The 69,930-nt window shown below is 33.5% G+C and overlaps 1 protein-coding gene across 1 annotated transcript; it reads right to left on the bottom strand.

Moving 5' to 3' along the window:
• Positions 1 to 10,402: 10,402 nt before the first annotated feature.
• TAB2 (TGF-beta activated kinase 1 (MAP3K7) binding protein 2) lies at positions 10,403 to 36,958 on the bottom strand. The gene is made up of 6 exons (XM_051997920.1): positions 36,769 to 36,958; positions 29,077 to 30,580; positions 19,035 to 19,195; positions 18,727 to 18,820; positions 17,732 to 17,812; positions 10,403 to 12,501 (listed from the first exon to the last, which is right to left on the bottom strand). The coding sequence occupies exons 1-6, from the start codon at positions 36,868 to 36,870 to the stop codon at positions 12,359 to 12,361; spliced, it is 2,085 nt and encodes a 694-aa protein (XP_051853880.1). The 5' UTR covers positions 36,871 to 36,958; the 3' UTR covers positions 10,403 to 12,358.
• Positions 36,959 to 69,930: the final 32,972 nt, after the last annotated feature.

Genomic DNA, 69,930 nt, shown 5'->3' with positions numbered 1-69,930 from the left:
TGGTATTATATATGAGTATTATATAATAACATTATATATGATATTAATATGTTATATGTAATATAACATACATATAAATCATATGATATATGATAACATATATATTATATAATAAGAGTATTATAATAAAGACTAACTATTCAACTTGGTGATGCAGTGGTTTTGGCATCTTAAAGTACCTACTTTGAAGCTTAATTCTTGAGAATAGACAAATCTACTAGTTAATTTGGGAAGAGGATCCTTATGAACTTAATAGAATATAAATTCCTTAAGAATATGAACTGTAATCTTGTCTTTGTATTCCCAGCATCCAGAATGAGGCTTTGAATGTAGAAAGTATTTAAATGTTTGACAAAGTGAGTTTGCCTTAAGTAGATGACATATAGAATTACATTAATTTAATGATTACATTCATTAGTGTGGAAATTCTCTTCACCTCTATAGATGCAAATTTTTTTTAATATCTTAGTAGACAGATTGTGTTGGTGTGGCTGAAAAATTCATCACACTTAATTGTCCCCATATTTAGTTGGACTGGCCTTCAGAAAATACGTGGTTTATCTCCAAGTCCATACCTGACATATTTTTAAATTGACAAAATTTAAACTTGCACCTTGTTGGCACAGCCTTCAAGAACCTAAGATTAATTTATATTGATGTGACGAATCACAATAGGTCTTTGGAGAATTTTTCTTTCATACTTTAATTACCCTCTGATCTCACTTCTTTCTCTATCAGTGTATATAACACATTCTATCCAAGCCACACAATGACTCTCTTCATCACAAGAACATTGGAACTGATCTAAATAAGATCTTATTTTCAAAAGGTCAGACCACTTTTATTTACTACCTTCTCTCAGAATTGAGTAGAGACAGCCCAGAATCTAGAAATAGTGTTGGCCATAATAACTCTTTTGAGTTATGGCCACACCACAGCCATCATCAAATATATGTTCTGACACAAAGCAAATATTAAGTTTGTATAGTGACTGAGTCATAGTACCAATAGTAGTATTATTTCTTTTGTACTTCTTTTCCATACAATCTCAAAGGAAATTTGGATGACATTTCTTTTATATTTTGCAATTTGATTTATGTAACATGTGCACACTAAAAAAGTAGTGACTAGAATGTAGGAATAAGTGACAATGCCATCTTAAGGCTCTTGATAAAGAGAAGATTAAAGCCTGACACATACACATTTGAGCTTTTGGAAGAGAGAATGATTTTCAAGGAATTCAGAGAAAGAATAGACAGGGTTCCCTCGCCAAAGATTCTATAAAGAGAATTGGCTCAAGAGGAATAGGAGTCTATAAGAATATTCTGTAGACATATCCAAATTATTTGGATGAGGAAAAGAAGGGAAAGGGGAGCTGCCTAGGAAGAATAGAAAATTCTGCTGACCAACTGGAATGTTTAAAAAAAAAAGCATGGAATTGAGGATGAATTTAAGAGTGGAATAGTGGCATATAAAAATAGCAGAATGCTAAAACCCAGGTAAGCTAAGGCCTGTGATAAAAGTTCAAAATAAGAAAAGCCTTCCTGCTTTCCTTTCTCTCTCTCTCTGTCTCTGTTTCTGTCTCTCTCGCTCTCTGTTTCTCTGTCTCTTTTATTTTCTTTTTTTATTCTCTTTACTCTTTCTTTCTTTTACTCTTTCACTTTCATTCTCTTTTCCCCTCTCTCACTCTCTTTTATTCCCTTTAACATTCTCTCTTTCACTCTCTCTTTTACTCTTTTTTTTTTTTTTTTTTTTTGCTATCTCTTTCACTGAGAAAAAGATCTGAAATGATATTGGATCATTGCTCTAGTGAATGAAAGGAAGATAATAAATGAAGGAGAAAGGACAGACTTCTTAATTTCTATTTTGCTGTTACTTTTCTATCAAGTAAAATAATTATTAGACTGTGAAGGATGGAACAAAAATATTTAAAATGGCCTCATCTATATATAAGAGGTTACTGAAAAAGAGCTAGCTACCATGTCTGGACCAGTATGATCCATAGTATTGCAAGAACTTGCAAATATGGTTGCTGAGCTGTTCACTATGATCTTTAGAAACACATCAGCACAGGAAAAGTATTGCATGACCAATGTCCCAGTTTTCAAAAAATAGAAAACTGATTTTTTGAATGAGGTCAAAAACTTATCCAAGTATGAAGAACTCAGGGAACTAAGATTGGTGAACTTATCCCTGAAACTTGTGAAGACACTTTATTTGTTTTACAGAATGAAATATACAACATGGGACTTAACATAGCTTTTATTCACTGAAGAAGTAAACTATATCAGATCAATATAATCCTCTGCAAAAATATAGATCATGTGTTCATGTGTGCATGTATATTACGCTGCACATTGTAACTGGTGGATACAACAGGAAACAAGTGACATTGAAGAAATAATGTTTTAACAGGAAAGGTAATAAAGGGAAGCCAGAAAGAAGAGGGCCACTCCTATGGCATTTAGATATTGCCAAATGATTTGGAAATGGTGAGAAAATAAAATTGAGGTCTATTTCAAAGCAAGATAAAGCAAAAGAGGAGCAGCTAGATAATGCAATGGATAGAGAACCAGCCCTGAAGTCAGGAGGAACTGAGTTCAAATGTAGCCTCAGACACTTAATATTTACAAACTGTATGACTCTGAGCAAGTCATTTAATTCCAATTGCCTCACCCCCCAATTAAATAATTAAGGCAAAAGCTCACTAACAAAGCCCCTTTTACCTTGTGATGATATTGAGGATCGAATAAGTTAAATGCTTGTCCATGGATACACAGCTTAGTAAGAGTTTGAGACAGGATTTGAAACCATATTTTCTCTCCTGCCCCCATTTTGATATTTAAAATTTTTTTAATACACATGACTTTATGGATATGTTGGGAGAGAAAAATCAGAACAAAAGAGAAAAACCATGGGAGAGAAAAAAAAAAACCTAATAGAAAAAAGAAGTGAGCAAAGCTAAGTTCAATCTCCATAATTCTTTTTTTTTTTTTTTTTTGGATGCAGATGGCATTTTCTATCCAAAGTCTATTGGGATTGCCTTGGAGAAACCATGTTTTCTTAACTGATAAGTTCAGCACCTCATTTTTTTATTGGTCATCCGATAGAAATGCTTTGTGCCCTAATGTTGCTGTTGTCATTATTTCAGTCATGTCTGACTCTTTGTGATCCCATTTGTGGTTTTCTTGGCAAAGATACTGGCATAGTTTGCCATTTCCTCCTCTAGCTCATTTTATAGATGAGGCAATTGTGGTGAATAGGGTCACACACCTGGTAAATGTCTGAGTCTGGATTTGAACTTTTATCTTTCTAATTCCAGGTCTGGCATTCTAATCATTGCACCAGCTATCTGTCCTTATACAGATACTCATTATTACTTGTTTGCTTAGTTTCTTCTCCCAATTAATTCTTAAACTGTTGCTGGATTAACCATTCTTATGAAAAAAAAAACTTGATCATAGGCTTCTGTGCAGAGCCCTTTGATAATTCCCTATTGCCTACAAAATAAAGTACAAAATCATCACCTTGGCCACCATAATCTTCCAGGCTTATCTCACACTCCTATAAGATACAGCTACAATGTGCAACAAGAGAACTGTTCGGTTCTGCATACATATATTGTATCTAGGATATACCGCAACATATCTAACATATATAGGACTGCTTGCCATCTAGGGGAGGGAGGGGAAAAATTGGAACAGAAGCGAGTGCAAGGGATAATGTTATAAAAAAAAATTATCCTGGCATGGATTCCGTCAATATAAAGTTATTATTAAATAAAATAAAACAAATAAAAAAAAAACAACCCCAAAAAAAACATTTATTGTATCTAGGATATACGGCAACATATCTAACATATATAAGACTGCTTGCCATCTAGGGGAGGGGGTGGAAGGAGGGAAGGGAAAAATCGGAACAGAAGCTAGTGCAAGGGATAATGTTGTAAAAAAAATTACCCTGGCATGGATTCTGTCAATATAAAGTTATTATTAAATAAAATAAAATATTTTAAAAAATAAAAAAAGAATTGGGAGGAACTGAGGATAGAATTTAATAAAAAGAATGAAGAATCAAGACAATGTAATGTCAAAATAAGGGAGGAAAAAGGGGACAAATGTAAATGCAGTTAGATGGGCAAGCAGACAAGAATTCTGGGTTTGAGGTCAGGAAAATATGAGTTCAAAATCTATATCAGATACCAATTAGTTCTGTGCCTCTAGAAAATCACATTATCTCTTTGACTTTTAAGATTCCTTCTATCTCTAAACATAATTCTATGAAGTTTAAAAAAATTAGTCAAGGAATATGAAGGTAGGTCAGATCACTGAATAATCTGGGAGATCTTTCAGAAGAGATTTCCAAAGTGGATGATGGTATCTAATAGAATTTAGATTCTAGATGATGGCTTAAAAGAATGACACTCTCAGCTATAAGGCAGTGTGCAAAGACTGGCAGCATTTATTGTGGTAAAAATCTAATAAAAAGGCTTTTAAAATAAAAAAAAGTAGTAAAGGATATAATTGCCTATTTAGGTTCATAGTGAATAGCTACAATAAAAATAAATAGCAATAGATAAAATGAATTCATAAGATAAAGAAAAAAGTCCAAGAAAGGAACCAATGGTAAAACCTATTACCTCAAATGCCTATAACAAAACCAAATTTTAGACCACAAACAAGAATCTAACACAGGGAGGCACATTTGATCACATGTAAAACTGCTGAATTGAAACCCTTATTTGGAATAAGACCCATTTTAGAAAAAAACTAGGAAAGGTAAAAGTGAAAACAGATTTGGAAAATAAAAGTGAAAAGGCACACTCTTGGGAGTAAAGCCAGGAACCATACTAGGGAGAGGGGTGGAGGGGTGTGTGTGTGTGTGTGTGTGTGTGTTTGTGTGTGTGCACCCGTGCATGAATAAAACTGGTGAGTAGAAATAAAAAGAAATGGAATTAACTTCCCTCATTTTGATCACTTGATTTAGAGTTCAAGAAATAGGTCATTTTTATGGATAGCATTGTTGGGTCCTGCTTTCTAGAGCCCCCAAGTTGGAGTGACAAAACATAGCTTTCTAGATCTCCCATGCGGGGGTGATTAAAATATACCATCTTAGTGATGAGGTGGGACTCCTGAGGATGGTGAAAATATGGAGTCCATTTATTCCCAATTCTTTCACCCTTGTATACCCTAATATCAAATAATACTGGGCACAGTATGTACTGCCCATGTGGGACCACATAAACAACTTGCTGTTCTACGTACATGATTCTTTGCCACCTGGTCTCACTCTGCTTTAATTACAACACAAGTTGTCACCACCCCCTGACTTCTCAGGAAGGCCGAGAGCCCTTAGGGGAGATGGGGAGCTGAACCAGGCATTGTTAGCAGGTTCCCTCTGAGCTGAAGGGTCTTATATCTCAGTTTCTCCACTGTGGCACTCTACATGGTCACATAATACAGTACTAAGGTTAAATGGTACCAGACCTGAGAAATTAATATAGGGAATTTCCAATTGAGAAACTACCTCTTCTTCAATTTAAAGAATTGCCTAGAGAACTGAGATTATCTGACTTAGTTGGTGTAAAACAACTATTACGTGAAAAGACCCACTTCTTGACTTTAAGGCCATCTAGTTCTCCTTCATACCATGCTAACTTTTAGATTATAGTAGTAACGAGAGACTTAAGTTCTCCAGACTTAAAGCTTTCTGCTAGAAGTACAGCCAATGATTTCTCTATTTGTCCTAATGTTAATTTTATCCATCAAAAAGTAAAGGAACTACTGAAAGTCAAATCTAATCTGGACCTTCCCTCTATGAACTCAAATGACATTGATGAACTTTATCTTCAAGTACTGAGAAAATTGAGAATCATAGTGATATTTAAAAAGATCACTGAAAATGAAAACTGTTACTAGGCTGAAAAAGAGCAAATGTTTAGGTTTTTTAAAGGGGGGAAGAGAACAGAGTCTGAGCTTCATGGGCCAATAAGCTTATTCCAACTTGGATAAATTTTAGAATGAATAAAGACGACTAGAAAATAACTAGAAAAGGACACTGCTGAACAAACAGCTAGTGAACCTTTATTAAGAAGAGGTCATGCTTGAGTAACTTTTTTTTTTTTGCCATTATTATTAAGCAGAACATTGTACATATATTTTAGCAAAGCAGTTCATACTACCGTTGTCTAAAAGGTAAAAAAGATATAGCATTGGTGATAATTGAACTGAAAAGTTAGATTTAAAGAAGTCATCAATGGTTCAAAGACAACTTGGTTCCTTGATAGAGTTTAAACTCCTTAAAAGCAGCAATTTTCACTTTTTTTTTCCCCTTGGGAGAGTTCTCAGTGCCTAGACATATTTCATGTTTAACAAATTATTGAATTCTTTCAAGGATTTGCACTTAATTCTATGTGACTTATTTTCATTTAATGACTTGGATAAAGTTTGGATGAACTGTTGAACAAATTTGCAGATAATAGAAAACAGAGAATAAAAAAATGCCATTGGTGAGTTAGAAGAGCCAAAGATCTCATGAGGCCATATATATATGCATTGTATTGACACTTAAGACAAAGTGGCTGCTAAACTATAAGGATTCCGGTGGGTTGCATATTGATATATTATTTTGTTTTTTATGCTTTATTTTTATTTTATTAAAGTAAAACAATTAGATTTTAATCTGGTTCACCACTAGAGTGTTGCAGGACTCATGAAATGCTGGACACCTCTAATTGAAGAGGGTGAAAATTAAATCATCATATGTTGGATTTTAAAAATTACAAGTACATGAAGGGGAGGTATACTTAGACATTTTTCTCTGAATAAAACTCAGGCACTGTAGTGTTTTGCCAGGTATATATGAATTAGGGATGTAACATGGCAGTGGGGAAAGAAACCCCCAACACACTAATGTGATTTGGACTTCATAATCTGTGCCATGTCTTAAATCAGACCACCTCTAGATTATGATATTTAGTTTTGGGTGCCAGTTAAGGAAAGATAATAATAATATGATAGAAGATATACATAAGATTGGCAACTAGAATGGTGAAAGATTTTGGATCCATGCAGTTAAAATTGGTTGAAGCAAATAAGGATGTCTGGCCTACTCAGAGAAAAATGAGCTATATTTAAGTATCTGAAAGGCTAAAGCACAGTTTTGATTAGTTCCAGAGGGCTGAAATTAGGAGTAAAAGGAGAGTTACAAAAAAAGTAAATTTAGGTTTAAAGCCAGGAAAGACATCCTGAGATATCCAAGAGAATGAGTTGCCTTAAAATGCAGTCAGTCCTCCCTCATAAGAAATCTTTAAGCAGAAGCCAGACCATTTACCGTTTACTATATCATGGTGGAAATCCTTTTTTTGAGACAGGCAGGATTAGACAGTCATCAAATTCCTTTCTAACGCATTAGTTTGTATCATCTAATTTTGTTGGAGAAATCAAGGAATTTAAATTTCTAATGCTTAAATGAACCTCTGTGTGTGGACTAGATTTTCTCTAAGAGTTATATAGTTTTGTAGTTCAGAATATTGCAAAGTAATTAAACAGTGGGCTCAAAGGAAGGATTAGGTAGTTTGTGTATCTACAAATTTTTTGGGTGATGTATGTTTGCTGACTGTACCATGGACTGCATGTTATAACAGTTTTGTTGCATAGACGATGTGGGAAAGCAATACTCTCTCGGGAGGAAAATGAGAATGTAGAAAAAGGTGTGAATTTCTGAAGGCCAACAGACTAAAGTTTATCTGCTGGGTCAGTTTTAAGTATGAGACAAATATGCAGAGCTGACAAACACTGAAGCAATTCCTTTGAAGAAAGTATTTATTTTCCTGGAGAAGGTAATTTGCCTGTTATGCTTCACCATAAAAGTACATTTTTTTTCCCTTAAGATAGCTGGACATTTAACAAAAACATAAAAACACTTTCATCCTTTGTTAACCTTCAATAGCTTTATAATCTTTTCGATTAGCAATTAACCTTGGAATTAAATGGAGGAAAAGGACTCAATTACAGAAACTGCAAACCAGATCCTACTAAAGAGATGCCCCATAGATTAACTCCAGAGATAAATGGCATAAAACTTACCTTTGTAATTAGTACTGTTGATTAAGAATTTTAAGTTTTTTTTAAGTTCACAAAATGGCAAAAACTCACACAAAATTCATGAATTCACTGTTTGAAAATAATACTTTTCTTTTTCTTCTGAGAACTTTAGAAATCCCATTCATCTCTACATCTCTGTGAGGTGGGTAGCACACTAGGATATTTATTTCTACTTTAAAAGACAAGAACTTGAAGTCTACAAAAAAAGACAAAGTAACTTTTCTATGGCTACACAGTATAAATAAAGTTACAATTTTTCTGGCTCCCAGAGTCCAGTAGTATGTAGACTAAGCTGCCTTTAATGTTTATTTATGTACATTTATATCTATAAAAAATAGCAATTTTAAGGGAATTGTTACTAGTCTTGTGATTTTTCTAAATAGTTACATTCCTTCTATGTAATAGCAATTCATTCCTTCTATGTAACTATTACTTTGATTACAAGCCAGAAATGTAGGTTAATCACTTAATATAATAAAATGAAATATTATTTGACATTTAATACAAATTGTAACCATTAAAAATTGTCCTTTAATGTCAGATTCCTAAAGATATTACACAGATGAAAAAAAAACACAATTTAACAAATACAAAGCTGTTAAATTGTACTCCCTCAGAAGAGGTATTTCATTTTCTCCAGGTAGCCCAATTACATTTACCCATGTATAAGTAATTTGACTTAATAGGTAGTCTTGAGCCATTTAATCTTCAAGTAAAATGGATATTAATAATGTAATTTTAATTTTTAAATTAAAATTTTTCTGATTCCATTTGATATATAAAGAGATGACTTAGAAATAGAATTGTTATTCTAGAGTAGTAGAAATATGAGATCATGAAAAATGAATTAACATATCAATCAATTGTTTAACTGCTGCCTCTTAAATTACTGGTTTAATACAATTGAGACATATAGCAAAATCCAATTTAATTGAAGTATGAACAGATTCTCTAGTTTACTTTTAGATGTTAATACTTCTGCTGCTAAAAGGGATGGGAAAAATGGATGAGCTCACTGTCAATTTTCCCACTTTTTAGTGCAGCATTGTTTTTTAAAAAAATAAAGCAGGTTAAAACAAGTTCCTTTTTGGTCGATGTGTTTTGTGAAACTGCTCAATTCCTACTTTCCAATATTAAAATAACCAAGAGTAGGATATAGCTCAGATTGGTCATTCATGTAACAAAAGCAGTTGGAATTTCCAAGGAAATGTATAATCAATTCTCTCAAAACCGAAAAAAAAAAAAAAAAAAAAAAAAACAACCCACCATAGATATTGACACAGAAACATGAAATATGAAATGCAACTTAGTAATATGTGCTAGCTGTCGGTAGTTAAGAGCAAAACTGACAAATCTCACAGACATATTTCCCTGAGAAGTTTAAACAGTTTACACCAACTGCCTAGAAATACATTTTTAAATGCAAAGAACACCAAAACCAAGGAATAATTACAATGATCAGAAACAAAAAGGCTCCAATCTTTCCATCCCAGGTTTACACTATTACATTCCACTTCAATAATTTGCAAGTACTCTAAAGACTAAAACATGTGCTGGCATCACCTTCTCTTAGGGTAGGACGTATTTCTTTCCTTTGTATTGCATTTCAAGACAGATTTACCCAGTGTTTTTTCTAGTCTCTTTTAATATCATGCCTTACTTTTATCACCATCTTAGAGAAATGCTTATTTTGTTTCTGTTCTCAAGGTCAAAGTGTAAATTTGAAAGTTACCTGAAATTTGAAAGTGGATTTTAAGATTTTATTAGTGGCTCATCCTAATCCCTCCTTTCTAAGAAAACAAAGACCCAGAGGGGCAAAGTCATTTTCCTAAAGTCACAAAAAGGCAGGAACAATAACTGTCCAAGTCAGGCTGTGAGTCTAAAACTCCTTCAGCTGCCACACCTACTTGCTCCTTCTACTATACTACACTATTTTTTCACTTACTTTCATCACAGGGGTGAGTTTCTAAAATGGGGGAGAAATAAAAGGAAAAGTTGTATAAATTAAGATTCCCACCATAAACCATGAAAAAGGGACTTGCTGTTTATTGTCCTTGCTCATTTGAAAGATAAACAACAGATAATTTTACAGCCTTTTTTTTTTTTTTTTTAAACCTGTTGTGGAGAAAACTGGGCAATGGTCTTATGAGAAACAATCTAAGAGAACCAGCCTAAACCATAATATGGAATTGGTGCATTTTAACTTCTTTTCCTGGTTCAAATGGTTATTTAATGTTCCATTGGAATACACTTACCCACTGTTCTACAAGGTTAAAAACAAGTCACAAAATTCAACATTAGAATATAACTTTTTTTAATTTTTATAAATAACTTATCTGTTACAAAGACAGTTTGCCCATCTAAATCACAAAACCATCAACTCAAGATATCCAAATTAGGTTTTATTAATAAAACAAGTAAAAACTGATTTATCAATCTTCACATAGAACTGCAGATGAAGCTGAAAAAACAAGGCCCCATTTTAGAAACAAAATGCATCAAATGCAAGTGCTTTGGTTCTTCTGCCTAATTACTTGGGATTGTCATATTTCTTCCCATTTACAAAATGCAAAACCCTCAAAGCCAAGGCTTTTGCATTCACTTAGACTGCTTGTAATTATCCTGTTCCATTTTAAAATGTCCACTTGCAAATGTTTACTGTGGATGACAGTCTACTTTGTCTCTTGCCTTTTGCTACATTTTTGTACTTCCTTTAGCCTCATCCTAAGTGCTGCTACAGAAATCCTTTCATGTTGTCCTTTATAAATGCATACTGTCATTCCTTTTGCTTGATTTCATTCAATTACATACATTCCTGATCATCTGAGTAGTTTTCCTTATTAAAAAAGTAATCAAAATAAAGAGATGCTTGAGGTTTGCTTCAGTGTTCAAGTCTGCTTGTTGGCTTTTCCTTTTCCAGCTTTTCTTCTGTTTTCCTAAATATGGCTAGCCTCATTTTATAAAGATGTGACACTGCCATCAAGTCAGGTTTAGAAACTAATTGCCCAAACAATAAAGTATTTAAAGTTCTCTCAAAAAAGGAGGTGGGGAGGGGAAGAGGGGAGTTTATGTGTTCAGTTGCTGGTTTTGACATTGTGTGTACTTCACTTCCTCAATAAATATCTCTTGAAAGTTCTGCAACACCCCAGGCGGATGAAGCAAGCTTATTCTCGTTGTTCTCTTGGTAGGTTGAAGATAATCTGCTGTTTTAAGTTGCCTTGTGAAGGACAAAACACTGTTGAGTCACCCACCATAAAATTCATTGTACAGAGTGAACTAAATGCATAAATCTTCCCATATTTCCTGCATTTTTAACCATGCTGAATCTGCAGGTCTTCACAGTACAGCATTTGCAAGGGCAAGGCACAGAATGAGTAAAGTTATTTTGTGCATAGTTTCATTTCATTAATGCTCTTTTTTATTTTAAGGCATTGCTTCTCTCAGATAAAAGCTTTAAAAAAAGGACATGATCGTGCTTAATCACTAAAGGGGAAAAAAAAAGAAAGTTAACAAAAGACTATTACACTATACATAGAGAAATACGAGAAAATAATAAAGAAAAGAAGTCACTTAGAGCAGGCTCTAGAGCTATGTACAGTAAGAAAAGCAAGGGTATTTCACCATTTGTCCTCTACAGACAATGCACACTGTTTCCCTTCTCATCTTTAGACATGACTGGACTGATGCTAACTTCACAGAGTAGAGATGTTTTCAGGGAAGACAAAGACAAGGCCAAAAGTACCACAGAATCGTCAAGTTCTTCCCCTATCCATTGGCACTAAGTGGCAGCGAACAGTTTAAATAGTTAAATCTTGTTCCTTTTAAATTTTTACCACCTATGTAGTGTTTCACTGAAAGCTTTAAAAAACAACAAAAAAGCTATCATTCTATTCCTTTCCCCTGTCAAAATTCAGTAGTGACAAAGGGAGAAACGTTGTTTTGGGAACACCCAAGTATTGAACACCAAGAATTATCCTTAATGGGATATCGGTAATACTGTCCATGGTTTAGGCAGCCGGCTACCAAGTCTTTCAGTAGATTACCTTTCATGTGATGAATTTCAACTGCCTGCAACACAACACTGAGGTATTATTATCTCTGTGGGCTGCCATTTAACATAAGCAAAACGCCATCTTGTCACACCTTCAATTTTGCAAAATCCTATGTAATAATGAAACATTTATTCCCCAATGACAAAATAGTTCCTTGAAAATCTGTTATGGTTTTCTAGAGAAGATTTTGGGCCTTGTGGCTCAGAAATGCCTTGGCATCTCACACTGTTCACAACGGATTAAGGCTGGATGATTCAAAAAGGTACAGGCAGTACAATTCCACTGAGCTCCCTCATCTTCTTCTGTGTCTTGAGATTTTGGTGTTTTGGCAGTGGGTCTTTGATCTGCAAACAACCAAAACATTTTAAATTAGAAATCAAAGCTCGGGGGGAAAAAATCAAAAGGTCTGTTAAAATATCAGATAATTTGAGTATAATGTTGCTATTGTTATATAACATCAAGTAATAGCTTAATCATCATATCACATTATGACATCTCCCCTCCCTTTTTCTTCCCCTTGCTTTTTTTCCTGGAGAACATTATCACTTATATATATTATTTAAAGGTCACAATATTCCCATGTGTGTATGGGGGTAGAGCACCATCTTTCCTTCCCCCCCTCCAATTTATAATAGGAGAAAAGAGATATAGATAAAGAGAAGCTAATTTGATCTGAAGCAAGTTTCAATAGAAAAATTATATACCCTGTGCCTTAAGCTTTAGTTCTATTTTGCTTATATTAAGTGGTAGTGAAAAAAATTCTTAAATGTGCCACAATAGCTTCTGAAGTGGTATTCTGTTACAAAGTAAAAATACCAAGTATGAATGTCACTGAAGTCCAGTTTTATTTCCTACTAGAGTAGCATAAAAGCTTTTCCTTCTTATATCATCTGTTTCTTTATTGTGAACATTTGTTTCCTCTCTATATTATCTTAAAAACGTGACTCAATCCACTGCCTCTAAGAGAAGTGGGAAACTCAAGGGGAAGACTGAGGCACACACAGTCCAACATGGTCAATGAATTGATTTATTTTGCTTGGTTATACTTATTTGTTACAAAATATGCATTTTTTAAATTAGAGAAAAAAGACTAAAAATAATTATATCAAAAGAAAGAAAAGATCATTGAAACTTTTTTTTAAAGCAGAATAATAAAATTCAAAAAAAGAAAACCAAGGAAACTGGTATATTGGATTTGTTATCTTCTTTTAAAAATATAAGCTATACATAATAGAGATATGTAATTTCACAGATGAGCCTCTTCAGTCATCTTTTGCTCAAGTTTGTTGTTGATTGTCAGGTTCAAAATAAAAAATAAAATGTAAACTTTAAGTAATACATTTTCTACCAGTTTTCTTTGAAAACAAATGAGTCAATTTTGAAATGATTTTAAACTGAATGAAATGTAAAGATTATGCCTGGAGCAAATTAAACTGTACAAAAATTCTTTTGATTATTTTGTTTAGTTCCATTCAAAGATCCATTTGGGACTGCTGTGCATTGGGAAGAGCCAATATCACAAGAGGTGACGCATAGAAATCAACAACTCTATTCCATCTATTGAGATGGAAAACTACCAGTCATTACCACCTTCTTACAGCTGAATAATCCTTTATAGGTTGTCTCTTTCAATTAGAATGAGCTTCCTGAAAGCTAGACAGTCTTTTGTGTCATTGCCCTCTCCCACCCTCCCCGGCCAAAATTCAGTGAGAGGTTAGTGAAAATAAAGGTGTAATTTTTTTCCCCCTGTGTAGGTTCATAGAGTCTTGAAATTTATATACTAATTTCTTGGGGGTTGAAAGGACTTCTTATGACCCCTAAGTTATGAGCCCCTGACATCAAGAGTTGGTAATCTGTCTTGGTAGATTACATTAAAATGCAAATAAAAGGACAATTGTAGAATGATGCTTTCAAGTATCATATATAGAAAATAAAGAATTCTCTTCTTCTATCAGGTGAATATAGATTTTTTTCAGCACATTGGAAGATGATAGGACAATGAGAAATACATTGGTTCCTGGAATAACTCTGAGGTCGGTAAAGGAAAAAGGTAACCTACTTTTAAAAATCCTCCAATGGTAATTCTATCTTGCATTATTATCAACATATGTAATAGATTGATTTAGCTGATATTTCATTTTAGAATAAAAGGGAAAATGCAAGGTAGATTTCAAAACTGGATGATTAGGTTGCTCTATAAAATCTAAGCTGATAACCAATTTTAATAAACAGATTTAAGAAGCAAAACCAATTTCATGAGTTAAAAGAAAACTAACTTTTTACAAAAACAAACAAAAACCCCAACTAATTTTGCCTTCTGAGAGCAATGATACTTATAAATGTATCTGAGGGCAAAGGCTTCATTTTTCTTTTTAATTTTTATTCAAGAAAAAAAATCAATTTCTAATGAAAATATATGACAATGTTTGTTTTTGTAATAGAGTTTTATATAGTAAAGATCTTTCTACAGTGAAGAATTATGTCATATTCAAGAATAGAAAATACTTATTAGGATAAGCACGATTACTTAAAAAAAATTCTAACAAAAGGGGCAGCTAGATGGCAAAGTGGATAGAGAATTGGCTCTAGCATCAGGAAAGCTAGAGTTCAAATCCAGCCTCAGACACTAGGTGTGCTGATTCTGGGCAACCTCGACTGTCTCACTAAAAAAAATTAACAAAGGAATTTAAATTTTATTCATAAATAATATTTTGTTCATAAACAACAAATACTTTAATCATATTAATAATCAATACCCATAGTAAGTCTTGTACTGCCAACATAATAGGATTTTGATGATACCCAAGCATTATAATTTCCTAAAGTTGCTTCTCTTCATATTTCTGGTCTATTGAACAATGAAAAAGACTAAGTGTGTTTGCATTCCTGGTTATTCACCAATGTACATTTGAACCAAACATCTCCTCTATGGTTCTAAGGTGGTCATGTGTATGAAAATTTACAAATTCTCAAAGTCCTTAGTCTCAACTACACTGGACTATTGGGGGTTATATTGAAGCATTCTATAAAGCATTCAAATACTATTAAAATTGGCCTAGGGATATAGCATAGCAACAAAATTTATAGTTTTTAAGCTAAGTAGATAATGAACAATGAAAAGTTGACTAAAGTTTGTATAGATGATCATGTGCTGCAATAAGAAATTTGTTAAATGAGATATGATTTTCTCTTATCAAGTAGGCTATTCTATCAATGAAGATGTTCTAATTCTTAAGGTTTAAATTTAAGTAATAAAAGAAAAGATATGAAAATAAAATAGAGTATTTAGGGTAAAGCTCTCTGGGACAAAAAAAATATTTATCTTATTTTATTAAATGCCCACAAGGCTCAGTTTAATAATCAGGAAGCTCTCATAGATGGTTTATCTGTGCATAGGACAATTAAGAATTTTTTTCATTAAGAGGAAACTGTCAATACTTTGCTCAAATACAAACATCAATTTTCAATATGGTAACAATCAAAAGCTATATTTGTGTTGCATTACTCTGAAAACAAAAAATATATTTTTCTAGAATATGAACCTTAATGACATATTCTAGGCAGTCTAAGGTATCTTGACAAAGAAATAATGTTATTGTTTATAGACTGTAACAGAAAACATGTGTAAAGAAAAATTAATTTTAGAAGTGTACTAGACAAAAGGAGTATATATTAAGAAAAAATTACAATGTAATTCAAAATGTAGTAAAATGCAAACTTCTGAATTCTCATTAACATAATACAAAAAATTAAAATTTCAGAAAATGAACTGTTTCTCTCCCTGCTCTCCTCTTCCCCCCAACTCCTCAGCACCTGTAAAAAGCACTTTGTGATTGTATTCTCTTTCACAATATATAATCCTCCACTTAAGGCAAAACAGAAGATGCTATGCTAATTCATAGATGAACCAATATAGGCAGAAATAATTTAGCGTATTTCAGTACTTCTGATTCACTATTAGAAACTCACAAGGATTTTAGTTTCTGCGCATGACATTTAATAGGTTTTAGCTTCGGTGGAATAAAATACTTAAAGATGATTCTAAAACCATTAGAAGACAGCCTCCTTCCCTCAAGGATAAGTTTTGAAGTCAGTTTTGTTGCCTCAATTTCACTGCATATAAAAGCAAGGACATTGTTTTTTAATGGATGAGTTCAAGTAAAGAAGTTTACTGTCCCAACTAGTCATATTTTCAGACTGAATTTGGAAAATGGCAATCTACTTCTAACTGCTACTGAATTTGTTTCTATTATTTCCATTCTTTATTACTTTTATTCTCCCTGATGGGAAAATAAAATTTATTTTGGCCACTCTCATACTTGTTTCTTTTCCTTTGTTCTCCTTTTCCTTTCATTTTATTATTATTGGAATTACTATCATGTCATTATCACCTAAACTACATGAATTCTTTCAGGATACATATATAATTGAGCTTTAAAAAAAATACCTTTTCTGGCTTAAACTATTTATTGTTTTTTTTTTTTTCTGTAATTCAAACTAAAATTTTTCACTCATTTACCTCTATAATCCTTGCTATGTAAAAAAGCCACAGATTCTTAACATTCCTATTGTTTTTAGAGAAAAATTTCACTGCAGATTATTACTTTTTGTGTGCATGCATATGCCCTGAATTTTCAGAACCGACTATTAATTGTGGTAACCAGTATTTATAAAGCATTAATATGGCATCACAGGATTTATAGCTGTAAGATCATTAAGAAATCAACCAACTTCCTCATTTTATGGCTAAGAAATATTGAAGATGATTGGACAAAAGGAAGTTTCTTGACCATCATCATATAAGTAGCAAGAAGCTGAGCCAGAATTTAAACTTTGGGGCCCCTGATTCTAGATTTAGGACTCCTGCTGCTAAATCACAGATTAACTAAAAATTTTTTTTTTTTCATTTGAAATTTTCCTAAAAAGGCTGATCTATTTTTCATGTCAATAAAATCACAATATTACAACTTTTTGATACTAATGAATAAGCCAGTAGACTGCTTCACCTTATTCAATATTTATATTCCTTGAAAAAGTGTGTATAAGGCAAGTCACACTGTAAATATATTTTAGGTGCTCAATTAATCCTTTAAAACACAAATAAGGCATCCCTGGTTTAATTTAAAATAATCTCATTTTCATATATGAAGTTTTCTAAATGCAAAAAATACCTGTATCTTCCCTCTTGAAAAAGAATTTCTTTAGGGTGTAGTCTCCCTTATCAAGAATCTAAAAACTCATCCAAATTTGGTAGATAAGGGCAGTCATAATAAGGCATTTCAGAACCCAAAATTTTGCATTTGGTGAATATCTGGTAAGACTCAATATTTGGGTAATAGATAATTAAAAACGAATGCATGCAAAAAAAAAAAAAAAGGATAATTGTATTAACACAACTATGAAAACTTTTCCCTCAAATCCAAAGCAGGAAAAAAATATTTTTATGAATTCACTAGTAATGGAAATAGATTAAATTATATGGTGCTCAAATAATGTGATCCTAAAGTATAAGTTGTTAAAAATAACATGGGATTTAAAAATTGTTGTTTTTCAAGATGACATTTTTTCACATACCTTTGGGCTTTGGTGGCATGGGACCTACAAATCCAATATTGTCATAAAAGTTATGAATTGCGCTGGGGTTAAAATGTGGTCCTAAAACAAAAGATAGTTTTTTTTAAATCTCAAAAATATTCTTTTTGTAATAATCATCAAACAACATATGAATATCAGAAATTTTTTTCACTGATTTCAAATTATAATTAACTCTCAGGGAAGTGTGAGTTTACTCTTAATTTTGAATCAAGGGTATATTAGGAAAGACATTCTAAGAAATGAGGTAAGAGTAGCACAATTGAAAGTAATTCGGAGCTCAATCTCTAGAATTCTCTTCAAAGAATACATTTTAACCTACAATTGTGTTAACTTCCCTCATCTCTCTGAGCTTTTTCTACTTCTCTAACTCTTAAGTTTAAATTTACACATGGCTAAAAGAAATTATAAACAAAGTTATTATACATAATATCTGTTGTTTATTACTGAGAACATGTAGAAAACACAAAGTAAATAGAGGGAAAAGTATGCACCATAGAAACTTATAAATTTATAAGTTACTTTATCTTTCCCCTTATAATGTCAAAGAAAATTTTGATTACTTTTTTACTGAAATAGAGACCTTTTTCTTTGTGTTCAATAGCAAGGGCTTTGAATGGTAAATGAAAAAAGAGAGGAGAGGCAAAAAATAAATCAATGATTCACTATTTAGTAAAAAATCTACTTGAAAATAAATTTCTTTTTACTAATTCTTCAAATACTAAAAAATGATGTATCAGAATAATCCTTCCTCTTTATATCAGAAAAATGAAAAGTTAGGTTAGACTAACCATACAGAGATATTTTCTAGCAAATTGAGAATACAGAGGAAATCTTAATTTTCTTAATGAAATACACTAGTAGATAATTAAATATTCAAATAGGATTATTAATTGTAAATGATTATTTTTAAGTAACAGAAAAAGTAAATTATTGAGAAATATTTCAGATGATTATACACTGAGTCAATACTTTACCTCTGGCTTGAAAAAGATCAATTTCTTTGGTTAGACAGTCAATGTCAATCTGCAGCTGTCTATTACAACTTCTTAATTGCTGCATTTCTTCAAGCTGAAAAATAATTCCAATTAAGATAGATCTCTGTTTAACCCTCAAATATTATTTAAGTTAAGTTAGTCTGGGGAAAGGAAGTCTAATACAGGGAAAGAAACAGGAAAAAGTTTTTTTGTTTGTTTTTTTGTAGAAATAAGTCATATTTTTAATGAAAGGGCACCCTGGTTTTATGATAAAATATATAGTAACAATAGCTTTTATTTAAACTTACTGAAGGAATTTGGGATATAGAATTCGATCTTTTTAGACGCCTCCGAGTTAAATTATTCTCCATTTCATTGACCTCAGATTTTAGTTTATCCAGCTTTTTCTTTTGAATCTCAAGTTCTCGTTGAAGCCGTTCCATTCTGGCCTTCTGGTGTACCAGTAAAGCTGCAATACATTATTAGTAAACATAAGATCCTATCTAGATCATTTAAGTACTCATTAAAGCAATACTTGAAAAACCTTGGAAAATCTTGGAAATAAAAATAGAACTCAGTATTTCTGAAAAATAACAAAATTTCCTTAATGATTCCAAATCTTTTTTTTTTTTTTAAATTCCAACAGGGACATTTTAAATGCTAACAATATTTTAGTAATCTAAAGTAAAAAGCATTTCAATTTATTAAAATAAAACAAATATTGATCACTTTTACCAACAGTTTTATACCTGCATATTACAATACCGATTCCTGTTCTACAAATCTAAGGATGAATATGATCATTTAGATAAGTCAAGTATTCCCAATGGACTTCTAAAAGACAGACTGATGTAAAATTTTCACGTTCAAATCAATTTAATTGGCATTTAAATAAGCACCTATACTATGTGTCAAGTGCTAAAGACAAATAATTTGCCTTCAACACTTGATTACTTCAACAAATTATTAGGTCAGGTCTGTTTTTTACAGGTTCTGAGACACTAACACTATCCTGACTAAGTCACTTAACTATGTACTTCAATTTTTTCTTTTTTAAAAAGGGATGAGTCCAGGAGGAAGATTTTGATTAAGTGTTACAGCTCTCTTTTGCTCTAAAATTTAGTGATTCAATGAATAATGGAATAATTATTATTCAATAATGAATAATTGAATAATAAATGAATAATTTCTTTTTTGGGAATATTTTTCCAATTACATGTATAAACAATTTTTAAAATGTATTTTTAAAAAAATTTGAATTTCAGATTCTCTCATTCCTTCCTTTCAGTTTCATGTGTAGTCATGCAAAACATTTTTCCATAAAATTAATAATGTCTTAAGGGAATGACCAACTATGATGCTGGTCACACCAAAAATTACCATAGTGTAGATTATTAACTGGGATTTGACTTAGAATGCTACAAAAGCAACTAAAAAAAATGTTCAATAGACTCCAAAACTCAGCTAGGTGAATTTAGACAGAGAAGTAGTCCAGGGACTAGAGTGATGGGTTTGGAATCACTAAGACTTAAGTTCAAATCCAGCCTTAGATACTTATTATTTGGGTGACTCAGGATAAGTTATTTAATGTTTATTTGCCCCAGTTTTCTCAATTATAAATGGGGACAATAACAGTACTTATGCTGCACGATTGTTATGGGGATCAAATAAGATGATATTTGCACAGGCCCTGGCATATAGTAGAAACATACATACCCTTCCTTTTCCCCCTTATTGACCAAAAGACCAGACACTTGACTATAAAATTTACAGGTTTATATTCCCTTTGGCTTTTTCTTATTCCAAGGAAGAATTGACCACATTAAGAATATTTGTTTATTACCTTAAAACAAAAGTGTGGATTCTATTAGCTATTAGATTATGAATGAAGGAAAAAGACAGGAAATAGAGCAAAGAAAGAATATATAGAAGAAACACTCACCTTTCATTCTCACCTCCAAATCCTTCATCCTCAAAATACAAACTTAGTTACGTATGCCACCCTTTTTTAAGTTATAAAGACTATTTAAATCAAATTATGTCTATTAAATATCATGCACAGAACAAGTGAATAAGGGTATTTTCTTTGATTATGGTGGGACTGATCTTCCAAACAGACTTTTAAACTTTCCACCTCCCATATCCTTGATGGAGAGGGAATGTGGTAAAAGGGCATTAAAAATTAATGTTTAGGCATTATCCTAGTTAAAAGGCAGTGGTTCTTGAGTCTCCTAGTCAAATACTTTTAAAGTGTCTATTGTAGTATGGTAGCTGGGAGATACACAAACTGCTTACACGTAGGAGGGAGAGTAATATTCCAGATGGGCATGTTTGATTCTGAGAATCTCGGAAAAGCTGTGGAACCAGTTGCAAAAGTAACATTTTTTGGTTGGTATAAAGATATACTTCAAAACATCTTTAAAGTTAAAACTTTAGAATAAGCACTTATACAGAAGCATTTCCCAAAATGGGTTTTACAAAGTTTAGCTATATAAACCTTCTAAGAGTTATTTGAAGGTGAAGAACGCTCAGAGGACTCTTATGCTATTATCATTCCTTCATCACCATTTTTTCTTCTTCACTTTGGAACAAAAATGTTAACCTTTCATTATTAGTCAGTGAATTAGCAAATAAAAAAGTGGGGGAAAATTCTCTGAACATTGGTAGAAACATATTTAATGAGGTGGAAATGTGAAGGCTAATAAAAGTGAGTAAAAAAGATAGGGAGAAGGGGAAGATGAAGTAGGGAAAAAAAAAAAGTAAATTGTAAGGATACAGACTCTTAACTTCTCTCTATTCCACTACTTCCAAAGTAGAGTAGTATGTATTTGGTTAAGTATAGGCATTTTTGGGACACTGCACTTTTTAAGGACTGATGTAAGAAGAGGAAGAACAAACACAGGCTAGTCTATAGAGTGATAATAAATTACTTTCATTTTTTTGCTTGAGAAAGGATATATAATTTGAAAGTAAGTAACAAACAGTGCTATTTTTTCTAGAAATAATATTAATATACTATATAGAACAAAATTCTTACTATAGGCACTGTTTAGACACAGCAATACAGTACAACCTTACTAAAAAAAGCAAAATATTGATACTCTTTTCCATGGAGAAAGTTGAGGAGAGTAGAAGGGTAAATGATAAAGATAATTATGAAAAGTTTGCTACAGCATAACATCCTCATCATCTAACAAACAGATGCAGTGGTTTAAGAACAATATAGTAGTTAGGAGGTGGATAAATAAGATGATTGGGCTGGTATAAATACAACTTTGTTAGAATAGTATTTTGTCCACATGATAAAATCTCATAAATCTGGCATCAATTAATCTAGACTTCATGATGGTCAGCAGATAATATATTTTCTATAAAAAAAGTGCACACTATGCAAATTAACAGTTTAAAGAGGGATCTTCTGGGGCCTATCAAACCAGAGGAATCGTTATAATGAAAATTAAGGACTTAAAAGTCTTGGCATTGAATAATGGTATGGAGGAAACAGTGCTGGATCTGGAGTAAGAAGATCTAGATTCCAAAAGGCTTTGATACTACCTTGTAACTCTGAGGTAATCAATAAAGCATTTAAATATCTTTTATTTCCTGAACAATAACACAAAATATATATAGGGAAAGAGAAAATAATTTGGCAATTGATTGGATGTGGAAATGGGTAAAACTGAAGAGTTAAGGCTCTAAGGTAGTGCTCCTGAGTGACTAAAGGGATGGTATATCCTTGACTGAAATGAGGAAGTTGGGAAAAGGGTGCGGGTTATTTTATGGGGGGAAATTTTGTAATCTGTAATACCATTTTGTAATGCATACAGGACCATCCAATGGATGGTTGTAATATGGAGTTTGGAGGGCAGAAAGAAACACTAGGGCTCAATATATAAATCCCAAAATCATCTGCACAAAGATGATAACTTGGAATTGATGAGATGAGTAGTCAGGGAAGTTGAAAGAAATAAAAGTAATGTCACTAAAACTCAGAGAGGGTGGCCACTGGATTTGGTGTGATCAGAATTGACAAGTGAGAGAGAGTTAAGTAGAGTCAAAAAATAGGCAGTTTTAGGAGTAGCTAAATGGTGCAGTGGACAGAGCACTTATCCTGGAATCAGGAGTTGTTGAGTTCAAATCAGGCCTCAGACACTTAACACTTCCTTTAGGCAAGTCACTTAATCCCAATTGCTTTACAACAAATAAATAATTAATAGGCAGTTCCCTTCTCTCCTTCAACCCCTCATCCCACAGGATTATAGGTGTAAAAGGAAGAAAAGTTAGGGAATGATAGCTTACAGGCTCTTTTGTAGGGTCATATGAAAGGGTTAGTAGAGATGTTGGAGAATGAGAGAAAAAAGATTTAAGAAAGAGGGGAGAAGTCAATCTAGGTCTTAGATGCACCTGTAAACCAGAGGGTTAGTCCAGATGAGAGATATCAAATAAAAGAACTTTACCAAACAAAAGAATGCCTATAGGATATATATTGACTTAGAAAACTTCATTTAGTCAAATATTCCCCAATTACATTTGGGAGTGAGCCTACAATTTTCACTGGCAGCATACTCAGCCTGTGTATGACACCTCTGATCCAAATGCTCTCAAGTCACTTCCAATGCTAAATCCATGTTCTTAAGTTTTCACTCAATAAGAATTAAGATCTTACTAAGCTTTCATTTCTCTCAAAAGCATTGGAACTCTGTATCATTTTTTGGCTGTTTCTGGGGAAAGAAAGTTGTTATAAAAAAATTCATGGACTATAAGCTACTTTTTAAGAGGCATTGAGACTGTCATTAAATTTCATACAGTACCTACGTTGCTCAAGGTACTTGGTCAAAACTTAATGAATAAAGATGAATAAAAATAAGAATTTTTAATCCCCTTTGTGTTATAAAAATGCTGATTTAAAAAGCACCTAAGCATTGGTCATTTGTTGAACATTAATATATTTTATAACATAATTTATGGGGGTATTTACATGTATTTTAAAATGTGATAGTAAGGTCAAAATGGGTCATCTGATAAGATTTTTAAGTCATTTGTACCACAAAAATAACCCAAGATGTATATTAACATTCATATAACATAATAAAATCTTTTAGCCAGGAAAGCTTGGATTACACTATTTTGCTTTTAGTGGGATAACAAAAAGAAAAAAAAAATTCAATTATGATATTTATAATATGTATCCCAAATTGAGTTTTAGTATGATTTATTGATAAATCCATTTTCTGGTTATTAAAGTTACCCACCTTTTGATCAATTTAAACAGTTTTAAAAGGCATTAGTAGAAACAATTATAAATGTTTCCTAAAGAGAACACTTTTCTGAGCAATTTAGAAAACCTTTTAGTCATCTAAGATCATGGATCTAAGGATATAAGAGAATACAGGATTCATCAGGATTCATCAAATCCAATCTCCTCATTTTACAATTGAGGAAACATAAAGATGTTACATGATGCATCTAATATTGACCCATTTCCTTCCTCTGTTTCCCTCCTACTCCCTTAATCATCAGAGGTGAGATCTGTAGTTACAGCCTCTGATTCCAAAGCCAATGTCGTTCATTCTACTCTATTCAGGTAGGTTTTCTAATTTACCTTTATTTAGACATGGAGCAGCTTAATTAAAATGTCAATAATACAAGAGAAATACTAGAGAGATATAGTATAAAAACATCCTAGAAATATTTTCTATTTTCCCCTTGAACATTATGAAGTACATTGCAAGGAAGAAGAGAATGTTGTGTTCAACAGAGGTGAATTTTCCATTACAACTGCTTGAGAGGGATATGAAGCTTAGAAGTCAACAATGACTTTTTTTTTCTAAAGGAAATCAGTAAATTCTTCTTTCCTATCTAAAACTGGTAATCAGTTTCAAACAACAACAAAAAAATAACCCCAAACAGAAAAAAAAAAAAAAAAAGAACAAAATGAAAAAATCTTGTCATAATTTCCTGCATTTTCTTATAAAGTGACAACTTTAGGCACTGGTGATACCGATGAACACAGTTTATGATTTGGATAGTAGAGTGCTTATTTTATGAGTTAAGTATATAATAAGCACTTAAAACATTTGTTGATCTTAATGGAATTGTTTAAATATATATAATGTTACTAATGGATGTCTATTTTTACTGAATAGTCCAAACAAAATCTCAGGTCAGAATTTATAATGTATAATGTACTACAAAATATTTATAACATACTGCATATATATATTATATATGTCTATTATAATATACAACATGTATTTAAAGAGTTAAAAACTGAATTTCTTTAAAACAAATGAACACTATCTGGGTCAGCTAGATGGCACAATGGATAGCGCTGAGTCAAGAGGACCGGAGTTCAAATTTGGTCTCAGACACTTAACACTTAGTAGCTGTGAGACCCTGGGCAAGTCATTTAACCCCAATTGACTTTTTTTTTGGGGGGGGGGGAGAGGTAGAAATGAACACTATCACTCACAATAGTGACCTGCAATTATACTTTACTATATGGATATAATTCTTCAAAAATATGATTTCAACTGTATTTTAATGGCAACATACCATGGTAACAATCTATAAAAGATACTTTTAATAAGTTAATGCATAAAATAATATGGTACTGAGGACATGTTTCAAAGAACAGATAGAAAATGTAATTTGGGGATTTCATTGTATTTTTTTTTGGAAAACATATATAATTTTTTGTATTTTGTTATTGTTCATACTTTCAGCCAAGTTAAGTAGAAAATAAGAATTGGGATTTTTCAGTAGATAAGTTAATGAAAACAAAGGATCAAAGCCAAAAAAAAAAATCCCCACTAGTCCTCATTCTTTCTCCATTTTTAAAAAATAAGATATATAGGTAGTTTATCATGTTCTTCTCAAAGTAACTCATATATTCAACATTCCAAGAATATTTTTCAATAGCAGAACAATTATTCTGAACAGATCTAAATAGTAAAATGTACAAATATATCCAAATAGTCTTAAAACATTTTGCAATTTTGAGAATTGACACATATATAACATGTTTTTTACTCTGCAAAATGTTTATCTGCATTGGAAAGATTCTCTGTTAAGTAATGTGTGTAATGGAGAATTCCTTTTGATAGTGGATTTGATTTAGTTTTTTAATTTCCTTCTTGGTGATGGAATAAGAATGAGTTTATTCTTCCATTTCCCACAATATAAAATGAATTCCACTGAGGGGACTTCTGGTTTTCCAATATCCAATAGGAGGCCAATGATTCAAGGGAAAGATTTCTGAAGAGAACCTATACATAAAAAATATCCTTTGGCAGGTAGAACCAGGAAAGCCAATTATGGGTGTCTTGTCTTAATGAAAAAAATTGCAAATCCCTTGCCAATAATCTGACTCACAATTGATGAATTATTTTCTACTTTTGATTTGTTTTTCTTAAAGAGTCAACATCATACAGATCTTATTACTGTTAAATTGAAATTATTAGCTAGTCCTTATGTTGCTTCTTCTAGTTGGGAATCTTATCTTGCAGAAGATCTTATTTCCCAATTGAATACATATATAGAATCTTTATATATATATGAATATATATATACATACATATATATGTGTGTATATATATATATATATTTTTTTTTTCATTTCTTTCCTGGTACACAGCTGATAAGAGAAAAGCCCTAAAGCTTGTACTTAATTAACTTATAGTACTTTCCCTATCTACTTTAATTCTATTGCAATAAAGTATCAAATAACCTATCTTAAAACAAACTTAATATTTTATTTTGAACTGCCTCTGTCATAGCAATTCAGGTTGCAATTATTATAAGAAAATGAAGGCAAATTTTTATGTGTCATCTTCCATCTCTCAAAGAAGAAAACCAAAAATATATTTCCTCTGATTTTCCTTCAAGTTCCACTGAAACAGCAAGTTTTCACAATTTCAGAAGTATCATTTTCACAAATTGAATTAGGCTGCCCTACAATCTAATAATTCGAAATCAATGCATTCCTATGGGTTACATATTGTCTTAAAAAATAACAATTTAAAATTATGCTCATTGTATTTTAATTTGCATGTTGAATAATTCCCAACTATATTTTATGGGATACTTATTACCATAGTTTGTGGGTCACTTCTTGCATAAGACATAAACATTAAACTATGGTAGTTCAAAGATATAGCAATTATCTGCTAAACTATCAATTTTTACTTGAATTCCACGAGGAAAGTTTTTTTGCACCAAAAAGGTCAAAGGTTTACAGGCCCTGTGATGCTCCAAATCTAGTTGTCTCTTAAAAGTGATTTTTTTTCCTCTAATTCCCACAGAAAAGAATTGCATTGATACCGAAATTTGGTCAGCAGTGACAAAACAGCAAAGTCAGGAGATAAGATGTGTATATATCTGAAATACTAATACACCTCTAGAACCACAGTAGGAACAGCTGGCTAGGATTTTTTTTTTTTTTTGGGCTGGCTAGGATTATATCACCTGCCAGCTCTCTGCTCTTTTTCCCATTAGAGATGGACAAATAAACACACTCCTTCTCTTGTAAGAAGTTAAAAAGTTAGCAAGGAAAAGTAGAAATAGCTCCAGAAATTTGGTTTTTGTACTAATAATAACTAAACAGTTAAGTGACTTTAAGTAACTCAATCTGGGGATCAGTTTCCATGTCTATAGATGGGGGTTGGCTTGAGTGATTTAATAGCTTTCCCCCATTCTAAAATTCTATTTCTATGACAACAAAAGTGTTAAAAGAACAACAAAGGTTGAAAATAATAGTCAAATAGGACCAAGATGATCATGTTGTTATTGTCCAGATGTTTTCAGTCATGTGCAACTCTTCATAATCCCATTTGGAGTTTTCTTGGAACAGATACTGGAAGTGGTTTGCTATTTCCTTTTCCACTTTATTTTACAGATGAAGAAACTGAGGCAAACAGAGTTTAAGTGACTTGTCCAAGGTCACAAAAATAAGTGTCTGAGGACAGATTTGAACTCCGGAAGACTCTATGCCCAGCACTCCATCCACTGTACCATCTAGCTGTCCCAACATAATCATATAGTTAACCATACTCATCTATTTTGGAGTTTATTAAAAAACAAACACATACACACACACACACACACACACACACACACACACGTAATAGCTAGCATTTATAGCACTTCAAGGTTTGCAAAGTGTATTACAAATCTCTTATTTGAATCCTCTTAACAACCTTGGGAGGTAGGTGCTATTATCACCCCCACTGAACAAATGAGGAAACCGAGGCAGGGAAGGTTAAATGACTTGCCTAGGGGCTCCTAGCCAGTAAAAATGTGAGAACAGACTTGAGCTCAAAATCTCTGATACTAGATCCGGCACTCTGTCCATTACTACCTCTTGCCTCTAAATAATATGGCACCTAACAACAATGTAATTTCATATTTTTGTTTATAATTTAACTATGTACACACATGTACACAGACACACACAGACACAGACACACACCACACACATATCAGTGTCTATTTAGGAATCTTTTGCCAAAACAAACAAACAAAAAATCTGACACACATACGGGGTAAAGTAGAGATAGAGTATTTCTGATGTGACTATCAGTTATAAAGTACATGGGGAATGAGTAAGTAGTTCTCACTCAGCACAATATCTACTATAAAATTCACAAAATGTAACCATAATCAGACTTTCCAGCAAATTTACCAGAGAATCACAACTTACAAAGCAAGCCAAGTTATGAATCAAGATAATCAGGTAATTCTCCAACTACAATTTACCTTTATGGAAATGAAAATTTTTATTGTATTGTGCTGCCAAATTGATACCTTTCATTAAAATGAAAGCAAACATACTTTTCTTCTTTCTTCATCTATTAAAGTGATAAAGTTTCTAATTCCTAGAGCTTTAACTTCTTAAACATCCTAGTTGAGGAAAAAACCTATGATAAAATATAAATACACCCATTCCTTGGTAACTTCTCTAAACATACTGGTAATAGAAATTAGATAAAACTAGTTTCCTTCCATTTCTGAGTTTTAGTCACAAATAAAGGATTTTGAATTTCACAACAATTTACACAAAAGGTTGAAACTAGAGGTAATCAAGAAACAGTAAAACTTCTCTTGGAAAAAGTTTAACTGAACATATGGCAAGTTATGAATAGAATTTTAAAAAACACATTTTTTTTCTCATCATGCTGTTGTAATATCTGAACTTCATGATAGAGCTTGTTATATAAAAATGCAAATGACTGGTCTCATAGGTCCGGGGTAGGACATGTTGCTTTACCATCACTATAGAAAACAACATCATTGACAAGTTTTTAAAAGAAAATTCAGGTCCATTGGAAAATAATTTGCTTTCAGTATTACCTTGTGTGTAGGCAGCATCATCAGATCCCATACTCAGTTTCCGGGCCTCACTGATCCTATCCACATGTGCTAAAACAGGGTCAGTGAGGTGCTGAATACCCTCTGTTTCTACATAATGATCAGGGTGGTTTAGAAGATTTGTAAGTTCAAAGGTTGGGGACACCACCCCTGGTGAAACGGCAGGGGGCTTATTTGGAGAAACTGTTATTTTAAAAGTATATTTTGTATTAGGTTGAGTGACTACCACTCGAGGAGAAGTTGCAGTGGTGTTGTTGCCTACTGCCCGACTCTTGGGTGGGTGATGATGAATAAAGGTAGGGCCCATGCTTACTTGCCCAGACATATTCCTGGAAGCAGCAGATGCTCCAGAATTCGTTGATATGAAGAGTGTGGGCTGATTCCGTATAACCTGTTCATCTCCTGTGGTGGCATTAGCAGAAATATAGACCTTGGGCTGACTGCGAGATATCACCTCATCTGTACTTGGGGGACTGGCAGCTATGTAAACAGTGGGCTGACTTCGAGTTAATGTATGGCTATTGACAGAGGAGGGATTATTAGAGTTTCGAGGTCCAGAGGAACGCAGTTTTGAAGAATTGTTTCTTTGTGGGGGTTCAAGTTTGATTTCGATTTGGTTTTTGCGAGGTCCTGTTGAAATATTCTGAATGTTAAATTGGCTATGGGCAGAAGACTGTGAGCTACCAGATGAATGAATTGTTGGTGGTTGAGGCGTAGTAGGTGAACTGATTGGCATATAGACATGAGAGGTCTGATGGCCTTGCTGGTTTGTCTGTTGGGTTGAGGTATGTGACACTGGATTAGATGCAGGATAAGTAGTCCAGGGACTAGGTTGTGAAGGCTGATAGACTTGTTGAGGGTGCATAGGATTAAACTGAGACACCCATCCAGGATGCTGAGGTGTCTGCCGAGTTGTACCACTAGGAGTTGTGATGTAAGGCCTAATATAGATAGAATTTCCCTGTGAACTGTTAAGTCCAGGTGGAGGTACACCATGTATGTGCAAAGATGTAGGAGTATTACGACCAGTCTGAATATTTGGGGCTAAAGTTACCATTATGGGATTGAATCTGGGAGTTTGTTGAGAAAGGTTAGATACTCCTTTGCTGCCTAAGTGAAATCCCAGGTGTGGTGTTGAATTTGAAGCACCAGAAATATTGGGCACTCCAAAAACATTAAAGCCCTGTGGAACTTGAGCTGGTGCTGTCTGTGGCTCCTGTTGAAATAATTCACTGTTGGACTGACCACCTTGGAGGTGTCCATCACTGATACTATGAGTCAAAGTCCTACTTCCATTCATTCTACTTCCTTCCCTTCCATGATGATATACATGTTGTGATTGCAAGTCCAGGTTGAGAGAAGTCATGTGATTTCGTAGACCAGCAATCCCAGAATCATCCGAAAAATTCAAATCTCCTTCACCATAAAGATACTTTGTACTCTCTTGGGAAAGAACAGCACAGCAGGCATCCAGGTTATTATTATTCTAGAAAACAAACAAAATAGTTTGATATCAGCAACCCAAAACTTATAAACCTTATTATCATTGCTAAAATATTAATAGAATGAAAAAAGTTTTGGAGATTAACTCTAAGGTCTCATTCGTCTCTAAAACTATAAACTACTATGTGATTGTTAAGCACGGTTATCTTTTATGAGCCTGAAAGGTTTCCAAGTTTGTCTCTGTATCCCAAAGCTTGGCAAATAATATGTTCTTAAAAATATCTGCCTATTGATTAAATACAGCAATATAATCACTGTCATAAAGAGCCAAGTTCTCCATTAAGTAAGAAAGCTTCAGACTGATAAAGTGACAATCTAATTCTAAATACAGTACATTCAACACTGGTCAAAAGGAAAAGGGAGTAAAATAACTGATATCATGAATTTATGCAAACTATTAATAACTAAAAGAAACCTTTTCTTATATTTTTTAGGAGAAACAATAGAAATGAAATAATAAAAAGTGAATTTGGAGTCTATGGAAAAACAAGTTAACATGACTGAATTCACTCAATATGTATTTAGTCAACATCTACTTGCTAAGAAGCACAGTGCTGTTACATCAATGAGTAAACATTTATTAAGGGTTTATTCTATGGCAAAATAACAAGCTCTTGCTCTCAAGGAACTTCCATTCTACAAGGATAGACAACGCATACATATAATGGTAGATTCAAAATATAACAAAATAGATAAAAAGGTAACTTGGGAGGGAGAAACACTAGCAGCTGGAAAGACTGGGAAAGACTCATTATGGAAGAGAAGAAAGAGTTGACTATCAAAGTAAATTATGGATATTAAAGGGATAAAAAGAGGGAGTATATTCTATATATGGGAGGACAGACATAGGACACAGAGAAAAGGACACAGCATGTTTCGTCTGACAGCAAAAAGGCCAATTTGCTTGGAGTTTGGAATGTGTAAAAGTGGGTAAAGAATTCTAAGTCTAGGAAAAGTAGTTTAGAGCCAAGTTGTGAAGTACTCTTCGTGTCCAACAGATGAATTTGCATTTGATACTAAGTTACAGGGAATGGCTGCAGTATATTGAGCAAAGGAATGACATTGTAAGACCTAGCTTTGGAGATACCACTTCCTAGTTAAAAAAATTTTGGTTTCTATCCCAACGTAGTGTAAACAATAATAGCAACATTTTGTAAGCCTTAGGACTTCTTGAAGGATGCTGCTTTTCTTTATCTAAATTTTAGATTTATTTTAGCATTGAAGCCATTTTGAAAACTGTTATTATCCTTTTTAATTAAATATTTGTGGAGTCTACTCACTTTTTGATGTAAAACGTAACAAAGTATATGTTTAAGCGATAATAGCTATTTATTAGAATAAGAGCAAAAATAGCTCTACAAAATTCAGTGAGAAAGGAAAAGAAAAAAAAGTTTATGAAAAGCACCCACCTATCAAGAATGTTGTGAGGATTATATGAAATGATATATAAAAAGTGCTTAATACAATGCTTGGCACAGAAGGTGCTACATAAATGCTTATTCTCTTATCTTAAATACAAAAAAAAATTTAGAAAAATTTAAAACATTCAAAATTCAATTTACAATTTACATAATATTAATAGCTACCGAGGTACTTCAAAATCTGCCACATAAGTCTATGGCTATGTCAAAGGGCTTTGTTTTCCAGATTCTTTGAAATTTTTTGGTAGTTTATTTCAAGTATCTCTGAAGTAAGTCTTTATAGAGCAACTTTATCAGTATATTCATTCACATTAAAGTATAAACTCAAGTCAAATATGAATTATTTTACTTTTAGTTAATTTATATCTTTTATCTTCCATAAAAGCTAGTTGCAAACCAAATTTCAATACAAATAATTTGTCCACTAACTTAAAATTTTGCCATTATAATATAATAAAAGTTGCTTTTTAAGAAAAACTTTTTTTTATCAATTTAAAGGAAAAATGACTTGCAAACAAGTAATAAAAATGATCAAAATTTAAAGTTAAAAGCTCAAATTCCAATATCCTTGGGGAAGGGGGTGTAAATGCAAAACAGCGATATCACTTCTGCTCTGTATTTATCCCAAGCATTTTCTTTTCAAAATTCTAAATTTACAAATAAGTACGGGACCTTAACCCTAACAAAAAGTACTGAAGCATATGTACTTGACTTAGCTTTTCATACTCCACTATGAACAAAATTAGCATATTAAAAACTTTTACCCTACTTAGGTCTGATGTCAATAATATATGTATTTGCAATGTGCTATCTGGGATAAAAACAAGCATTTTGAGAAGTTGGGTTTATAAGAATCATTCATATATATTATTTTTAAAACTTGATTTATTTAATAAGTTTTCTTTAAATACAGGCATTAATTCATTATAACAATAAATGGTAAAAAGTTAACTTAATTATTTAGTAATTAAGTTAAGTGTGAGTAAATGTATTGTAGAGGTCATCCAAAAGTCATTTAGTAAAACAAAATGCCTAAGTTCTTACAAGATTGGGGAAAAATAGTTTGAATATGCTTTGAAACATGATGATAATCAGAAATTAACTTATGTATGATATGCCTATTAACTTTAAGTGGTTTGAAAATGCAAAGAAATTTTTTAGGATTAGAATTGATAGAAGACAATTTATTTTGGGAATTTTGTTTAAAATTTGAATCTCCCAATAACAAGGTCTGGATACTTAACTGTCTGGACACTTTTAAATCCAAATACAGGTCCCACTATTGACATGCCCAATATGGATTTCTCAGAATTACCTTAGACAGGCTCATCCCAGGCCACACACAAACTTATGGATCCTTCAGCCAATAGCAACTAATGTTCACATTGGACATTCACCGTAGTGTGTCTCCCAAACCTTTCTATCCTTCCTCAAATCTCCCATGACTCCTCCCTTCAATTCTCAGTGGAGAACCCTGCCCATATTTTACTGAAAAAAATTGAGACCAGCTGCCAAAAATTCCCTTTTCTCCCCTGCTTCTCATCTCCCATGACCCAGATGCCTTCAGACATTCTCTTCTTTCACCTGTCTCATGTAATGAGGTATCACGTCTCCTTGCCAATTCCCAAGGAATTTCATTCCATGCATCTTTTCTAGCAGACTGCTCTATCATCCTCATTCTCTTTTATCTTTAAATCTTTCTGTTCACTGGTAACAACCAGTTCCCTAGGACATACAAGAATGACCATGTCTTTCCCATCCTCAAACTGAAACTGTTCTTTCTACAATTAATAATGATCTTTTAACTGTTAAAGATTTCCTCATTCTTACAGACTTCTTTGTAGTCTTTGAAACTATTGATCACTCTCTTCTCTTTTGAATTCTCTTCTCTCTATGTTTTCACAATCTAGACAAATCCAATAAAATCCAATGGCTCCCAAGATTTCTGGAATTAAATATAAAATCCTCTAGTGTTCAAAGCCATTCATAACTGAGTACTCCATCTCTCCCAACCTTTCTAGTCTTCTCATACCTTATGCTCTCTCCCTCAAAGCTAACTGGACAAATATTCTGATTCAGTAACATTAGTCTTCTTGCTATTCTGTGAACAAGGTACTCAATCCATTTGTTGATTCTGGGCATTTTCACTGGCTATCCTCTAGCTTGGAATGCTCTCTGTTATTTGGCTTCCTTCGAGTTCCAGTTCCTTTCAGTTCTAATGCTTTCCTTCAAAACATTGTGATGAAACTTTTTTTTTTTTTAAAGAATAGATCTGTTTCCATAGAGGAAGAAATGAGTGAGGAAAGTCTCTCCTTCAAAAAATATTGTATCCTTCTCCATAATTTATACTATTTGAGTTTTACCTGTGGTACTGAGAAACTGTTCTAGATTGCAAAAAGAACAAGAATCAGAATGGAACTTCTAGATCTTTTTGACTTAAGGCCAACTCTCTCTCTATAAAGCTCAACTATGTCAAGAAGCTGAGATTTTTTTTGGACATGTTGGCAATAAAACCGATTATGTACAAGTAGTTTAATGATATATATGCCATCAAAGGAAACACAAATAATAATATAGATTATGAACCATTTTGGATCACATTTTGTCTTGTCTATGCTTTGCTTGACACTACTGGGGCATGTAGGCTGGCTACAAGTTAATTAAACTTTCTGCTCAGACAATCATACCTGAAGATTTGAGAGTAGGGAAACAACTATGAAATCATCTGGAAAAGATGGGGGACCTTAATTGGATGAGCCTCGGCAAAGAAACACCTTTTTGTCAAAGCCTGGGGGAAAGGACAATAAAATGAGAGAATGTGTCAAAGAATTTGGAGGTGAAAAGAAAAGAACAAGAAGGAGCTCACGTAGAATGGCTTCAAATAGGATTCTGTTCAGAGAAGGAGGGTGGGAAGTTTAAGAAGGCCTGTGGAAGAATAAAGGTAGAACAGCTTCAGTGGGAAGGGAATCAATTAAGTATAAATAAAAAGCCTGCCTGGATATAGTGAAAGCTCAGTTCAAGTTGTATAACTTGTAAGACTTCCTTCAGCAGTATTTAAAAGTACTTGACTAGAGAAAATGGTATGGGGATAAAAGGTTATGGTCAGATGGAGGAAAAGTCATAGACTCTAATTAAGGAAGTAAAATTCTTATGGACAATAATCAGAACAAATGGGTAACCATCCTTAAGGATGGCTAAAATAGAGTGGAAAAACTGTAAATAGGATTTTAGGAGGCTAAGAACTTGAGAGATTTGGGGAGTAACAAAGTGGATACTGATGTCCTAAGTATAGGAGTTAAGGAGGATAGTAAAAAAGTATACTAGGTGTTGAGCTCCTGGAGAAAGAAGAGAGAAGGACCCAGGGACCAATAAATAAATAATTACCAATACTATTTGGATTCAGTAGAAAATTTTGATTTTGTGAACTTTAAAAGTAAAGAAAGGTTGCTGAATGTTGGTTGAAGTGGCAGTGGGAAGCAAAAAATATTTTGACTCCACATCTAGGGACCAAGTGTTTGGGAGTGTGAGACAGTATAGGTAAGAATATTATAGATAAGAGAGACAAAGCTGGAATTAATGTTTTAAATTTTCCTAAGTTATTTTATATGTGTGTATATGTGGAAACAGAAGTGGGAAGGGACAAGAAGTGGGAAGGAGCTGGTAAATGAATGTGAGAGTCCATCATGAAGTAAAGTTTGATCATTAGAAAATGGGAGTTCCAGAAGACATAGTGGAAGGGATATGGAAGAATGGAATGTGAGATAAATGGAACTGGGTTGAGGAGAAGGGAATGAGAGAACAAGAGGTAGAAATTAGAGAAAATGTTTTTACTTGGTTGGTAATTAATACAAGGAAAGAAGAAGGAGGACAAGCCACAGGGACAGAAGTAGGTGGCAGATGAACACCGAAATGTATCATCAAGTAGGAAAAGACAAGTAGGTACAAGACTATGTACCACTCATTGCCTTTGTTTGTATTCTCTGGCCTTATCACAAAAGACCTTGCCACCTTTAAGGCATTTATAATCTAATGAGAGAGACAGTATGTAAACAAATTTTCATAGAATAAATAGGAAACAATTAAGAAAAGTAAAGCACTAGAATTGAGAAGGGCTGGGAAAAGCTGCCAGGAAAAGAGATTTTAGTTGGGACTAAAAGGAAGTCAGTAGGCCAACCTGAGGAAGGAGAACATTCTAAGCATGGGAGAAAGCCAGAAAACATGCTTACAGCCAAAAGAGAGTGTGTCTCCATCACTTAGGGTTGTGGCAAAGATAGTAAGTCAGGCCTAGGTCTATGCCCTCTATTGGCAGTGAGGTGCTGGTCTTGCTACATAACTGATATACTTTTTCCCAGTAAAAGATTTATCTAATGACAACCTTATCTACACACACTGATAAGATCACAGATCCAATAAATTATTAAAGTTAATGAGTTTATGGTTGGGAAATAGGAAAAACGGAAGTATATTCTTTCCCCCTGATTAATAATTAGTGACTACTGATTTTCTGGAGGTGGAATAAACCTCAAAAATCTAAGTCCACAATAATTTTAAAAGCTGAGGAAAAAATATAAATAAAATCTAGGTATCTAGTTTACAATCAATTAATTGGAGACAGATTCAGGATAGGTACATGCCCAACACTATGAATCTGAATTATGAAACAACAGAATGAAAATGTGGTGATTTCTTTCAGTGCTTCAAATCAACTTAAGATTTATATCTATATCTATAGAAACAAATCAACACTGACCTGTAACATGCACCTGGACACAACAACTTCAGGTACCTCAGGAAATTTTTGTCGCAGGTCATGTAAAACCTGAAAATCAATTTGGTGGCTTCCTTGGGCCATTCGTGTACTGCCTAATCAGGACTGTTGTTCAATAGGCAGTTCTAGGCCTTAATGAAAACAGTATTCATCTCTTCTGTCCAAGCATTTTCTGTAGAGAAAAGAAAAAAAAATTCTTTTAATGAATTCCTAAGTTTGGGAATAAACTGTAGGTCTGGAGCAACTGCTTCAATACTACAGGGTAGGTATAAGTGATAACATTTTGTATTAATTATGAAGTTATTTTAACTTAAAATGCTGTCCATTTCCAAAGTAGTTTTCTTTGTTAAATCTGAATGATACTTTGTATTTCTGATGATAAATAGTTTCTATTAATAAAAAATTCCTGGGTGTTGAGGAATTCAAAATAAGAAACTATTGTCTAAATTATTTTTCTTTATCTTTCCAAAGGACATCAAATTACTTTGCCAAATTATTTTACCGACCAGTACGAAGTTCTTACTGGCTCCACTTAATTCTCTACTTAATTCCTGGAAAAAAGTCTGTCTCTGTACATTTATGTGCTTTATTTTGTCAGAAAATGAAATTTTAGTTCTAAGTATTTTCATTTTTTTTTTTTTAGTATAGGTGTCAGAAAACTAAAGAAGCAAATGCAGCATCTAACTGTGATGATAATTAGGTTAGTGAAAAGTTCTAATATCCCATTTCCTTTTGGTGGTCTCTGTCATTTCTTTTTTAAGTGTACTCTAAAAATGCATTACTTTTATAAAAATATACAGTTTTTGTCTTTAAATATAAAGTAAATTAATTGTCACCAAAGTATTGGTTTTGTCATTTAAAATATGAACCACCATTCTTATCAACTGAAATTAAGTCATAATTGTAAACACCTTTCACCATAGAATTCACTTACACTGAACATGAATTAATAATTGCCTCCCAGAGCATTAACCAAAATTTTTTTACAAATAAGTCACATAAGCATAAAAGATACATAATTGCCTCCCAGAGCATTAACCAAAATTTTTTTTACAAATAAGTCACATAAGCATAAAAGATACACTGGGGAGATATATCATTTAGACGTTAGGGAAAAAAAGGGGGTGCTAGCATTGGGAGATCAAATAAAATTAGAAAAGGCAGATATCATCTATTATCTTTATATTTTAATGATTTTTGTGAAGAAGTAGTAGGATTCATCATTTCTAAATTCTGACTGACTATAGGTGATATCGTAATTCTAAATTTATAAGGCTGGCATAATTCCAGAATCTTCCTACAGCTTCAGATCTGCCATGTCCTCAGCACTATAGATATAAAGACAAATTTGAAACAATTCTTGTCTTCAAGGAATTTATAGTCTACCATAAGTTCATAATTTCACTTTTTAAAAGCCATCATTTCATCAAAAACCATTTCTTAACACTTATATGAACTGATACTGATGAATTGAGAAGAACCAGGAAAGAAAAGCTCCTTTCAGCAATGCAATGATCCAAAAGGAAAACTATGGAGACTTAATGCAGAACATAGCATACTATTTTCACCTTTTTTTTTTTTTTGGGTTGTTTGCTTTTTCTTTCTTGTAGTTTTTCGCCTTTTGCTCTGATTTTTATTTTACAATATGACCAATATGGACGTGTTTAAAATGACTGTACTTATATCAGACTATTTGCTGCCTTGGGGAGAGGGGAGAATTAATGAAAGGAGAAAAAATTTAGAACTCAAAATCTTAACAAAAATGAATGTTGAAAACTATCTTTACATGTAATTGGAAAAATAAAATGCTACTGAGGCAAAAAAAAAACAAAAACAAAAACAAAAAAACAGTTTCTTTTATTTGAATTCAATATAGTACAAAAGGCCTATGTATTTAGTCAAATCAAGAGTTCCCTCGTTCCATTAGTAGGCAGGAAGGATTTTCGTTGTTTTGTATTAGAAGTTTTTTTTTTTTTTAATTGATTTTTTAATTCCTATTTCCATGAGTCATTTTGGGAGAGAAAAATCAGAACAAAAGGGAAAAATCATGAGAAGGAAAATAAAGGCAAAAACAATATGCTTCAATCTCCATAAAGTTCTTTCTGGATGTGGGTGTCATTTTCCATCTAATGTTTATTGGAATTGCCTTGGATCACTGAATTGATGATAAAAGCTAAATCTGTCATAATTTATCACCATCAAATCTTGCTATTGTTATATACAAGTTTTCCTGGTTCTGCTTGCTTTACTCAGTAGCAGTTCATTTAAATCTTTTTTTGAAACCATCCTGCTCATCATTTCTTATAGAACAATAATACCACCACTTATTCAATCATTCCCCAATTGATGGGCATCCACTTAATTTTCAATTTCTTGTTACTACAGAAAAGGCTCCTACAGACATTTTTTGCATATGTGGGTCCTTTTTCGTCTTTTATGCTGGATCAAAGTGTATGCAATTTTATAGCCCTTTGGGCATAATTTCCAATTGCTCTCCAGCAATAATGCATTAGTGTCCTAATCTCCCCCCCTTTCCCAATACTTATCATTATTTTTTTCCTGTCATCTTAGTCAATCTGAAAGGTATGATGTAGTACTTCAGAGTTGTGTTAATTTGCTTCTCTAATCAATAGTGATTTAGAGCATTTTTCATGATTATAGATGACTTTAATTGCTTCATCTGAAAACTATTCATTTTCTTTGTCCATTTAACAATTGAGGAATGACTTGTATTTTTATAAATCTGAGTTAGTTCTCTATATATTTTAGAAATGAAGCCATTATCAGAAACATTGGCTGTAAAAATTGTTTCCCAGCTTTCTGCTTCTCTTCTAATCTTGGCTGCATTGGTTTTGTTTGGGCAAAACTTTTTAATTTAATATAATCAAAATTATCCATTTTACATTTCACAATATTCTCTAATTCTTGTTTTGTCATAAATCCCTTCTTTCTCCAAAAATCTGACAGGTAAACTATTCCTTGCTCTCCTCATTTGCCTAAAAGTATAATCCTGTATGCCTAAACCATTTCAACCTTATCTTGGTATAGAATGTGAGATGTTGATCAGTACTGAGTTTCCAGTGTTCCCAGCAATTTTTGTCAGTGTGTTATCCCAGAAGCTGAAGTCTTTTATCAAACCATAGATTCCTAGTCATTGATTATTGTCTTACATACTACTTCCCCTATTCCATTCTATTTCTTATTCAGTACCAAATGGTTTTGATAACTGCTGCTTTATAAGATAGTTTTAAGTCTGGTACTGCTGGCTACCTTCCTTTGCTTTCCCCTCCCCCTGACGCTAATTCCCTTGATATTACTTAACCTTTTCTTTTTCCAGATGAATTCTGTTATTTTTTTTTTGATAGTTTGATCGGTATGACACTAAGTAAACCAATTTAGGCAGAATTGTCATTTTTATTATATTAGTTCCATCTACCAATTGGCAATTGATAGTTTCCCAGTTCTTTAGATCTGACATTTTTTGGCTTTGTCTTATGAAGTAGATTCCCAAATATTTTATACTGTCCAGTTATTTTAAATGGAATTTCTTTATCTCTTGCTGTTGGGCTTTGTTGGCAACATAAAAAAAAATGCCAATGATTTATATGGGCTTCTTTTATATCTTGCAATTTTGTTAAAGTTTTTAATTGTTTCAAGTGGTCTTTGGTTGATTTTCTAGGATCTCTTATGTATATTATCATTTCATATGCAAAAAGGGATAGTTTTACTTCTTCATTGCCTACTCTAATTCCTTCATTTTCTTTTTTTTAATTGCTAAAACTAACATTTCTAGTACAATATTTAATAATAGTGGCGATAAAATGGGCATCTTTGTTTCATCCCTGATCTTTCCAGCTTTTTCCCATTACATATAATGCTTACTGATGATTTTATATAGATGCTGCTTATCACTATAAGGAAAACCCCATTTATTCCTGTTCTCCAGTGTTTTTAATAGGAATGGATGCTGTCTTTTGTCAAAAACCTTTTCAATTGACATAACCACATGATTTCTGTTAGTTTTGTTATTGATATAGTTAAATGATTCCAGTAGTTTTCCTGATATGGAATCAGCCCTGCATTTCTGGTATAAATCCCACTTGGTTATAGTATGTTATCATGTTGATAAGTTGTTGTTATCTCTTTGCTAATACTTAAAATTTTTCATCAATATTCATTAAGGAGATTGGTCTATAATTTTCTCTCTACATTTGTGTCAGTCACAAAAAGAATTTGGCAGGACAACTTCTTTGCCTATTTTTCCAAATAATTTATATAGCACTGGAATTGTTTTTAAAATATTTGATAGATTTACTCTCATTAGAATTGGCTCAAAGAGGAAATAACATATATACTCAATAAGAGTATAGAAATCTACCTTACCCTGTGGGAAAATAAAAGGGCAAATGGGACATGGGAAGGGGTGAGTGATAAAAGAAGGCATATTGGGGGAGGAAGTGATCAATACCAAAACACTTTTGAGGAGTGACAGGATGAAAGGAGAAAATAAATGGGGGTGGGGTGGGGTGGGGAGGAATACAGTTAGCAATAGTAATTGTAAAATGAATTCTGAAGCAAGTTTCTCTGATAAGGGCTCATTTCTCAAAATAGAGGGAACCGAGTCAAATTCATTAAAAAAAAAAAAAAAGCCATGCACCAATTGATAAGTGATCAAATGATATGTATGATCTGTGCCCAAAGGGTTATAAATTCATGCATATCTGTTGACCTAACGCCACTACTTGGCATGAATACCAAGAGATTTGGGGGAAAAAAAGATTTGAAAATGACCTAGATAGACAAAAGTTATTTACAGCAGCTCTCTTCTCAGGGCAAAAATAAAAAATTGGAAATTGAGGGGATGCCCATTAATTGGGAAATAGCTTAATAATGTGGTTAGGAAGGAATATAATTGTTCTATGAGAAATGATGAGCAGGATGCTCTTAGGAAGAAAACAAACAAACAAACCTAGAAAGTCCTCTATGAACTCAAGCAAAATGAAATGTATTGTATATAAAGTAACAGCAGTGTTCCGGGATGTCCAGCTATATATGATTTTGCTATTTTTAAGCGATACAATCATTCATGACTACTTTGAGGGACTTATAAGATTTTTCATCTTATTCATACCCAGAGAATGAACTGATTGTGTCTGAATATAGACTGAAGCATTATCTCTTTTTTTAAACTTTTTAAAATTTTTCTTGAGGGTTTTAATTTTCATTAGAGTGGGAGATTGTTTTTGACTTTTATGGATATGCTTTGCATAACTTCACAAGTGGTCTCTTAATTGTGGGTGGGGATAAGGAAGAGAAACTAGAACTCAAAAATTTTAGATACAAATGTTAATTTTTTTGGTTCTTTTGAATGTAACCGGGGAAAAATATTAAATAAATAAAGCCAGAAAAAAAATACTTGGCAAAATTCATTTGTAAATCCATCTGGCCCCACAAATTTTTTCTTAGGGAGTTCTTAGGCTTGCTTTCTAAAGCAAAGGCTTGCTTAGGCTTTCTAAAATGGGGTAATTTATTTCTTCTTCTATTAGTCTGGGTAATTTATATTTTCATAAATATTCATCCATTTTACTTAGATTGTCAGATCTGTTGGCATACAGTTGGGCAAAAATAGCTCCTAATTATTGTTTTAATTTCTTTTTCATTGGTGCTAAATTTATCCTTTCATTTTTGATACTAGTAATTTCTCACTTCACTTTGCATCAATTCATATAAATCATAATTTCTTATAGCACAATAATACTCTTTCACAATCATATGCCACAACTTGTTCCACCATTTCCTAATAGATTAGCAATCTTCCATTCTTTGCCATCACAAAAAAGAGGTAGTGTAAGTATTTTTGCCGTATATAGGTTCTTTTCATTTTATTATCTCTCTGGGGTACAGGCCTAGAAATAGTATTGCTTGGATAAAAGGATATGCACAATATTTTTATAACTCTTTGGGCACAATTCCAAATTATTCTTCAGATCATAAAAGGCACTGGGTCTCCTCTATCACTCTATTAATCTTGTGTATCAACTCCTTATAAGTCACTGTTGTTTTATTCTTTCCAATCCAAAAATTATTCTCATTGGCAGAGAAAAGAGAAACAAACTGAAAATTGGGTAATTGCCTTCCATCCAATTGTCAGTTTCATTGTTCTATCCACTCTAAATATTGGTATTATCCATTTGATCTTCTTTCCTTCAATGTATTTTTTATATGTACCATTTTTAGGTTTCATCACTAGCCTCAATTCATTGTTTCAATACTCCTGGCATTATTCTCAAAATACTCTGTGCCATTCCCCATTCCCTCCCCCCAACCTGTGCTGCTTCTACTTCAGTACACACAAAATCTAATTTTGTTGGTAAATTCTTTAGACATCGACATCTGTTCTTTTGGACAGCTTCTGTTTTTCCTCTTCATCAAAAATGGTTTTCTTTACTGTCTTTAGAAATTCTTCAGAGATGTTCTCTTTAAAATTTACTGATGTTTTGGGGACAGTAGTCTTTTGTTTTCTATATCTAATACATTTTGAATCTTTTCTTGAGGAAACTATGATATATACTAGTGAAGTGTCTTGAATAGTCCATAAAGTGTAGTCCTTTTTATTTTGAAACATTTAAAAACCCTATTTCCCAACACAGTTTCCACATTTTTCTCCTATGCCCATTTCCCTAATGTACCAAGTACTGAGGGATATATTGATTTAGTTGGGAAGAGTTTATTGAACTCTTCACATAATTTCTGTTATTTCTCCTTCCACAATGGATATTGGAACATGAACTAGAATTCTCTCTTCAAGGTGTTACATTGTTTATAATCATCATGAGAACTGAAAATGATTAACTGAGCTATGAAATTTCTTTTTGCCTTTTGCAACACAATGAAACCAACTGTCAACAGTAGCACTTGTAAATCTTTTCTTTTCCTCTAGTTTCCTTTGATGCTCCCTCACTGTTTCCCTGCCAAAGATCTTACTTCCTTACTTCTTGAGAAAATAGACAATAGAGGTATTCTCTTTTCGTCTTAAAATAACATATCTAGTGGCCTGCATTTCTTTTTATTTTGTTCTTCAATCCATCCTCCACACAGCTGACAGTCATCCTTCTAATGGCCCACTTCTGATCATGTTAGTTCTCTGTTCAGGAATCTTCATGAGTTCCCTATTTCATCTCTAGGATGAAATAAAATTCTTCAGTTTGTCCTCTAAGTCCTTTCCAATCTACTTCCAGCTTACCTTTTCAAATTTACTTCAAATTGACTCATTTTACATTCAGGGAAAGTGGTGCATTTGCTGTTTCCCAAATTTAGGCATTTGCATAGGTAATGTTCCCAAATGCTTGAGATCAAATTTCTTTACTCCCTGAAGAGAACTTGTGAACTCTTATTTCCCTTTAGGTATTCTTTTTCATTTACAGTAATACTTTCAGTTCCATTAGTAGTATGTTCATTTCTAGGTATTTGGATAAAGATTTAACCATTAAATTAATGTTTGTAGACAGCCTAAGAACTATGTCACCTTAGTAGTACTATTTCACCAACATCACTACAGAAAGGGGAGAAAAGGAAATACACAGGACTATTACTGATTTAAAATTAGAAGGGTGAGAGACCACATAGTTTAACCCTCTAATCTTACAGATGGGGAAACTGAAGTCCAGAAAGTATAAAGTGAATTTGACAAACTTTCACTTATTAAATATAAAAGCCAAGACAAAGTTTTCTGTCTCCAAATTCATATACTATTTCTTTTCTATTTAGTTTTTTTTTTTTTTTAAATTGAGGCAATTGGGGTTAAGTGACTTGCCCAGAGTCACACAGCTAGGCAATGTTAAAAGTGTTTGAAATCAGATTTGAACTCAGGTCCTCCTGACTTCAGGGCTGATGCTCTATCCACTGCACCACCTAGCTACCCCTACTATTTCTTTTGCTATACTATGCTGCCAGGATCATTCTGCATTTTTGTCCATTTCATGGATCTAATAATTTCTCATTTGGTGGTCAACTTTTTGGTGAAAAGCTTATCTACCATTAGCCAGACTGGTGTTTCATATTGCAGATACATGGTTTCTTATTAGAATGTTAACTGAAATCTTTTTTCTTTTTTGACAGAACCCATCAACAATTAATTTCACAGAAATTAGCCTTCAGAATTCAATGTCACTTACAGACATCAGACAGAATTCTGGCATCTACATACTCCTTCAACAACATACTCAATGTCTGCTCCAAAATTACTCTTTTCAGTGCTAAATGATTTTAAATAAAGGAAACACTATTTAACAACAGTATTTAAATAGCTAAGATAGAAACATCTCATATTAACATCAAAGATCATTTCTGGTTGAAAATTTTTTTTTTAATCTGGCTACACACAATACATTCCGAGTTAACTAGAAGAACATATTCTACTGGATGAAAACATTACCTGGGGTTGTTACTCATCTTTTCTTAAGGGAGAAGGTCAAGATTTCTTTCAGTTACTATAGATCACAAACCATGTAAAATCTGCAATTAGCTGTCTGAACACTAAGCACACTCTGCAGATCCTCCTTTGGAAGCTAATTTGTTGCTTCAGGAGTTAACAATGTTGTGCTGCTCTGCCTGAAACAGGATTTTTATTATTAATTACTTTGCCAAATGGACAATGGAAGGGGAGATAATGAGGAGGTTTTGACAGTCAGCTATGTAATGCAATGGTTAGAATAATATGATGAAGTTGGAATAAAAAAGATCTGAGTTCCAACCCTGACACTTTAGAGTGGGATGAATCTGAAAGCTTGTTTTCTCATATCTAAAACAGGGGTTGAATATGACTACCTTTCAAGTTCTTTCCAGATCTAAATCTAAGATCTTTTGACAGCCAAAGCCAAACTCTTCATAAACTTCAGGGGCTCCCTATTGTCTTCAGGACCCAACAGAGAATTCAAGTTGGCATTTATAATCTCTTAAAATCTTTGCTTTTCTTCCCAATCTCCTATGACCCTTTGTCTTCTGACTATGGACTTTTTCAATGGCTGTCCTCCACTTCTCAAGTACTCCTTCCTAAAAATTTGTTCTCCAGTTTTCTTCAAGATTCAGTTCACTTTCTGTAGTTTGTCTTCTAATTTTCTTTAAGATTTAGTTCACTTTTCTAGTCTCTCCAAACCTCCCAATGTCTACCCTGTAAGAAATTTTTACATTTTACTTATTCTGAATATATTTTGCATGTATAGTTATTTGAATGTTATATGCCTCACTAGTATATGAGCAAATTGAGAGCTCATGTTTTTACCTCTCCATGAAACCTTAGCACTGAGCACAGTTGCCTAGAAAAAAAGAAATTTAACTGCTTGCTGACTGGTTAATTGTCTGTACTCTATAGTACCTAACATTTAAATTAAAAGAGCCAAATACTAGGTCAAATTCCGTTTCATCTTCATAGACTTAACAATTAATTAAAATACAGAAAAATGTACTGCAAACACTTCTATTTGGAGAAGACATTTATATTCTGTTAGGTTTACCCAGATTTAGACAAATACCTACTTTTCCTATGAAAAACACAATTATTTTTGATAACTTCTCAAAAGTTCATAAAATTCCAATGTGAAGCCATTCTTCAAGTCTTACACAGGACTCATCCTGAATTTCAAAAGGCCTATCTTCAGAATTTGTTTTAAGAGCAAATATTTTGCACTGGAGCAGAACTGAAATATTATATAGTTAGGAGGAAAGAGGGAAAAATGCTTGTTTAACTATCACAGGACACAGATTTTTGATTCTATAAAGGCTTTAGAAAACCCCAATTCAGAATAATGATAAAAGTATAACATTTGTCAGTGAAATTAATGTTAAAATAATTGAAATTTCATTTTAATGAAGCATTTTTGCTAAAATTGATTACTATCTTATGAAGTTTATATAAAAAGATTCATAAAAATCTCCAGGGAATTAATTAGATTTTTGATGGAAGATTACAGATTATGAACAAAATTATCATACAGGAGAAGAGCATATCAAAGTTCTGCAATCCCCACCAGGAAGTAATTAGATCACAGATCCATCAAACTATTTCTCTGAATCTTTCAAATAGTAGTAATAATAAAGGATTGCGAACATCCTTCCTACCCTAATGTTTCTTACATTGAAAAAGCAAGCCTCCTACCAAAGAGAAACCCCCCCCCCCAACAAACCTTCCTATGACACTATAAGTAAGTGAAAAATAAAAATTTGCTGATTGCAATAAACTGTGATAGTAGGATATGTATGTATGATGGGAATGGAATGACTAAAAAGATTTTCTTAAAAAGAAACAATCCAATGATATTTATAACTAAGAACCTGACAGTATGCCCTCTTCAATTTATGGTCTGCCCAACCATTTTGTAAAAATACAGTCTGAGACAGAGGACCTGAATGGACCCTAAACAGAAGGGTTTCTGGTACTGATCAGTTCTACAAAGCTAAAATTCCACGCCATTTCCCAAGAGATGAAGGAACTTCTTCAAAGGGTCATGATAACAACAGTTCACATTTATATAAATTTTATGGTTTGCAAAGTTTTTCTTTGTACTTTGTACAAAGCAGGTATTGCCAGTAATATCATTTCCATTTTAGACAAGGAAAAACAAAGAGAAGGGTTACATACATGATTTGCTCCATGGCCTCTTAATATCCAGTATTAACTAAATTAAAAAACATGCTTCTGCTCTGACTTGTCACTAGGTCAAAGCTGCTACAAGATCAGTGGTCTCTGCTACTGGCTCTTACTACTTAAGGAGAGATCAATAAAATTGAAAGGGGCAACTCTGATTGCTCTTCCAAACAAAACTCACAAAATCATAACTTTACTAGTTGAGTCTTTGAGCACTTATTCACCCAAGATCAGGAAAGAATAAACACAAGACAGACAATAGGAACAGGTATAATGTGTTCAAAAGTCAATCAGTATCCTCCTATTTTTTCAAAGGACTATTTTTGAAGTTTTTGGTATAGAGAGGGGGAGCACAGCTTGAATGAGTAGAAAAATCAGTAAGAGCAAAAGATCTCTGGAGAAAACTTAAATGGAGACAGAAAGAAGTACACTTTCTTTTCAGCAGTTCATGGAACCTATACAAAAACTGACCATATATTAGGACATAAAAACCTCAAATTCAAATGCAGTAAGATAGAAATAGTAAATGCATCCTTTTCAGACCACAATGCAATGAAAATTACATTCAACAAAAAGCCAAGGGAAAATAGACCAAAAAATAATTGGAAACTAAATAATCTCATACTAAAGAATGATTGGGTAAAACAGCAAATCATAGACATAATTAATAACTTCACCCAAGAAAATGACAATAATGAGACATCATACCAAAATGTGTGGGATGCAGCCAAAGTGGTAATAAGGGGAAATTTCATATCTCTAGAGGCCTACTTGCATAAAATAGAGAAAGAGAAAGTCAATGAATTGGGCTTGCAACTAAAAATGCTGGGAAAAAAAACAAGTTAAAAACCCCCAGTCAAACACTAAACTTGAAATTCTAAAAATAAAATGAGATCAATAAAACTGAAAGTAAAAAATCTATTGAATTAATAAAACTAAGAGTTAGTTTTATGAAAAAAACAACAAAATAGACAAACCCTTAGTAAATCTGATTAAAAAAAGGAAAGAGGAAAATCAAATTGTTAGTCTTAAAAATGAAAAGGGAGGACTCGCCATTAATGAAGAGGAAATTAGAGCAATAATTAGGAGTTACTTTGCCCAACTTTATGCCAATAAATTTGACAACTTAAATGACATGGAAGAATACCTTCAAAAATATAGCTTGCCCAGATAACAGATAAAGAGGTAAATATCCTAAACAGTCCCATTTTAGAAAAAGAAATAGAACAAGCTATTAACCAACTCCCTAAGAAAAAATCCCCAGGACCAGATGGATTTACATGTGAATTCTACCAAACATTTAAAGAACAATTAACTCCAATGCTATATAAACTATTTGAAAAAATAGGGATTGAAGGAGTCCTACCAAACTCCTTTTATGACACAGACATGGTACTGATACCTAAACCAGGTAGGTTGAAAACAGAGAAAGAATATTATAGACCAATCTCCCTAAGGAATATTGATGCTAAAATCTTAAAATATTAGCAAAAAGATTACAGAAAATCATCCCCAGGATAATATACTATGACCAAGTAGGATTTATACCAGGAATGCAAGGCTGGTTCAATATTAGGAAAATTATTAGCATAATCAACTATATCAATAACCAAATTAACAAAAAACATATGACCATCTCAATAGATGCAGAAAAAGCATTTGATAAAATCCAACATCCATTTCTAATAAAAACACTTGAGAGCATAGGAATAAATGGACTTTTCCTTAAATAGTCAGGAGCATATATTTAAAACCGTCAGTAAGCATCATATGCAATGGGGAAAAACTGGAACCTTTCCCAGTAAGATCTGGAGTGAAGCAAGGTTGCCCACTATCACCATTATTATTTAATATTGTCTTAGAAACGCTAGCCTCAGCAATAAGAGTCGAGAAACAGATTAAAGGAATTACAGTAGGCAATGAGGAAACCAACTATCACTCTTTGCAGATGATATGATGGTATACTTAGAGAACCCCAGAGATTCTACTAAAAAGCTATTAGAAATAATTCATAACTTTAGCAAAGTTGCAGGACACAAAATAAATCCCCATAAATCCTCAGCATTTTTATACATCACCAACAAAATCCAACAGTAAGAGATACAAAGAGAAATTCCATTCAAAATAACTGTTGACAAAGTGAGTGCAAGGGATAATGTTGTAAAAAATTACCCTGACATGGATTCTGGCAATATAAAGTTATTATTAAATAAAATAAAATTAAAAAAAAAAAACGGTTGAAGCATAAAATATTTGGGAATCATCTACCAAAGGAAAGTCAGAAATTATATAAGCAAAATTACAAAAAACTTTCCACACAAATAAAGTCAGATTTAAATAATTGGAAAAATATTAAGTGTTCTTGGATAGGCCGAGCAAATATAATAAAGATGACAATACTCCCTAAACTAATTATTTATTTAATGCTATACCAATCAGACTTCCAAGAAAATAGTTTAATGATCTAGAAAAAATAACAACAAAATTCATATGGAAGAACAAAAGAGCGAGAATTTCAAGGGAATTAATGAAAAAAAAAATCAAATGAAGGTGGCCTAGTTGTACCTGATCTAAAACTATATTATAAAGCAGCAGTCACCAAAACCATTTGGTATCGGCTAAGAAATAGATTAGTTGATGAGTGGAGTAGGTTAGGTTCACAAGACAAAATAGTCAACTACAGTAATCTAGTGTTTGCCAAACCCAAAGATCCTAACTTTTGGGATAAGAATTCATTATTTGACAAAAACTGCTGGGATAACTGGAAATTAGTATGGCAGAAATTAGGTGTGGACCCACACTTAACACCATATACCAAGATAAGATCAAAATGGGTCCATGATTTAGGCATGAAGAACGAGATTATAAATAAATAAGAGGAACATAGGATAGTTTATTTCTCAGACTTGTGAAGGAGGAAGAAATTTGTGACCAAAGATGAACTAGAGACCATTATTGATCACAAAATAGAAATTTTTGATTACATCAAATTAAAAAGCCTTTGTACAAACAAAATTAATGCAAACAAGATTAGAAAGGAAGCAACAAACTGGGAAAACATTTTCACAGTTAAAGGTTCTGATAAAGGCCTCATTTCCAAAATATATAGAGAATTGACTCTAATTTATAAGAAATCAAGCAATTCTCTAATTGATAAATGATCAAAGGATATAAACAGACAATTTTCAGTGATGAAATTGAAACTATTTCCACTCATATGAAAGAGTGTTCCAAATCACTATTGATCAGAGAAATGCAAATTAAGACAACTCTGAGATACCACTACACACCTGGCTAAGATGACAGGAAAAAATAATGATGAATGTTGGAGGGGATGTGGGAAAACTGGGACGGTGATGCATTGTTGGTGGAGTTGTGAATGAATTCAACCATTCTGGAGAGCAATCTGGAATTATGCCCCAAAAGTTACCCTTTGATCCAGCAGTGCTACTATTGGGCTTATATCCCAAAGAAATACTAAAGAAGGGAAAGGGACCTGTATGTGCCAAAATGTTTGTGGCACCCCTGTTTGTAGTGGCTAGAAACTGGAAGATGAATGGATGCCCATCAATTGGAGAATGGCTGGATAAATTGTGATTTATGAATGTTATGGAATATTATTGTTCTGTAAGAAATGAGCAGCAAGATAAATACAGAGAGATTTTAAGAGACTTACTTGAACTGATGCTAAGTGAAATGAGCAGAAGCAGGAGATCATTATATATTTCAACAACGATACTGTATGAGGATGTATTCTGATGGAAATGGATTTCTTTGACAAAGAGATCTAACTCAGTTTCAATTGATCAATGATGGACAGAATCAGCTACACCCAAAGAAAGAACACTGGGAAATGAATGTAAACTGTTTGCATTGTTGTTTTTCTTCCTGGGTTATTTCTACTTTCTGAATCCAATTCTCCCTGTGCAACAAGAAAACTGTTCGGTTCTGCACACATATATTGTATCTAGGATATACTATAACATATTTAACATGTATAAGACTGTGTGCCATCTAGGGGAGGGGTTGGAGGGACGGAGGGGAAAAATTGGAACAAAAGTGAGTGCAAGGGATAATATTGTGAAAAATTACCCTGGCATGGGTTCTGTCAATAAAAAGTTATTAAAAAAAAATAATTAGATTTTGCAGTAATCATTTTTGAACACTATAACTTTTGAAAACATGAATTTTAAAAATTCTACTCATTAATTAAATCAAATTTATTAAAACATTATTATTATTATATTATACACATATATTTATGTGTATTACATATTATTTATGTATAATATATTATTAATATTTATATATTATTAAAACATTTGTGACATTTCTCTTAAAAAAGAAGAAATGGGAATACAAATATAAAATACAATCTATATCTTCAAGGAATCTATGTTCTGATGAAGAAATAAAATATAAAGAAGTCTCATGGTTAAAGAATGATAGCTTAGTCTGAGAAGTCATAGGGATAGTGAGCAGAGCTTTGTGATTTGAATGACAAACTCTTTCCAGAAGTAATGGTAATATTGATTTTATTATAGTTCCCAAGAGAAGAGGTAGAAAAGTGAGCAGTATTGTCAGGATAGACATAAAACGCCTCAGGTGGGTGGCAGGAAGGGACATGAAACATTCTCTGGTCTCAGATGGGCAGATATTAGTAGGCTCTATCTATGATTCTGCACTCAGGATAGTTTGTTTCAAGAGAGGAGTTTCAAAGTTGAGTAGCTTAACTTCCCAGGGCATATGAAGTCTATTGATGGTGAAGTGAATAGGTTAGATGACTAGAAGATGGCTGGAATAGATGACTGAATGGGATGTGACATATACCTCCTCTTAGGCTTCTGGCTTTAAAGCATACAATAAGATGACTATCTATTCCTTTTAAATTTTTGATCTTTTTCTTACTTAAACCTATGAGTAAGGGTCAAGGACATTTGATAACAACTTCCTTTTCCCATCTATATCAAGGTTCACAGGAACAGAGACAGAAGAGACAATTAATCCTTTTACTTCAAGGCTTTCTGGTCCAACTCCAAAAGTTGAGGAAAGAGGCTCAAAAAGGTTAAATAATATTCCCAAGTCATACCGGTAGTCAGTGGCAGAATTGCAATTTGAATCTGTCATAGGAGCTAGAGTTGGAAGGGATTTCAGAAACCATCTAATCCAAAATCCTCATTTAACAGATAGAGGTTGAGAAATTCCCAGGTTCACAGGTGATCACTGGCAGTATTTGAATCAAAACCCAAAACTCTTTTTAAAGGATGGAGAGGTTATTTAAAGATATGATGCTGTCCTATCTCAGCTTTGCAGTAAAGAAATAAAGGTCATAGACTGAATGCAGTATAGGCATATATAACTTTAAGAGGCATAACCTATAAGAGAAGGCCCCCAAACAGACTAGGTTCCTTAGATGGTGGGTACTATCCTGGAGGGTTGACCTCAAAAAAGTCCATTTTTCTTCCTTTGGCTCACTGCTTCCAAATTGATTTTTTCCCCCTGAGGCAATTGGGGCTAAGTGACTTGCCCAGGGTCACAAAGCTAGGAAGTGTTAAGTGTCTGAGACCAAATTTGAACTCCCGTCCTCCTGATTTTAGGGCTAGTGCTCTATCTACTGCGCCAGTTAGCTGCCCCCAAATTGATTTTTAAGAAAAATTTCTAAGATAAAATTTAGGTAGAGTTCATTATAAGTATCTGCAAAAAGACTCCCATGAAACTGCACCCAAAGGGCTATCAAACTGTACATACCCTTTAGGGATCCAGCAGTGTCTCTACTGAGTCTATATCCCAAAGAGATCATTAAAAAGGGAAAAAGGACTCACATGTGCAAAAATATTTGTAGCAGCCTTTTATGTAATTGGTAAGGAACTAGAAACTGAGTGGAAGCCCATCAGTTGGGAATGGCTGAATAAGTTATAGTATATGGATGTTATGGAATATTATTGTTCTATAAGAAACAATGAGCAGGATGATTTTGGAAAGGCCTGGAGAGACTTACATGAACTGATTCTAAGTGAGTAAAACCAAGAAAACACGTACGAAGCAACAATAAGATTATGTGATGACTGATGGACTTGGCTCTTTTCAACAATGAGATGATTTAGACCAATTAAGATAGACTTATGATAGAGAGAGAGCCACCTGCATCCAAAGAGAGCATTCTGGAGATAAAAAAGTGGATTACAACATAGTATTTTCATCTTGTTGTTGTTATTGTTTGCTCATTTTTTTCTTTTTTGATTTAATTTTTCTTGTGAAGCATGATAAATGTGGAAATATGTATAGAAAAATTGCACAAGTTTGATATATTTTGGATTACTTGCTATCTAGAGGAGGGGTGGAAGGAAGGGAGAAAAATATGAAACACACGGTTTTGCAAGGCTGAATGTTGAAAACTATCTTTGCATGTATTTTGAAAATAAAAAGATATTACTTAAAAAAAAAAAAGGCCCTCATGGAAATACTTTCAGTTTGTGTACCAATATCAATTGTTGATGGGTAAAACTGCTGAGGATGAAATGGTAAAGAAATTCTGTAAAGAATTAACTTTATAAGATGCTCCAAATTAAACCAACACACACTGATATTTGAATATTCAATGCAAAGATGGGAAAAGGTAAGGATGGGGAAAATATCTAAGAAAGTACTGTTTAGAAAAGGAGTAATAGAAGCAAAAGTCTTATAGATTACACATTACATTATTACATATAAGCCTCATACCTTTAATCATGAATATTTAAAGAAAAGAAGTAGTAGTCACTGGGCATGGTCAACAATACAATAAAAGGCAAAATCAATTCTATTTAATAGGGAAAAAAAAAACACTTTGTTGATATGGGAGTTCTCCCTGAGTCACCTGTGTGATCTGGTCCACTGCCTATAGAACTGGACCTTCCAGGCCTGCTAAAAATCTCATTTCTCTTTGAGGACTTCCTGCATATTGGAAGGCATTAAGCATTCAGATGACATTGAGGATTAAAGAAGAACTCTTTCCAGGCCTTGACCAGAAAGTATCAGAAAGCATGGGGCATTAAATTCAGAATCACGTTACCAATTTCCGTTAGGTGAGTGACAGCACTGAAATAAGCCAAGTTCTATTAGATTGAGAATAGTTGAGACCTAGATTTGTCCATACATACCAGGGAAAGGAGGACAAAGAAATTATTTGGAAAGATCCCAACAAGCACAAGATCCCCTCCAGATTCTCCACTATTTAAGGGTAGAACTTAGGAAATTCTCATCATTTCCCCTCAGGCTACTTTCCTGTCCTTTATCATTTCTAGGAATCTTCAATTCATATGTCCTAAGATCATTTCCCATCCCAGATACATGACTTCATCATACTCCCCCCTCCCAGTTTTTCAGTTTAAGTTTTGTAAGGAACCAAGAATGGATCCCTGGAGACTTGGCTCCTAGTTCTGGTAACAACAAATCACATTCTTTCTCCTCACAGGTCTCTCTCTCTCTGATAAGTGGGGAGTCTGTTGTGAAAATTCCCATGACCAGGTACTAAGGATGCCAAACCCTAAAAAGCTTACTAATGTTACTAGTCAGACAACAAACTTTTATTATACACTTAATAAGTCCCAGCCTCTGTCTTAAGTATTGAAGATAAAGGCTTAGGATGCCCTTAACAAACCTCATGAAATCTTTTCACAATTCTTTAAGTTCTAATTCAAATCCTCTTGACAGTAAGTGGTACAAGTAGTACTGGAGCTGGAAGACCCAAGTTTAAATCCAGCCTCAGACATTTATTAACTGTATAACTTTGGACAAGTCATTTAACTCCTGTCTGCCTTGATTTCCTGAATTAAATAATAGCAGTTACCTTCTAAGGTTGTTGTATAAGAAAATTGCAAAATACTTAGGACAGTGCCTGACACACAGTAGGTGCTTGATAAATGTTTATTTCCTGCCATATAGAATCTTCCTGAATCACTCGTGCTCATTGTGATCTCTCCTCTAAGAGCCACCATTGTTAGAGAAATAGTTGAGTCCAGACACCTGAATTTTAGTCTCTGCTCAGAAACTTGTTATATATATGACCTTGGAAAAGTAATTATCTCTCAGCCAAACTAAATAATCCTTTCCAGCTTTGCACTGAATAAAAACTTCTTGAAAGCAGTGCCTGAGTTTAATATTTCTGTATTCCTCACAGGATTTAGTACAATGCAAGGCACAAAAGAAATGCTCCCTAAATACTTTTTGATGAATTAAACTAAATGAATGTTCATTTCCTTCCATGCCTTCAGCAGACCTAAGGGCCATAGCTGGAATGTCTTATGGTTCTGTTGGTGAGAAACCTTTGGGAAGAATGTAGAACTGAGAATATGGAAGGTATGCAAAGAGCACTTTTAATGACTCACTCCCCACTCATCCCATCCCCCAGTCACTGCCTACAACCCAGGGTCCTATAAAATTAAGAGACTCTGGGAAATAGAAGAACTTTTCTCGTCACTCTTATCATTGAATTCCTCTCCTAGCTCAAAAGCCAGGAACCCGCCAAGGACTAAGATGGACAAAGTGCTTCTACTATACCTCTCACTGCTTTACTTCTTGAGAAGTAAGTCCTTGGACACAATGTTGAAGATCTTGCAAAGTTCAGTTCTAAACAGAGTAGAGGTAATTAAAAAAACAAACACACACACAGTACCTCCTTTCCTTATTTATGGAATCCCTGTTATTTCTTAGATCTCTCATAATATCTAGCTCCTGGGGCACAGTGGATAGAGCACCAGCCCTAAAATCAAGAGGACTTGAGTTCAAATCCAGTCTCAGACACTGGACAAGTAAGTCACTTAACCCCGATTGCCTTGCAAAACAAAAAACCAAAACTCATTATCTAGCTCCTTTTAGCTGTCTGAGACAGCAAGTGAGGGGAGGAAGGAAAGATAATAGGAATTAGGAATCTAAGGAGACAATGTAATGTCATTTGTGTTAACTGTGTTCCAAGATAGGATAGAATAGATAGGAGTTCTTCAGGTGAACGGATGGGCCACTTCTAATGTACAATGAGTTTAAAAATATATACCTGCTCTATAGAGAGTGAGAACAGATTATATACTACAAGGGAAAATAGTAGGATGTAGAACAAGTTCACCACAACACAGTGGAACAAAGTAAGGAAACCAGAGTACCAGCTTGAGCTGTATCTGACTTAACTTATATAAGGCCAGAGTATGTGTCTGTGTGTAGGGGGGATGGAGATGAAGAGTATTTGGGAAGTAAAAAGGAGGAGAGAGGGGTGATTAGGTCTTAAATAAGTTCCCTTGAGGTGGGGACAATAATAATAATAGTTCTACTTCAATTTTCATTGCAATAACCTAAGAAGGAAAGTTATACAGGTTTCCTTATTTTCATTTTACAGATGAAAAAACAGAACCCCAGCAAGATTCATATAATTTTTCTGAAGTCATATAGCTAATTTATCACAGAGCAGGGACTTAAACTTAGTTACTCTGACTCTAGGTCCACTTTATTTCCAGTATATCATACTAAGAGGAATGACATGCTCTTTTCCTATTCTAGCCAATACAAACTTGGGAGAGAGAGAGGGAAAGGGACAAGAGATCTGCACAGGAAATGTTCTTCAAATTTCAAATTGCAAGGGGTAAAAGGCTCGGTTTGAATTCTCCTCTCCAACTTGGGGGCTGACTCTGGGGAAGCCTCTTCAAAGATGATCCTTTCACAGTGGTACCCTATTCTCATATTTCAATGGATTTGTTATGCTAAGAACTGCCACCAATCTTACAACAAATGTTGTAATATGACAAGATATCTTTTTTTGTTTTGCTGTATTTCTAACAAATGTAAATCTTATCACCCAAAGGTAAATTTTTTAAAAGCCTTTGCTTCTCTTTGTCCTCTCACCACTCTAATTCATAGGCTTTCCTAGAGATTCCAAGTCTTACTGACTCCCCTTTAACTTATTGGTTCTGGTAGGGAGATGAGACATAAAGTGGGATGGAAGAGCACCTAACTATATCATCTGAAGTTTTTGTACTTAACTTAATGTTAACTCTGTCCCTTAATTTCCAAATAAAGTTTTTATTTTTCTTTAACTTGACCACAGTTGAATTAATGTGGCAAAAATGTATTTTCATTTATGACTAAACCAGGAGAGCTCTGGATTACCTTCATACCTCAAAGATCAGAGTGGCAGCCACACACAAAAAGGTTGCCAAATAGATGTGAGGTAAGGGATATTAGAAAAAGGAGGATACTTCAAATGGGGCCAAGTCTAGTGTTGTATTATTAGTACCAGTCCTGTTTTTAGGTTTTTAGGTGACTAAAGGACAGACAGCAGAGAAGCCCTAAAAAATATGGATTCTAGAGAGATGAATAGATAATAGGAGATAGATCCATTCTTTGTCATTGTCCTATGAGGGATATATAAAAGATGCCAAATAGTACCTCTTTCTATACCACCCTCACCACCACTTATTGGGGTTAAGCCCATAGAGTGATATATGAAGGTTGGAGATAGGAATGGCACACTGGAAAATGGTATCTTCAGGTATGGGTAATGAACTGTTCCTTCTAAAACTCCAAATATTACACATCTGGTGGTTAGTGAGGTAGACAGCACACTCTAGGGCACTGTACAATCCCACAGAACAATAGAAGATGCATTTTCAGGTAATTCTATCTTCATTAATTGTAAACTAATTCAAGGTTTGTCAAGGGGCTCCTGATGATGCTGAAGCTCTCTCTGTAATAGAAGAGCACAGATTTCAGGAGTTTTGTACTTGATTGTGAGGGAGAACAGCCTTTTATAATATCATTTCAATGAATTCCTGGTGGTCTTGAAAAATCAAGGTTCTTACCTTCTAGAGATTTTTTTAATGCCTCTGTTTGGTCAGTCTGATCAAGTATTTAGGGGTGATCATATCCCTGTATTTCCCTTTGGAAGTTGGCTGTGTACACATTCATATCAGGAAAATAGTATGGAAGCTCAGGGCATTATTAATATTAAAAAGGGAATTTACCCATGGATAGACTCATTATGCTGTCCATTTGGATCCAGAACATCTCCTTCCTCTTGGTGACAAGGAGATTAGAGTACTTTAAATTCTGACTACAAAAGTCTGGGGAAAGATAGTCTCCAGAGATTTTGACCCTGTTCCCAGCAGGGCTTCTCAGGAAGGCCCTTGAACTCCCAGTCCTGCCATTTGCTACATCTTTTTAACATACCAAATCATCCCATTACCAATATTTTTTTATCCTTCTAGAAAGCTCTCATGGCTTCTTATCCTCAACTGAAAATCTTACAACATATTTCACTAAAATAATTGAAGTCATTTAGTAAGAGTTATCTGTTCTCCCTTCAATCACATCTCCTATCACTCAGATATTTCTAAGAAATTAGAATCAAGCACTAATTTCTTTTGACTCCAGAGCTGGTATTTTCTATCCATTGTACTATCTATAGCTAACCCCAATGATTTCTTAATCATGGAAATTTAGTAGACTTTTCTTAATTCTTTTTTTCTTGATTATTCTGTCAATCAGACTCTGTTAATTTCTCTCTTCTTGATATTCTCTTTTCATTAAGTTTTCCTGACACTGCTCTTTCCTCGTTCTCCTCTTACTGTTTGACCACCATGATTCAGTTTTCGTTGTTGGATCTTAATACAGGTTGCATCAACTTACCATGAGGGTGTCTCCTTCTCCACTCCTTTTCAGTTTGGATTTAGGTCCCTTCTCTCCTCCCTCTAAACTATTTCACTTAGTGATCTCATTAGCTCCCAAAGTTCCTTATCAGATTTATTTATCCAACTCTAATCTCTCTCCTGACCTTTAATCTTGCATCTCAAAACTATCTGTTGGACTTCTCTAACTAGAGGTCCCACAGACAACTTTATTTATAAGTCAACATATCCAAAACTGACTTCGTTATCTTTCCCTCCCAATTCTACTCTCTTCTTCCCTATTACTGTTGAAACTGTCTTCAAGTGTCCAGACTCACAACCTATTTGTCATCCTCAATTCTTCTCACTCTTTCACCCTATCCCTATATACATTCTATTATAAAGTCTTACTAATTATGTGTTTGTAAAATCTATATATATCCCCTTCTTTCCTTTAACACTGTCATCATCCTTGTGAAAGTCCTCATGCTTGGATTATTGAAAAAGACTGCTGTTTGGTTTCTCTGTCTCAAGTCTTTCTCACTCCAGTCAATTTTCTAAGAAGCAATCAAACTGATCTTTCTGAAGAAAACAGGTAGTAGCATGTGCCAAGCAAATCAAATCACCACCATCAACACTAAATTTTCTGATCCCAATGGACAAACCCAGGACCTTGAATTAAAAGCGTCAAGGATTGCAATGCTTCCAATGCAATGCCTGAAGTCATCATTCTGGAAAGTAAGCTCTGTGAAGATGTAGTCTGGCAATTGCTTCTGCAGTCCCTATGATTTTAAGTATCAAAGACCCCTGGGGAAAAAAGTTCTTACCATCAAAGTCCTTGGATAGGGTCAAATGGCTCACATCAGAAGCAAATATGATTTTTGTAAATGGAAATAACATTAAAGAGGTATAAAACCTTCTGTTTTACTGTTGCACATGAAGAACCAGACAATAAGTGAACTAGCATTTATTAACAATATTATTAATTAATATTATTAACAATCTGTCGAATGACAGATCTTCATAGTCAGTATACTCGTAGCTTCAGTACCATTGATGACCTATAGCTTTGACTGTAAGGTAAGGATTAAAGATTTCATCTATTATATAAAGGATGCAAAGAGAGGGGAGAGCACTTACTATGTGTTAGGCACTATGTTAAGAGCTAAGGGTATAAGGAAAAGCAAAAATCAAACCAAACCAATTTCTTCTCTCAAAGAGCTCAAAATCAAATGGAGGAACTCAAGTCTAATGAACCAGTAGTGTCAAACTCAAATAGAAATGTGCCTATATAATGACTTAGAAAATCACAAGTTAACATTATCTATACTTTATTGCATTTTACTTTATTTTGTTAAACATTTTCCAATCACATTTTAATCTAGTTCAAGTTTCACTCTGGAATTTTGTGGGTCTCAGGTGAAAGTCCACATCTGACAACTCTGACAACATGGGATCTTTTTGATTTGTAGCTGAATCCTTTCATATAAGTTGTCTCGAGACTTCATTAGAATCCAAGTTCCTTTAGAACAAGTACTGTTCTACATTACTACTTTTATCTCCAGATTAGCATGGTGTTTTGTACACAGTAAGTGCCTAATATGTTTCTTCTTTTATATATTCATTTATTTCTTAAGCACAAGTTTGATCATGACATATTCCTATCTAATAAATTTCATCTGCTCCCCATTACCTCTAAGATCAAATAAAAACATTTTATTTAGCTGTTCAAAAACCTTCCAGTCTTAATAGTATTCATATATCTTATTTCTTCTTCATGAATATTATAATCCAATGACTCTAATCTCCCTGCTCTCTCTCATACAAGGGTATTCTACCTCTCCAACCTGTGTAGTATATCTCTGGCTGTCTCCCATGACTGGAGTTCTCTCCTTCCTCTCTTCTACCTCCTATCTTCCCTCGAGTCCTAGCTAAAAGTCTACTTTCTCCAAAAGACCTCCTGTCTTTCTTTCTTAATATTAGCGCTTTCCTGTTGAGATTATCTCCCTCAACATAGGTGCAAGCTTGTTAAAAACAGAGATAATTTTAGCTCCTTTTTTGGTATCTCCCTGTACACCTTATTACATTGTACTATTTTTTTTCCCCACTGCATCACATTGCTTTCTGTAGCTTCCTCTGTATTGAAAGCTTGACCAAATAATAAATAAGTATTTAGTAAATTACTGCTATGAGTCAGGCTCTGTGCTAGGTGCAAGGGCAAAACATGAAACAATTCTTATTCTCAAGAAGCTTATGTTTGATTACTTACATGTATCTATGTCAATACAAAAAAATTACAAATTGCAGCCTTTCATTAATATCATTCTTACACAAGACAAAAGAAATAATTTCATTTCTTTTCAAAACATCAAGAGAAGTTTTTTTTGAAATTTCCATTTAGTTTTTAATTTTTGTCAGAGCAGGACTTTTTGAGCCTGGCTAAATTTACCAAATTGTCCTGTTGGATCTCTTTAACAGCTGACAGTGCTTCCCATGAAATGTTTGATATTTTAGTTAAATGCAGAAGCTATTTGTGACCAGTTGGTAAAACATATACCAAGTGAATCTCCATGAATTCAAATTTACCTGACCTAGATGAATTGCTTACCAGAATATAGAAGGGATTCTCAAATATGATTGCAAAGCTACTGACAGAGATATTTAAGGAACTATAGAGAAATATAAGCAAAAATCAGCAAGGGAATGAGGTAGAGTCTTCAATATAAAAATCAAATAAAAAGTATAAAAATAAGCTTGATATCAATTCCTAGAAAATTTAAAAGTATTTTATCAAAGGAATGGTTTGTGAACACTTAACAAAGGGGAAATGATGACCACTACAAGCCAGGGTAAGAGTGAATCAGAGGGATAGCTAGGTGGTGCAGTGGGTATAATACCAGCTCTGAAGCCAGGAGGACCTGAATTCAAATCTGGTCTTAGACATATAACACTAGCTGTGTGACCCTGGGCAAGTTACTTAACCCCAACTGCCTCGGGGGAGGGGGGGGGGAGGGAGGGGAAGAGAGTGAATCAGGCTCATCAGTTGGAGAATGGCTGAACAAGTTATGGTATAAGAATGTTATGGAATATTATTCTATAAGAAATGATTATGAGGATAATTTTAGAAAGGCCTGGAGAAACTTACACGTACTGATGCTAAGTGAAATGAACAGAACAGGAGATCATTGTACATGACAACATCAATACTATATGACGATCAATTTTGATAAACGTGACTCCAACAATGAGATAACTGAGGCCATTTCCAATGATTTTGTGATAAAGAGCCTATCTTACACCCAGAGAAAGGACTGTAGGAACTGAGTGTGCATCACAACATAACATTCTCACTCTTTTTGTTGTTGTTTGCTTGCATTTTGTTTTCTTACTCATTTACCTTTTTTTGATCTGATTTCTCTTGTGCAGCAAGAGAATTGTATAAATATGTTCATACATTTTATATTTGACATATTTTAACATGTTTAACATATATTGAATTGCTTGCCATCTAGGGGAGGGAGTGGGGGGAAAGAGGAGAAAATCTGAAACACAGGGCTATGCAAGGGTCAACGTTGTCAAATTATCCATGCATATGTTTTGAAAATAAAAAGTTTTATTAAGAGGGAAAAAAAAAGAGTGAATCAGGTCAGTCTTTTATTAATTCCTATTCCCCTCTTCAATGATTTTAATTAATATACCACCAGGTAAACACTAATAAATCTTGACCTCAGAAAGGCAACGGCTAAATATGTAAAAATATTCTTATGAGCAAAATAGAGAGATTATGTAGAGGAATTGGTTGAATGAACCCAAAGAATGTTCATTCCTAAATTAATGTCTCTAGTAAAGTCTCACAGGGTTTTGTCCTTGGCTGTGCTTCATTCCATGTTGTCCTTAATGATTGGGTTAAAGATATGAATAGCATATCTATTATATTTATAGATGATCTAATACTTGGAGGACACACACAAACATATGTACATAAATATGTATACTTAAATAAGAGATGGTTTGAAACTAGCAAAATGAAATATAGTAATTTCCAGACCTCACTTTAAATCTACTGGAAGTTAAAGGGGAATGACTGGCGCAGGGATCTCTATAGCAGTTGCTAAGTGACATTCTTGACTCTCTCCCCCTTTACTATTCCCAGGAAAATTTCCTTTGTATGACTATGCCCCTGGTGAGAGACCATCTCAGTTTTAAACGTTATTCTCTTCTATGTTACCTCCAGCAACTTAGACTGTAGCTCTCTTGCCTATTCATACCAGCAAATAACAAAGTCCATAAAATAGTTTAGGAATCAACTTGCACAAATAAAAGATGGCAAAGATGAATGGAGAAATCATTTCAAATGACAAAGACCTGATGTTTTCAGTGTAGTAGAGTGAGCTCAAAGTAACTTAGAAATAATTGTTAAATTATAGAAAGTATATACATTTCTGAAATTGGCAAATAATTCAAATCAGGGCTTTATTTATTGTTTTGTTGGCTGCCTAGACTCAAATGATAGAGAAAATGTTAAATATGCATATTAAATTTAAAAGGATGTTATAGGCACATTCTCCCTCCTCCTCTACCCCATCTAGAAAGGCAGTTACAAAATATATATCACCTCACCTTTGGTGTACCATAAGCTCAATATGAGTCATAAAAACCAAAACAGTTAATGCAATGTTAATCTATCAATAGAAATATAGTGTTAGAGTGAGACAGATGATAGTTAGAACTCTAAAATACAATTTATAAATTATGGAATATTGTGTCTAATTCTGGGTGTCATATTTTGGAAAGAATACTAATTATTTGAAATTGTCCAGTGGAAGATTTCACTTCAAACCATATCATATGAGTATGTTTGATCCACTAGTGACATTCATCTTAATGAAAAGACTTGGAGATGAAAAAATAGTTGACTTCCACACTGTGATGTGAAAGGGGCATTTTATTTGTTCTACATTTGGTGGAAACAGGAAATAGAAAGGCATATTTTGGATAAACAAAAGGATAAACTTCAAATAGAAAATTCCAAAAAATAGAATAGTCTTATTTTGGGGATAATGAAATTTCCCATTTCTGTAATCTTTCAAATGGAAGATGGATGTAATTTGTTGGGTAATTTCAATCAATCAATAAGCATTAAGTGCTTAATGTGTACTAGGCACTGTAGACATGATTTTTCTTTGGGTAAGGGTTAGTTTACTGAGAGATCCTTTCCAAGATGATACTTCTGTGATTCTACAATTTATGGCAAAGTAGAAATTCATATAGCTAATTTGATTATAACATTCCCACTAATCTTTAAGCTTAAACAAATAAAAAAAGCTTTAAAAAATACCCTATACTTCAATGAATTGTAATCGCATTAATGTACTACCTCCTGAAAGAATTAAGTGGAGATCCAAAAAGAAAAAGCTAAGGATTGTCATTTGGCAACTGCTATAGATGACCTTGTCAATCATCTCCCACGCTCTCTTTTCTCTCTGCAGATTTACAGTGAGGTCTGGGAATTATTATAGTTCATCCTGCTAATTTTAGACCATCACTCTTGCCTATTAAATATACAATTGATCCATACCTTCCTATCTTTTGCAACTGTTATATATATATTCTTCCATGAATCTCTCATTGTGATTCATGTGCATCCTTTTTCTTGATCTTCTAATATTCCATGTATGAAACAAAATATCTGTAAGGCACTTTCACAATACCTGACACAAAAGTATACATTTAATAAATATTCATTCCCTTCCCCTAAACCCTTTTCATAAGTAATAGTGCAACATTTGAACTGTTTATTATCATTTACTTTTCCCACTTGGTATCAATTTTTCTGATTATGAATTTTCAAGCAATATCCTTTACTGTCCTCCAGTAATAACTTCTTATAGATCATCATGCTGTTATCTGAAGAGTGGCATAGCTATATTTTTACAGCCTTACAAATAACTTGGATGTATAATTACTAGTGTTTTTGGCCACAGCAACTCTCCAAAACTGATTAAGTTAGGAAAAAAGTTATTGACTGAATTGTTGGAGAAGTTTTCTTCTAACTGATTTTCAGATTCTTCAAATACTGTCTTAGGCCATTTCTTGCATACAAATAATAAATTTCTGCTTACTTACATGGGTTTATCTACTAGGTTATCTACACTTATTAAGTCCTTTAACATTTGAAGATGACACTCTGCTAATGATTTAAAGTTGTACAAAATTACAGGGGCTAGTCAATGTGACTTAATATTTATCATAATCTGATATTTATTTATTTATCGTAAATATTTAACACAATATTTATCATAAAATGATATCTTGGGGGTGGATGGCAATTTTGAAATGATACCTTGGGGGTGGATGGCAATTTTGAAAAATAAAGAAGAGGAGAATATTTGATTTTTTGTTATGGTTTTCAATACTAATGAAATAAAAAACTACCACCACAATAATCTCTCTGAGAAAGGCCCACAAGGACTACATGTTTGGCTTCTGCAACAAAAGAATGGGGAAATGTATGGCCCTAAGCAACAGGTGTTAAGAATAAAAAGAGAAGCAAGTATGTCAATTGCCAAAAAGGGAGTGACCAAAGAACATACTCCAAATCAAGAAGTGTTTCCCCCCCCTTTTCTTTGTGTGTGTGAAACTGGAGGTGGAGGATGGGGAAGACAGGAAGGAACAATTACACAGGAAATAGAATCCTCATTATTCATTTTAGAGCTCCTCCTTGGTCCTTCACTCTCTAAAAAAATCTGATTTGTTCTCTACCAAGCTAAAGGAGATATCCGAAAAGATAAAAGTACTGAAAGAGTACTGTAAGAGATTCCAAGAATAAGCTTGAAGTAAATTGTTCACAGAAGCATTGTTCCACGTGGTAGTTAGATTCTATAGTACTATTACCACGATAGTTTGTATAGTTACATGGATCTACAAACTCAATATGGGTATTCTCTTCAGTAATACCCATACATATCATTTTATCCTGTGCTATCATAGTCTATGTCCTCCTCTAAATGTTCCATTATGGATATACCCAATAAGCTGAGGACATAGTAAAAAGATAAACCATATTTTCCTTCTTTTCCCCCTCATTCAGATTCTGCTTTTCACCCCAGCATTCCCCATCATAAGCAGTTGCATTTCAGTGACAAATGGTGGAGCACATAAAATTTCAAAGTAATCTACACTTCAAAGAAAAGTTTAGTTATCTTTTGGAGTGAAAAGTTGGAGAGAGACTGGTGGGAATGGAGGTTGATTCACGATTATATAGAAGTAGGTTAAGAGTTTACACAGTAACCACTGGCATTCTTGCTTCTTTTTATTTTTGCCACCTGTTGCTTAGTACTATCGTTTTCTCTCTATTTTGCTGCAGAAGCCAAATATACAAATCTCTTGAGGCTTTCTGAGGAGTGGTTGTTGTGGTGGTAGTTGTTTTTATACTAACATTTATATTTCAGGGAAACCAGCATGATGTGAGGGTGTCCAATGGGCCTTTATATAATAAAATACTCTTGCCATTTAAAGCACTTCACACAAGCTGACCTTCCCCTAGCTTTCCAGTTTCCTAAGCAGTGGCTGAAATATCTAGGAAAAGCAAATCAGCCATTAGAATTGGGTTGTGAATGGCCACTCTATTTCCAGCACAAGCAAAATAAGAAGACTCAGTCTAAAAAAAGAAAAAGGAAAAAGAAAGGAGAAATGACTAGATCACCTTTTGTCTTTAACTCTAGTGTCTAATAATATTCTTCATAAAAGCAGCATTTAATAAGGATTTAGTCATTTTGTATTTAAAGCATCCTTACCCTTTCTATGCCTATAAGCTTTCTAATCTATTAAACTGGGCTCCCCAAATAATTCTTAATCATTTCTATGGCCAATTATGTCTTCTCAGTACTGTCCCCTCCACCCAAACCACATATATTTAAATTGGTCCATGGACAACAAAAAAATGTAGACAGAGCCTTTTCAGAATGGTAGGACAATAAAGAGCTGTTCATTCCACTGATAATTTGAGAAGATGTGTGTGTGTGTGTGTGTGTGTGTGTGTGTGTGTAATTATGATACAATGAATCAGATTAAGACTTTAGTAGATATTACATTTTTATAAACATGGTGAAACGCAGATATATCAAATATGTGTGGCCCAGAATACTCACTACTATGGCCTTCCGAATGCAGTCAAAACCATATTAAAATGTAGCTAGAAAATATTTAACAGAATAAATCAAATCATAACATAGATGGTAATTTGTGATATTCTAATAGATGGCATGTTATTTCTAATACGTGGCATGTTATTTACATAGGACTTTCTCTACCAGAAAGTAGGATTTAGGTACTTTTCTCGTCCCCCAGATTTTCAGTTTCTTTTTATGTTATCTTCTTTTCCCACATTGGAATATAAACTTTTTGAGGGCAGGGTCTCCTTCTGCTTGTATTTAAATTCCCAGCCCTTAGCATGGTTCCTGGCAGATGAGCTTGTTGAATTGACTTGAAATAGAAGAAAACAAAAGTGGTTAAAACTGATGACCAGGGAAAAAAATTCTTGAAAGGGCTTCATATCTGTGCTTAGAGAGTGATCATATCATATAACTTTCTTTTTTCCTCTTTATCAGGAGGTAAGAAAGGACACATGGAAGTTGAAGAAAACACAGTAAGAAACTTCCAGCAAACAAGGAATGCTATAATGGTCAACTAAAATGATTCTTCTCATTAATTATATCAGCCTAAGGAAAATGAATAAGAACTTGAGAGCATGCTAAAGAGATCTTAGAATGACTTAGGATGGTAGAATATTTTCACTATGAGAGAAAGGTATCAAGGGGAACTACTGATGAATTCCAGGCTTAGTTCTCTCCTCTGAGTCACTCTCATTACTGGTATAGATTATTAAATGGAAAGGCCCACAGTGCTTGTTTTTTCTTGTTCCTTCTTTTTGTTTTGCTCAGCATGCACAAGTGAATTCAATGATCAAACTAAATTGTATTCAGCAAAATACCTCCATCCCTCTCCTATTGTTTTCCATAAGCCAATGTGCAATATTATCCAACAGATTGTTAGTGAGCAAGCCTATTCTAATATAAAAAAAGCACGGGCCCTGGGAACAGACTACTTGGTTCAAAGTAGTCTGATAGTAAATGTAGGTGAGGTTAGCTCTTGAAGCCCTCTTCATTTCTTTCTTATGTAAAACTGGGGTAATATTTGCTATTGAGAGGAAAAATTAATTGCATGACGCTTTATAAGAAAAGTTTATGGTTACTTATTATGAGGGCAAGAAGGAGAGATAGGCAGTAACCTTGGAATATTTTGAGGATAAGGAAAATGGACTGCAGGGCATGAGAACAGGAAAAAATTAATGTATAAAAATGAAGAATTGTTCATGAAATGTAGTTAATTGCCAAAAGATCATTGGCAGAAATAATCCAGACTCTTTTGAATAATTTGATGCCAAGAGAAAGAATTGGTGACTGAAGAGGAAAACATTTCTGTACTTTCAAAAGGAAATAAAATGCATCCAATAAAGGTTTTTCAGGTTTCAATAACTCTAACGGAAAGTTAAGGGTAAATGGATTTTCATCCCCTTCCAAGTTTTAAAGTGCAATAAATAATTTTAAGTATAAAATGGTTTTTAGCTAGATCTACTTCTAAGGAGATTTTGGAAAAGGTAAATATTAAGATTATGGTTAAATACCTAATGTTACTAAATTTTTTTAACAAATGAAAGGACCCATTTGTTTTGTAACAATTTAAAGAGTTCTAAAATCAGTCAAGAAATATAGATATTTGCTATTCTTAAATAGGACTCAACTTTTATGTCAATAAAATTTAGAGTAGGGGCAGCTAGGTGGCACATTGAATAGAGCACCAGCCCTGAACTCAGCAGAAACTGAGTTTAAATCTGGTCTCAGACACTTAACACTACCTAGCTGTGTGACCCTGGGCAAGTCACTTAACCCCAATTGCCTCAGCAGCAAATAAATTTAGATTAAATTTCAGTTCCAATTAAGTAATAACTCAAGGTTTATTTAATAAATTCAAGTGCTATCTCCCTTTTCCTGGATTCTCTACATAAATGAAATTGTTTTTCTTTTTTAAATAGCACTAGTAGTTTTCTTCCTCAAACAATATTAGCAGCTCTCCTCTCTCTTCTTTGTTCCCATTACTCTATACTTCAGAGTTCTAATAAAATTTTATTGCCTTACAATAAATTTTATGGGTCTTCTTATCCTTTTCCATGCTCACTATAGCATGGTTTTCAGAACACTGAACATTTTTTGAGTTATGCCATTGATAAGAAAGAACGAAAAAATAAAAAACATGCTTTCTCTATCTTAAGTTTTACTGGTACTGCCTTATTATAGAAGAGTATCTAGAAGAGACTTCTATAGATCACTGAATCTGTCAATAAGTCTCTTTGGCTGATCAACAGAGAAGGAAGGCTTCATAGCATCATTCTTTTCTTAGAAAGTAGCCCTTAATTTTTTTTTTTTTTTTTTTTTTTTTTTACCATTCCAACAATCAATAATTCAAAAAGTTCTGTCTGGCCTATAAAAAATCTTTCCCATATTCCTTTAAGATTTTTCTTATCCATTAAGATGCAGGATACTTTATGGTAAACTTTTGTGTTATGTAACAAATATATTTCCTAAAGCAAAATGTATATGATATTTTTCCATTGACTTATAATGATTTCGGGGCAGCTAGATGGCACAGTGGATAGAGCATCATTCCTGAAGTCAGGAAGACCTGAGTTCAAATCTGATCTCAGACACTTAACACTACCTAGCTGTGTGACCCTGGACAAGTCGCTTCACTGCAATTGCCTCAGGGGGGGAAAAAAAAACTTACAATGATTTCAAGGATGTTATTATTTTCAAT

Source organism: Antechinus flavipes, chromosome 4 (genome assembly GCF_016432865.1).
Source record: "Antechinus flavipes isolate AdamAnt ecotype Samford, QLD, Australia chromosome 4, AdamAnt_v2, whole genome shotgun sequence".
NCBI lineage: Eukaryota > Metazoa > Chordata > Mammalia > Dasyuromorphia > Dasyuridae > Antechinus > Antechinus flavipes.
The sequence above is the reverse complement of the archived record's forward strand: the minus strand, read 5'-3'. Positions and strand labels throughout refer to the sequence as shown.

Coding starts and splice junctions, on each gene's coding strand:
- TAB2 (XM_051997920.1), bottom strand. CDS start 36,870: ATGGCCCAAGGAAGCCACCAAATTGATTTTCAGGTTTTACATGACCTG. Junction 19,196..29,076: donor TGATGCTGCCTACACACAAG/GTAATACTGAAA, acceptor AATGTATTGCAG/CTTTACTGGTACACCAGAAG. Junction 18,821..19,034: donor CTATATCCCAAATTCCTTCA/GTAAGTTTAAAT, acceptor ATTATTTTTCAG/CTTGAAGAAATGCAGCAATT.